Source organism: Benincasa hispida, chromosome 11 (genome assembly GCF_027475165.1).
Source record: "Benincasa hispida cultivar pf3 chromosome 11, pf3_genome.v1.1, whole genome shotgun sequence".
Lineage (NCBI taxonomy): Eukaryota > Viridiplantae > Streptophyta > Magnoliopsida > Cucurbitales > Cucurbitaceae > Benincasa > Benincasa hispida.
Window position 1 is genome coordinate 11,961,431 of NC_143488.1, and position 72,089 is coordinate 12,033,519.

General features: G+C 31.9%; 2 protein-coding genes and 1 non-coding gene across 5 annotated transcripts; 1 reads left to right on the top strand and 2 right to left on the bottom strand.

Annotated features, from left to right (window-relative positions):
- Positions 1 to 26,238: 26,238 nt before the first annotated feature.
- On the top strand, positions 26,239 to 38,764 carry PEX5 (peroxin 5). Of its 3 annotated transcripts, XR_005485569.2 has the most exons (17): positions 26,284 to 26,754; positions 26,923 to 27,045; positions 27,122 to 27,302; positions 28,064 to 28,257; positions 28,820 to 29,071; positions 29,769 to 29,891; positions 30,136 to 30,291; positions 31,245 to 31,426; positions 31,524 to 31,770; positions 32,526 to 32,610; positions 33,444 to 33,553; positions 35,103 to 35,327; positions 37,286 to 37,351; positions 37,552 to 37,646; positions 37,729 to 37,869; positions 38,352 to 38,447; positions 38,647 to 38,764. XR_005485569.2 is itself a non-coding variant. In XM_039048246.2 (15 exons), the coding sequence occupies exons 1-15, from the start codon at positions 26,635 to 26,637 to the stop codon at positions 37,805 to 37,807; spliced, it is 2,238 nt and encodes a 745-aa protein (XP_038904174.1). In that variant the 5' UTR covers positions 26,239 to 26,634; the 3' UTR covers positions 37,808 to 38,270. The 3 variants fall into 3 exon arrangements, 1 of the variants encoding a protein (XP_038904174.1); XR_005485568.2 differs by having other exon boundaries at positions 38,352 to 38,764; XM_039048246.2 differs by lacking the exons at positions 38,352 to 38,447; positions 38,647 to 38,764 and having other exon boundaries at positions 26,239 to 26,754; positions 37,729 to 38,270.
- Positions 38,765 to 51,244: 12,480 nt separating this feature from the next.
- LAS (GRAS family transcription factor) lies at positions 51,245 to 53,775 on the bottom strand. Its single transcript, XM_090307477.1, has 2 exons — positions 52,795 to 53,775; positions 51,245 to 52,235 (listed from the first exon to the last, which is right to left on the bottom strand). Exons 1-2 carry the CDS (start codon positions 53,523 to 53,525, stop codon positions 51,761 to 51,763), a joined length of 1,206 nt encoding a protein of 401 aa, XP_090163603.1. The 5' UTR covers positions 53,526 to 53,775; the 3' UTR covers positions 51,245 to 51,760.
- Positions 53,776 to 69,267: 15,492 nt separating this feature from the next.
- On the bottom strand, positions 69,268 to 69,374 carry LOC150032386 (small nucleolar RNA R71). The gene has a single exon (XR_016524944.1). It is a non-coding gene; the product is annotated as a small nucleolar RNA R71 (small nucleolar RNA).
- Between the last annotated feature and the right edge of the window lie 2,715 nt (positions 69,375 to 72,089).

Genomic DNA, 72,089 nt, shown 5'->3' on the forward strand with positions numbered 1-72,089 from the left:
TCTCGTGGCTAAAGAGTTTAGTCAGTTATTCACGTACCATTGGAGCTTCGAGTTACAGGTTCATAAGGTTCCCTTGGTGGCTCAATGGATTCAAGTTGAGGATTAGTTCTTGATGTTGATTTGAAATGTTCAAATTGACAAGAGATAATTCGATTATATATAATATGATCGGTATGGTGTATGAGATACATCAAGTGGAGGATTAATGTAAATGAGATTTACATTAAGTGCCATGGAATAGGAAAAGTGCTATGGTTTGTATGTTTCATGAGATGAAATATTAAAACTATAGGTTATAAATATAGTATAGTAAGTTAGTTATCATTTATATTTATAATAATATTAATTATTGGATAATTATCTCTTTTTCTCTAATAACCATTTGAGTGGGAGGTTATTGGTCGTTTCATGGTAACCATGAGATAAAAGGAAAAATGTTATCCTATTTTTAGTAATGTTGATTAAGGTTGTTTTTTGAGATTACACTCTTGTAAAATACTCACAGAGAACCACGAATCCCAACCAATTGTAACAACATTATTCCCCGAAGTGAATGTTGTGAATGTTAATAATCGTGGCCAAAGTTGTCGTCATGGTTGAAGTCGTGATTATGACAGAGGAAGAAATCATTATTATTTTCGTAGTGGTCGTTCTAATCATTCAAATTTCAAAATAACCACACAAAATGATGATCACAAAGGAAAAGCTCCACAAGATAAGAGTTCAAAGAGTGTTGAAAATAAATGTTTCCGATGCAGAATGAATGGGCATTGGTCACGTACCTGTCGTACGTCAAAACACTTAATTAACCCCTATCAAGCCTCTCTGAAGGAAAAAGAGAAAAATGTAGAAGCAAATTTTGCATCCTGCATAATGACATATTTGACCCATCCCAAATTTGGATGTGGCAGACTTCTTTGAATCTTCCGAAGAGAAGATTGACATAGTTGATGGAACTTCAAGTGTTTCTTTTGACTTTGAGAATATCTAATCTTAATATTGTTGTTTTCTTTTATCTATCTTCATATTTTCTTAGTAACTTTTGTTAAATGTTGTTTTTCTTATGTAATTATTTTCTTTTAATAAAGAAACATGGATCATTTTCATATGTTGGATGATTAAAAAATGAACAAAGAAGATCTATGTCTAACAGATAGTGCAACTACATATACAATACAAATAAAAAATACTTTTCCAAATTAACAATGTTGAAAGCAAAAGTAAATACGATATTGGGTTCTACAAACTTGATCGAAGGTTTTGGAAAAGTAAATATTATTTTGCCTAGAAGAACAAAATTTACAATTGACAATGCATTGTTTTCTTGTCAATCAAAGAGAAATCTTTTAAGTTTTAAAAATATACACTGCAATGGTTATCATATTGAGACTGATAGTAAGAATAATGTGGAATATCTATATATTATCTCTACTATCTCAAATGAAAAACGTATATTGGAAAAGTTGTCTACTTTATCTTTTGGATTGTATTATACTCGTATACGAGTAATTGAAACATATGCAACAAGGAACCTAAAGTTTATGAATCCAGATATATTTGCTATTTGGAAAGATAGATTGGGTCATCCAGTGTCTATAATGATGAGAAGAATTATTGAGAATTCAAGTGGATACCCATTGAAGAGCCAAGAGATTCTTCAATCTAATGAATTATCATGCGATGCTTGCTCTCAAGGCAAATTAATAATTAAACCATCACCAGCTAAAGTGGAACTGAATTGCATTTTTAGAACGAATTCATGGTGATATATGTGGATCTATTGACCCACAAAGTGAACCATTTAGATATTTTATGGTATTAATAGATGCATCCAGTGGATGGTCATACATGTACTTATTATCAAGTCGAAATATTGCATTTGCAAGATTACTTGCTCAAAAAATTAAGTTAAGAGTACAATTTCCTGATTATACAATTAAGACCATTCATCTTAATAATGCTGGTGAATTTACAACCCAAACTTTTGATAATTATTGTATGTCAATTAGGATAAATGTTGAACATCCTGTAACTCATGTTCATACACAAAATAGTTTAGCAGAATCATTTATAAAACGTTTGCAATTAATTGCAAGACCATTACTTATGAGAACTAAGCTTCCTTCATCTACATGTTCATGTTATTTTGCATGCAACATTACTTATACGCATTAGGCCAGTAACTTATCACAAGTACTCGCCATTACAATTAGCTTATGGTCATGAGTCAAATATTTCCCATCTGAGAATTTTTGGATTTTCAGTATATGTTCCAATTGCTCCACCACAACACACTAAGATGGGTCCTCAAAGGAGGTCAGGAATATAAGTTGGATATGATTCCTCATCAATTATTAAATATCTTAAACCCCTGACGGGTGATGTATTTACTGCACGATTTGTTGATTGTCATTTTTATGTGACAAAATTTCCAACATTAAGGGGAGTAATTAAGAAATTGGAAAAATAAGTTATATAGAATGCACCGTTATTGTCTCATTTAGATACCATACAAATCAATGTGACCTTGAAGTTCATAAAATAATTCATTTGCAAAATATAGAAAATCAATTATTAGATGTATTTATAGATGCAAAGAAAGTAACTAAGTTACATATACCAACTGCAAATGTTCCATAAAAAATGATATCTCACTAATGAGTTTGGAACATGCCAGAAGCATGGTAGACCAGTGGGTTCCAAAGATAAAAATCCTCGAAAACGAAAAATAATTAATAGTAAAAAAGACTTGGTTGTGGATGTAAATACCCATGAAAAAATTCTCAACATGACTAGTGAGGAAGGTGAAATACCTATAGATAATAATGAGATTTCAATAAACTATGCCATGATAGGAAAAAATGGGATCGAACTAATGTGGTTATTAATGACATTTTTACGTATAATATTGCTCTTGATATTATATCTAAAAATGAGGATCCTGAACCAAAATCTGTTGAAGAATGTTGACATAGAAAAGATTGGCTTTAGTGGAAAGAAACAATCGAGGCAGAATTAAACTCACTTTCAAAATGACAGATTTTTGGACCAATAGTACGAACATCAGAAGGTTTCAAACCTGTGGGTTACAAATGGGTATTTATGAAAAAAAAAGAAATGAAAATAATGAGGTCACAAGATACGACTAGTTGCACAAGATTTTTAAAAAAATATCTGGTATTGATTATGAGGAGACATATTCTTCAGTGGTGGATGCAATTACACTAAGATATTTAATTGGTTCGACTGTGTATGAAAGTATGGATATGCATCTTATGGATGTAGTCACAACATATTTATATGGATCTCTTGATAATGATATTTATATGAGAATCCCAGAAGGATTTAAGGTACCTAAAACATATACATTAAATTCCCGAGATTGTATTCAATAAAGTTACAGATATCATTATATGTATTGAAACAATCAAGACATATGTGGTACAATCACCTTAGTAGATATTTAAAATAATCCAATATGTCCATGTATTTTTATAAAGAAATCACAATTAGGATTTGCTACTATAATTGTATATATCGATGACTTGAATATAATTGAAACTTTTGAAGAGCTTTCAAAGACAATAAAATATCTTATAATTGTATATTTGAGATGACTTGATCTCAAACTTCTGAAGAGCTTTCAAAGACAATAAAATATCTTAAGAAAGAATTTGAGATGAAAGATCTCAAAAAAACAAAATGTTGTCTTAGTTTACAAACTGAGTATTTAGCAAATGAATATTTATTCATCAATCAACTATACTGGAAAAATTTTGAAAAGATTTTAAATGGACAAAACACATCCATTAAATATTTCAATAGAAGTCCGTTCATTGGATATAAAGAAAGATATATTTTGACCTCGAGACGATAATGACGAACTTCTTGGTCCTGAAGTACCATATCTTAGTACTATTGTTGCATTTATGTATCTTGCTAATAATATAAGATTAGATATTGCATTTTTAGTAAATTTATTAGCTAGATATAGTTCTTCTCCTACAAAAAGACATTGAACGGAATTAAGTATATACTCTGTTATCTCCAAGGAACAATCGATATGAGTTTGTTTTATTCAAATAAATCAAAATTTGACCTAGTTGGTTATGAAGATTCTGGCTATTTATCTGATCTACAAAAAACTAAATCTCAAACTGGTTATTTATTCATATATAGAGGAACGACTATATCATGGTGATCGGTGAAATAGACCATAACGGCCACTTCCTTAAATCATGCTGAAATTCTTGCAATTTACAAGGCTAGTCGAAAATGTGTATGGCTAAGATCAATGATTCAACATATTCGCGAAACATGTGGCTTGTCTTCTAATAGAATTCTTCCAACAATATTATACGAAGACAACACAACTTTCATAACCCAAATCAAATGAGGATATATTAAAGGAGATAAAATAAAGCATATTTCACCGAAGCTTTTCTACACTCATCATCTTGAAGAAAATGGCAATATCACTGTACAACAAATTTGTTCGAATGATAACCTGACAGACTTATTTACAAAGATATTACACTTACTGTAACTTTTGAAAAATTGGTGCACAACATTGGGATGCGGCGACTTAGAGATCTTAAGTGATGTTTTCACGAGGGGAGTAAATATATTGTTTTCTTTTAGGAGTATATATTATATGAAATATGTACTTTTCCCATTGGATTTTTCCTAATAAGGTTTTAACGAAGCATATTTCATATATATATATATATGAGCATTTAAGAGGGAGTATTATAAATATTATAAAAGTAAATAGATGTCCATTGTTTAGTGTCCTAAAAGCCATGTGTCAATCTTCATGTTATCCAGGTGCCTTATAGTTATTCGTGTTTTGTGTCCATGTAAAACCACTCATACTTGCCACTTTGCCTATAAATGGTGGATCTTAAAATTACACACATTGGTGAGAATCCGATTCAAATTTCCATTAAATTTTCATTATTTTTTTATTTTATAATTTTAGTTATTTTATTTTATTATTTTATAATATTATATTTTCTCCATATTCATTGTGCTCCATTGTGCTCCTCAATTTCACAACATTTTCCTTATTGTTTATGGAAAATGTCACAAAACTACCTTTGATGAAGAAAAAGTATTTATACGATGCAAATCATTTATATGTTAACTTTAAGGTTGTTTTCAAATAAAGGAAAATGAGTCAACTTATTTATCAATATAGCAAAATATCACTATCTATCAATGATGGATCGTGAGTAATAGACGTCTATCGTAGTGTATTACTGATAGACAGTGATATCTTTTTATATTTGAAAATATTTTCAGCAGTTTAACCATTTAAAACAATTACTGATCTTAATTTTAAATAGTAGTAATATTGATTAATTAAGTTATTATAAACATTATGAAACAACATGTTGGTAAGTAATCTCTCTTCATACCACATATACTTTATGTCTTGCAAACAATGGAGGGTATCTATTCAAATTTAAGAGAAAATAGGTTCGAGTGACACTCATTTTTGTGATATGACCTATCGTATTAATAAAGTACGACGATAAACAATATCACATGTTAGAATTTAACTTCCACAATGTGCCTTTTCATGTTGACAATTATATGTTATACTTCTTAGAGAGATCTCGATGAAAACAACAAAAACGAATTTATATAATCATTCTATTTTTTTCCTTTAAAATTGTTGTTTCTTGATTTAATATTATTTTATTATTCCCTTTTTAATAAAGTATAAATAATTGAAAGAAAAAATTTGACACATCAACATACGTTTTATGTATTTTAGTAAATATAATATGTATCTCAGTTTTTCTTTGTTTAGGTTGCGTTTTCAATTATTTTTTAGTATTAAGAATAGTTACGTAAAAATTTTAACCGCGCTTTTTTTTTTCTTTTTCTTTTTTTTTTTGAAGAAAGTGTATAGTAAAGTTGATTGTGGATGAATCTGCTAAAATCACTTTTTTTAAAATATATTTGTTTTTACATTTTTTTTTTAAAAAAATCTTTTACGTATATTCTTGACAAAACCAAATTATATATCCTAAATTTTTAAATCGATCAATTCATTGTCACCGATTTTTTTAAAAAGATAATATCATACTTTTTATTTTTTAAAAAAATATGCATATTTCTCTTAGATATAACAAATAATCTAGATGTCGAAAACATATATGATATTACATTTAAAATAGTTACTTTAACATTTAAATAATAATTAAAAAAAAAACTATGTGAAAAATGATAGTGGGCTATTTCAGTCATTATTGTTTAATTCTCATTTTTTAGACTTATTAGGCTCATAAAGCTAAGTTATTGATTAGTTTACAGTATACTTTTCACTTTAAAAATGAGTGAATTTTAGTTAAGTGGAAGATAATAATGTTCTTTGATCCATTATAATTATTTGAATCAAAGCAATTATATAATAAAATGGTGTATCTTGGTGTATGGTTATATTTAGACCATAAATATAAAATATCACAATTTCTTTAAATTTTAATATATCTCTATTTTGTTTTTCTTCAAATAGTTATAACTATATTTTAAGTTAATAAAAAAATATTTAATGGATTATGGATTTAAAGTAAAAATAATATTATAATAAATTTATTTTTGTTAACTGCCGTGGTTATTAAGGAAAAAAACCATTATGTTTAATACTCAAAATCAATTTCTAGGATGATTTGGTACCCACAATCAATATTGAAATTTCTTTTAATGAACCACATTTTTTAAAAAAGAAATATGATATTATATTAAATATGATTTATTTAATATGTAAGAGTATTTTTGTAAGATAAAAAAATTTAATAAATACCTAAAATTACTAATAATAATTAATTTTGTCTCATATAATTCAAAAAGAAAAAAGAAAACCCTCTTTTGAGACAATTTCAGTTAAAATAATGCAAATGTATTAGGTACAATATCTCAAAATAAGAGACCAAAGCCCAGACGGGAAAGTTATTAGCCCAACTTCTTGATAGCCCAAAGGGTCAATTGGAGAGATTAAGGCTGTTTCTAAAAAAAATTGGGAAAAAGGGTTCGTTTGAAAGTTATTTAGATAAATAGGGTTCTTTTTTTGTCCTTTAGGGGGCGTTTGACGCGTAGAGTTGAGTTCGTAATTATTATAGCATGAGAGTAATTTGGAGAGTTGATGTGAATAATGAGGTGAGAAATATGAGTTAACGTAAATAACGAGGTAATAAACCTCTTTAATAATTGATGAACCAAACGGTGTGTAGGTATTTTTTTATTATTTTTTTTTTTAGTTATTTTTTATTATTTTTTTTTTCATTTTTCTACCGTTGAGTTCTGTTACAATTTCTTTCTTTCCTTTTCTCTTTTTTTCTCTTTATATTTATTTATTTTTATTGTTTTTATTTCTTCTTATTAACCCTTTTGCTCTTTTTCCTTTTCCGTTTAAATTATTTTTTTTTGTTATACTTGAATTTGGTTTCTTGATTTCAATTTAGTTCTTAGGTTTCAAAATATTACAATTTTATCATTGATATTTTTTCTTTTACAATATGATTGAGAAAAAGTTATAATTAATATATCGACCAAAATTTAAAATATTGATGTCGATGAAAAGGTCTTAATTTTATGAAAATATTGATAAAAATATCGATGTCATTAGATACTCTTGAAAAATTCTAAATTATTTCTCATTATATTGCTAAAATGACAAAATATAAAAAGTAATAATCAATATATCAAGAAACTTTATAATTTTATTTGTAGTAGAAAAAATATATATTTTTTAAATGACAAAACTGCTGAAAATATTTACAAATGGTAGCAAAATTTCATCGTCTATCTGTGATAGACTACTATCTGTATTTGTCAATAGACTGTGTGTAGGATTATATCAGCAACAATGGAAGTATAAGGATCATCTAAGCACTCAAATTCACTAATTTTGGCAAAATATAAAGCATGCTCTTGTAGAAAACAAGTGAGTTTCAAGACATATCTCATGTAGAACTTCTTCAAAACTCCTTCTTCAGCTGCCATCTTCTCCAAATCTTATTGCATATCACCTCAAGATCTTTCCCACTATTCTCTTGGTACTATAGATTGAGTTGTGGGACTCAAAACAAGCTTGAATCAAGGGATGAAGGAGAAATGCTCACTGTAGTAATCTTGTTGAAGAACCCTTTCTTCAACCCGAATTTTCTCTGAAATTTTATATAGATTGTATGCTCGATTTTCACTCCAATCTCTTCATTATATTGCAGATCAACATGCAAATAAGAGAGTTGCATAAGTTGCAACTCATGCTTGGAGAAGACAAGGCAAAGAGAATGTCATTTGAGTGAGCAAGTTGATGGATAATAGAAAATCAACTTTTTCCATTTTGTGTTTTGTTTTTCACTTTTTCAATTTTATCACAAAATCAAAATTTGATTTTATAAAATCTATTTTGATTTTAAAAATGAAAATTTTAATTAATTTCATCAATTAATTATTAAATAAAACTTAATTAATTTAATATCAAATAGGATCCATCTTTATATATTTATATCATATTTAAATATATAAATTTTCATATTCCGTTTAATTCTCAAATTAAACATGTAAAACCTCATATAATTACTAATTCCCTTAATTCTAATTTGAATGTTTCAAATTAACTTATCACGCTATTCTAGAGCTAGTCCGTTACGAGCTAGTAGAGGACCTCACGGACCTACAAATCATGGGCTCCAACGATTCGAGATTAATTGGTTAAATTCATTAGACCAGATTAATCATCATTCTTAACTAATGGGTCACTCCACTAAAGCCCATAATTGCACTCCCCTCAGTATAGATATATTATGTCCACATGATTTAACCATAATCAACAAGTCGACCCTTCACAGGTTGTTCGTAATAACGGCTGGGTCAAATATCTGTTTTACCCCCGAGATTATGTCTTATTCCTCAAGTCCCTACTGATCCTCTAATAAGTAACTAGTTTGTGATCCAATCACTAAATCAAACTCTCTCAACCTTAGTGAGAGGGTGGGGCCCCTTGTTCAAGACCTGGATTTAATACTTGAGAGAACAACCTTCCTCCTATCCCTAAATCGAGTAGGTGTGAACTCCGTCTTGTACCTTATGTCTTCAGCTATCTATTCGGTCTTACCCCTGAAATGGGAGTCTTATTGAGCCGGTGTTGTTGAGCCAACCTTCGCTTATGTAAATCTAAGGACAATCCCGAATAAACAGGAGTTCATAGTTAGCTCAGGATTAAGATCGAGTTACCTAGGTCATCTAGGCGAAATAGTCAGTCTTAAATAGTAAACATCGTTATAAAGTAAGAATGACTTATTTCTTGGTCTTGATCTTATGCAAACTCATTGCATAGGACGCCCTCATTTCCCATGTCATCGTATGTAGCACTTTACAACTCTCCGTAACAGCTACAGAGTAGGTCACATCCAATGGTGTTACCAGAATAAGATGCCGAATCTTATTCATGTACCATAGATCATTTTGACTATTTACTCGAACTTAATCTACTCTTATGTCTCTACATAAAGTTCAAGTACTCATACAATAGTCATGGGTTTTAGTTTATTAGATTTAGACTTTCATACAATTTATGAAATCAATAATAAGTATATTGATTATAGAAAATGTTAATCATTTTACAAACTGCAAGTTTTAGGACATAAAACCCAACACTGCGATATACTACTATCAGTATCTAACACGGATAGTCAGAAATTTTTTGTTATATTTATAAATATTTTAGTTCATTTTTCTATATTTGAAAACAGTTCTAAGAAATCTACAATAACATGTTTCATCACAAAAATGTATAATCATTGGATCAAGTTTATATAATTTGAGTTTAACAATAATCGTTTTACTTTTGATATTTATTAAAAGTGTTCAAGTGTTTTTATTTATAAAACAAGATATATTAATTGCACTTGAACGATATATTAATTTTTTGATAGTATGATATTTTAGTATTAAAATTGTAATTTAATTATTAATTATATTTATTTTATAGTTAGACTACTTTTAGAGTTTAGAATGCAAAATTTGGCTTTCTAATCTATAGCATATACTTTAAATTTAAAAAATATTTTTAAGAATAAAAGAATTAAATAGTTTTCAATTTTGTATTTAGTATTTAAATTAAATTTTAACTACTACTAAAAATACGATTTTAGCTATTATAGTATTAAATAAAAATGATGGACTAATTATTTTTTTATTGCAAAATTATAGGATTGTTAATATTTAAGATTAAAATTTCCATAAATAAGAGAAGGAAAAAATGCAATGTGTGAGACTAAAACATTAAAAAAAATAAAACTAAAATGATTATTATCTTAATATTAAATTATATTGTAAATACTATTTTATTAAATTAAAATTTTACAATTACTTAATTCATCAAATATTTAATGTTGTACTAATTATAATATTTTTTATATAGCAAAGTGATAGACTATTAACATTTAAGATGAAAATTTCAAAACAAGAAAAAAAAAATGAAATGAAAAAATGTTTGGGTTTGGGCTTGAACCTAGGTGGGACAAAGAAAAATATAAGACACCACCACCAATATTTCATTTAAATAAAAAAAAATAATCATCTAATTCAACTCCGTTTACTTACCATTAGTTTCATGTATTGATGACACATATTTCAACATGAATGCGTCTAAGAGACGCATTTTATAAAGACAAAAAAACAATCCTTTTTTCCTAAATAGTTAAAAAAAAAAATACTCATTTTTCCTAATTTGTTTTTAAAACTACATTACTTATCCAATTAACCCTAGTCCAAATGTAGCCTTTTATGGGTTTCTATATAAATTTAGGGATTTCTTCGTAAAAGGCCTTAAAAATAGGCCTATATTACATTAATATCTTAAACATTTTTTTTTATCTAAAAAGAAAATTATTGGTCTCCCTATTTCCACTAATATCATTAGCTATTTACAATTTAGTCTTCACCTACGTTATATATATATATTGTTTTCTCTCCAATGCATATATTCTCTCTCATATGCTTCAAGACCATTTCTTTTTCCTCTCTCCCTTCTCCTTCTGGTGGCATGAGTTACAAGCAGGAGATGGATGACGTAGGGCGATCCGACAACGGAGAGAGCATGGGACGGTAAAAACAGCGATGGTGGACTTGAAGCGGACGAGCGACAATGACGGATTCAGAGTAAATGAACAACGATGGCGAACTCAGTGCAGACGAACGACAGACCCAATTCAATTTTTAGTTTTATTTTTTCTGATTTTTTATATCTATTGTTATATATGTGTACTTTTTTCTTGCTTATGTAGGAAATTTAATATATATTGTGGTATATGTATTCGTTTATTTAATATAAACGAGAGGATCTAACAACGGGGCGAGCACGGGACAGCAAGAACAGTGATGGCAGACTCAAAGCAAACAAACGACGATGATGGATTCAGAGTAAATGAACGGTGACAGCGGACTTGTCGTAGAAAAACGACAGACCCTATTCAACTTTTAGTTTTATTTTTTCCTTTTTTTTTTTCATCTACTGTGATATATATATATATATATATATATATATAACTTATGTAGGAAATTTGATATATATTGTGGTATATTCGTTTATTTGAACAAGAGCATTTCTTTTTATTTAGATTTTATGTATTATGATATATATACTGTGGTGTAAGCAAAATTTATGAAGATTTATATACTGTGGTATATTTCATATATTCGTTTATATTGTGATTTACGTCAAACATTAAGTCAATCTCTATTATAAACTATAGTATATTCATATGTTGGTTAGAATACTTTCAAATACCTAACAAAATGTTTTAAGGTATATTTAAAATAACCATTAATCTGTCAAAAAAGGCAATCAGTTGATACGTAAAAACCAACGTAAATAGAAAATAAATTTTCATTAAATGCATTTTGTTCAAATTGAAAAATGGAAAAAAATGACAATAAATGTATTTTCACTCTCCAATTGATAAATGAGAAAAAATATATTAAATGCATTTTCTCGCTCTATAATAACTGTGTTTCTTTCCATCAATAAAGTAGTTTTGAAAATAGGAAAAATATACAAAATCGGATAAAATAAATGAAAATTGGTATAATTGTCCAAAATAAACCTAAAAGTCATATTTGAAAAAATTCAAATTTTTAAGACATTTACAAAATATAGGATTTTCTTTTTAAGATATTTATGAAATATAGCATTTTCTTTAGGTCTTCTACGTAGAAATCCCATAAATTTATATCTATAATATATAAAAGAAGCTACAAGGAGAAACATTTGGTTATCCCTTTTGCTAGTTGATGATTGTAGGATTATTTTATGTAATTTTATATTTAAATCATTAAAAAATCATATTAAATAATTTATAATTCACGTAAACTTAATTGGTTTAAATTTTGGTTATCTCTAATATTTGATTCTAATTAGTATATAATTCACGTTATTTTAATTGGTTTAAAATTTGGTTATCTTATTTTATAATTCACGTAAATTTAGTTATTCCTAATATTAGCTTTTAATTAGTTTATAATTCATATGAATTTTAATTGGTTTAAAATTTGATTATCTTATTTTATAATTAATGTAAATTTAATTTGGTTTAAAATTTGGTCATTCTAATATTTGATTTAAGATTCAAAATTTATCATTAGAAAACCAAAATGTTATCATTCACGTGGATAAAAAAAGAAAGATCATTATTTACATGGGTTTTATTGGTTTCAAATTTGGTTTTGAAAGAAAAAATGATAATAATTTTTTTTTAAAATTTAGATATAGTTAATTAAGTTATCAATTTACTATTAAATTACTATCATATATAAGACTCTTGTTTCAACTTATATACATACATTTCATTTTTAACGTTATAAAATACGTGTAACGCACGTAGTTCCAACTAGTATATCAGAATTCACCTATAAAAATCAAAATTAGACACAATATCACAAAAATGTTGAAACTTTCAATATCTTCAAATTTGTCTGACAGATAATACATAGATATTTTTGTATGTAATATAAGAATTACTATAATAAACTTATGATGTTGTCCTATGTATTTACAGTTGAGGGGTGAATTTTGGCTTCAGAGGATAAAGCAAAATGTCAAGATAGATGAGATAAGTCAAGATAAAATAAGATTTGGGGCTGTTTGGATTGACTTGAGAAAAACATGTTTTTTAAAAACTCATTTTTATTGAAACACTTCTGATAAAAATGAATAAATAAATAAAATACACTTGAAAACCTATTTTAAGTGATCGCCAAACACTCAAATTTCCTCCAAAATGACTTATTTTTTAAATTAAACACTTAAAAATGTAATCCAAAAACACCATTGATCTAGTTTACTTGGTATTAGAAAAAACTGGTATACTAATCCTAAGAGGCTTAAGTTAAACCCTAGGTCAAATCCTCTATAAATACACCATTATGACTCCAAACGAGATAACTTAAGCTTCTGACTTCTTCTATATATTTAGTTCTCCTAACTGACTCAGGCATCAAACCTTTTTTTTTTCTTTATTTTGCAGGTTATCTCTTCCCCCAACTACAAATTTACCGTTGTTGTCACGTGAAGGTCCGACATGTTTTTCCTTGGCCAAAATTTGACATCTTAATAATTCGCACTATACGTGGGGACGAGAGTGATCTATCTTTACCAAAAAAAAAATCCTTGCAAAATTAAGAAAATCAAGACTTGGTTCTTATGTTCCTATTAGGAAATAAGTTATAGTGATGGAAATAATGGGCGAATCAGATACCCATCACCAAAATCAAAGGAAATCATGAGAGAATAAGATCCCCATTTGTTGACCAAAAAAAAAAAAGAACAAAAAGGAAACGAAAAGGAAAAATCTAGATCATAATAAAGGGAAAAGATTTTATTGGGGGCTTGGTTTAAAAAAAAAAAAGAAAAAAGGTGAGGAGAAAAAGATAAAATAGGGAAAAAACAAAAGAAGAAAAACCTACTAGGTTTCATCTTCTTCTTTTGCACTTTGCTCACCTCTCTCATGCACAACAAACAAGCCACCGACCCCTAAATGATAATGTCTTCAAACAATTATAGCAGGTGAGTGACGAGCAAAGGTTTCTAAAGGTGGTAACGACAAGTAGCAGACATCCATTTTGAAAGGTGGCAACAAATCACGACACCGACGTGGATAGTTTCAACCTTAACATGTACTCTTTGACATATGCTCAAATGTGAAAAGAAACTAATACATGTAATTTTTTAGAAAGAAAAAAGAAACCGATGTATATGGAATTAATGGTGTTGGTGGTCGAAGTTAGTCCCTTGAAGTGATCGTCGGAGTTGGACACTAAAGGTGTGTTGGGGTTAATTCTCTAAAGTCTCGTGTCCTATAGTTTGTAAACAATTTGTACGAACGCTTGTGATATATAATATATGATATTTACTTCACTTCTTGATTTTACTCAGTTGATTGTTTTATTTGCTTTACCACAAACTAATAAACCTAAAATTCCTGGTTATCTGGATGTAACTTAAGCATATATGTGGTAACATACAAGTGGATCATGTCTTAAGTGATAACAAAAATGGTCTATAGTATATGGATATAGGAGGGAAACCTTATTTTGGTAACGCTACGAATGCGGCCCGCATTGTGGAATGGTCACAAGTGTTGTGAATTGTCACAGATGGTCTGATCATTCGTGTAGGGGACATGTAAGAGGGAGCGTCCTATACAAAGAGTTTGTATAAGACCTGACTACGAAGTGTTAACGTCTCGTTATATAACACCATTCATGACAGAGACTTCACTTCACTAGGATGACCATAGTTAACATGACCTCAAACCTGAGTGAATTGGGAATTCCTGCCATTGAGGGCGGTCCTTTGATTTGCATGGATGCGAGTGACTAGGTCGCCAACTCAGATCTACCACTTTTGGGATTCGTCTGATTTGGGAGTTGGGAACTCAGTTACACAAGATGGAATTCACTCCTTCTCCGAAGTAGGGACAAGTAGATAGATAGCTCCCTTAAAGGCTGATTCCAGGGCTTGAACGATGTGACACCACACACATTCTCTTGGATCGAGAGGTGTATACACATAGTTGGACTATGTTGTATTGTTCATTAGAGAAATCAGTGGTACATAAGGAGTGAGATGTAACTACAGGGACAAAATGGTAAATTAGCCTAGTTGTACTTACGAGCATCTGTGAAGGGTCATCGTACTCATGATTGGTCATATCCAATGGACATAGAAAAATATTTGCGGTAAGAAGAGTTCAACTGTTGGTCTTTAGTGGAATTTCTAACAGTTAACAGATGGTGGATCTCGTGGCTAAAGAGTTTAGTCAGCTATTCACGTACCATTGGAGCTTCGAGCCACCGGTCCATAAAGTCCCCTTGGTAGCTTGGATAAAGTTGAAAAATCAGTTTTTGGGACAGTTTGAAATATTCAAATTGACAAGAGGGAGTTCGATTATATATGATATAATTAAACTAGTTAATTATATAAGATATAATTGACTAAATGTATAAGATACATTATTTTGGAGGAAATTGGATATAAATATGATTTATATCAAGTAGAGGAGAAATTACTATAGTAGATATGTGATATCAAACTATAGGTTAAGAATACAATATGATTATATTCTTTATTTAATAAAATAGGCGGTTATGAGATAATTGGCCGAAAATTTCTCCTGAATCGTTCGAAAGTGGGAAGATTTATTTTCGGTTATTGTAACTGAAGAATAAAATAAAAATTGTTTTCATTTTGTAAGACAGTTCGGAAATTCGCTCACAGTGTGTTTCCATATGATCGCTTAACGTTGAGAGCCTATACGATAGTGCCCATCGTCCTAAACAATCTCACACGATTTCTAAACATTCGCTTAACTTTTCTAAATGATCGCTTAGCGTGCCGAGCATACCTAAACGATCACTTACCATTTGCTAGACGATTGCTTAGTAAAACCTGCACGATCGTGTACCTTTCTCTAACACCTGACTATACGATAGTCATCTACTATCTCCCACTTGCTTGTTCTACTACACAATCGTCTTTTCCTCCTCCTTCTACCAATTCGATCAAAGTCGGCCTTTTGGATTCACATTCTCAGAATACCGAGGGCTTCGAGTGGTGGTGCCATCCCTAGTTGCTGTTGGTTTGTGCGTCGCTGATCGTGTAGACAACCGTGTTGCTGGGTAATAAGAAGCGTAGAGGAGTTCGTTTCCGCCGGACTGAGTTCGAGTGAAGATTGTCTTCAACTGGTATGTTTACTCAGTCTTTTGTAGTTTAATTATTAAAGCATGCCTATAATTAGTGTTACAATGCATATCTGTTTGTTAGAATGTATGTATGATAATTCGGTCACAATGAAATCGAAAAGATTTGCATGCGCTCATGGATACTCTTGTTTAAGAGTTCCTTCAATTGGTATCAGAGCCAGGTTGCTAATATTCCAATTTCATTGATACAAATAATTGCATATACATTCGCGGTGGGTTAATATCTACTCTCTGTTTAATTATTAAATTGTTTGTAGATGTGTGGATTAATGGAGTTTTCTGGGATGAAACTTCGGATTGATTAATTCTTTTGCATTTTCGATTAATTGTAAAGGCCCCTGCGTTTTTGTGCATAATTAATTGTTATCGAGTCTATAATTCAAAGTTAGTTTAAGACTCGAGTCGTTCGTGAAGAAGTACAGAGCAAGGGTTGTTGTTCTTTGAGGAAGAAGACAATCAAGGGTTGATCGGGTCGTGTAGAGGATGGGGTAGACGATCGCTGAGTATTGGATGCACGGGTGTCGTTTAACGCATGCGTGCACTAGACGATCGTTTAGCTCAGCAAGCTCCATCGTTTAGTAATTGACTAAACAATCGCATAGTAACGTACGATAAATCGTTTACCTTTCGCCGCGTTAAGCGATTGCCTAGACGATCAATCTTCGTAGCCTCGTTGTCGTTTAAGCGAATGTTTAGCTTTTTCGCGCTATCATCTAGTGTGAGCTAAATGATCGTTTACCTGTGGAGTTTACTAAAATATGGAGCTTCGCCTGGTGGTTTAAGACCCGGTTCGCCTGTGAACCGGTTTGCTCGATGGAAAATGTAATAGATAGAATTATTTCATTACAATTTTGTAAATGTTCATCCCGGTCCATTAATCTTTGATTTATTACATGAGATGTATGGTTATTTATATGTCATATGGTATGCACATATAGTAAATCTCACCTAGGTTATGAATTGGTCATGCATTGGTCATGCATCATCTTTTTATTGTAAATGTTATAATTTAGAGAAGCATGATTTAATTATGTAAGAGCATGCTCATGCATCATATAATATAAGAGTTATATTTATGCATGCATAAAAAGCATTGGCATGAATCATCTTTATATTATAATTGTTATAGCATAAGGGTGTATGGAAAGCATGTTTTCTTAGTTATTACATGTATACAAAAGTTATGTATAGTAATGACCGAACATTGCATGAAGCATGACACATATGTTTTTTTATAAGCGTTATAAACACCTAGTTATACACAATGTGTTTTAGTTGTTTCTTTTTAATTGTTAAAGAGAAATTATAATTAAAAGCAATAAGAAAGACATGCATGCTTACTTAGGTTTAATTCATGGTTTAAAAATGTTTAAAACTTGGATGACATAGACCTAAGATCATGGTTCTAATATGATTAACAACTTTTAGGCTGTAATCTTTTAATCAGTTTAATAGGATTAAATTGACTAATAAAAGATTAAAGTATAGCAAATATATTTATAATGGACTTTTTGTCTAAGACGAGTTCTGTCTAGGCTAAGGTATTTAAGTTGACGAAAATGTAACATTCCTACCTGGAAACCTATCTGGAAAGGTGAATTAGATAGATTTGATGCATGCATGCAAGTTAAGGACAGTCTATTAAAGTGTTTAAATGTGACTACTTGAACTTGTTCATATTTCATAGACAAAAGTTGTTTATGAGCGGACTTAAAAGGATGACTTAGACTAAAACCAATTGCCGGATTGTATAGGTTAATGAACCCTTAGGTAGAACATTCTATGGGAGGCACTTGGAGCATATGATGCTTCATTTAAACCTTTCACGTTTCTTCTATATAGTCTATATCGTGAGATCTACCCTCGATCTCGTGGCACCCTGGGAGTGTCCTCCCTAAAGAATGGTGTTTGGGTAGGTCAATATCAAGGTGGATTGAGAAAGTGTTCATAGTAAGTGGAAGCGGGAAGTGCAACAACATATCCCACGGTCTCCTTCATTGGAAAGAATAAAGTTACTGTGCATCACTTCGAGGCACCCTGGGAGTGTCCCCCTATAGGATGACAATTTTGCGCACTTCTTTATTTGATCTCTCCTGTAAGAGGATAAGGTTATTTAGTCTCTTGTCCTAATCTGTTTCTTCCTTACGGGGGGCTCATTAAGGGGAGACTCTGGCACCGAAAGTTAGGGGTCACATTTACGCGAAATTATTAAAGGTTAACAGTTCTTGACCAAATAAATGGTGGCTGTTAGGTTCAGTTCCAAGAGTTGGTTCTGCCTAATGGTTGAGAAGGTCTCATCCTAGTGAAGGGTCATCTGATCACCCCACCGGTGACATTTATTCTGCCTCGCTGGGGCATCATTGCAAAATAGAAGTCTTTCACTTAGTGTACTTGCAACTATTTTGCAAAATTAATTGGTTCAAATGTGGTTTAGAAAAATCTAATATTTTTTTTTCTTTTTTCAATAAATTATGAAAATGGCCACACCCACTTTAGCTTTGCTTAGTGCCGAAAAATTAACCGTCGACAATTTTTCGATATGAAAACACATGATCATGACGATACTAATCATCGAGGATCTCATGTTAACTCTTACAGAGGTCCATCCTCCCAGCTCCGAATGCCGCTCGAAATGTTCGGGAGGCATACGAGCGATGGACACGGGCGAATGAGAAGGCTCGAGCCTATATCTTGGCAAGTCTTAATGACGTCTTGGCCAAGAAGCATGAGCCCATGGGCTCAACATGTGAGATCATGGAGTCCCTGCGGGGATGTTTGGACAACCATCTAAATAGCTCAAGGATGAGGCTCTTAAGTATATATTCAACTCCAAAATGGACGAAGGAACCTCTGTTCGTGAACATGTGTTTAACATGATGGTCCACTTCAATGTGGCAAAGTTGAATGGGTCTACTATCGATAGGGGCAACCAGGTTAGCATAATCCTACATTCTTTGCCGGAGAGCTTCCTGCACTTTATTAGTAATGTGATTATTAACAAAGTGAAATACACACTTACAACTTTCCTCAACGAGTTGCAGACCTACCAATCTTGTGAAAAGTAAGGAGAGGAAGAAGGCTGAGGCAAATGTTGCTTCATCTTCTGGGACGTTCCATAGAGGTTCGACCTCAGGAACGAAGTTTGCACCTTCTACTTCTAACTCTGCAAAGGGGAAGAAAAAGAAGGTTGGTAAAGGGAAACGGAAGGTATTTGTTAACCCACCACCTGTTGCCTCAAGAAGGTGTCCGCCGCTGGTTGAAAAGGGAAAATTTTAGACGTGCTAAACATCCACAACAGACATAAAAGGCATTCAATATTTAATATAACATTTATATTAAATAAAAGAAACCCAAAACATACATTATTATAACACTTTATAACATACTTTCAATGCATGTAACATGCTTCCTATGGTGAGATTTTAAATCTACATGGCACACTATATGCACGTACAAGATTTATTTATTTATAACATACATCACATGCATAAATAATTAAACACATACTGATATGGTTTTAGTTTTGGCATAAACAAGCAAACAAAAGCCTAAGAATTACATAAACAGCAAGAAATAACTTTAAACCGTTTTTGGACCGCTCGAACTGCTTCAAACCGAACCTAAATAGCTTGGACCGGATGTGAACCACTTGAACCAGACTAGCCAAAACCTTTTTGAAGCTGAAATGGATCAAGTTTGAAGAAAATCAGTCAAATCGGTCAATCCTCTATGGTCTACTATTAGTTAAGGGGTCAAACTTGTCAAAACCGGTTCAAAGATTTCACTTAAACTTGATCTCTCGCTCTTAGCTCAAAATCTCGTTTGAACTTGATTCAAAATCTTGCTTAACTTGATCTCTCGCTCGAAATTCCAATAAAATCTCACTCAAACCAGAAATCTCGCTCAAACTTGATTCAAAATCTCGCTTGAACTCGAAATCTCACTCGAAATGAAATCTTGTTTGAAATTTGATCAAACACTACTTGAACTCAATCTCGTTGGAATCGTGGGTAGTGTTGCATCTTGTTGTCGTTGGTTTTGACCATATATCTTGCTAAAAAATTTTAACAGCATCGCAACGCTCAAGGGTAGGGTTGCAACACTACCTGGGCAGAGGCTCACGATCTTCAAACAACAGCTCGACTTTCTTCACTTGTTTCTTCAATTACATCTTAATTTCAACTCTAATGGCTCCAAATAAATTATAGACACTTGAGCACACATATGAGCTTATCAAACAAGTGCCGATTGAAAATTTAATCAAGCAATCAAAGAGAAATTAAATGCCAAAACTCAGAAAACCATATCAGTGCACCATTTTCATATATCTCATGAAAAAACACCAACCAAGCCAATATTAAACAAAACTGGATGCTTAAATGATGCTCTGATACCAATTGTAGGAGTATATCAGCATGTGACGGAAGCAGCAAGGATCAATAAGCATTCTAATTCATTAATTTTGGCTGTAAATAAAGCATGCTAATATAATAACAAAAGGGTTTCAAGTAATACCGCTGTAGAACCTCTTGAATCTTGATTCAAAGCTGCAAAACTTCTCCAAATCTCATTGTGAACCACCTCAAGATCTTCCCCACTATTCTCTTGGAGTTTTAGATTGAGTTGTGGGACTCAAGATAAGCTTGAATGAAGGGAACTTGGAGAAGAACTCACTACAACAACCCACTTAAGGAACAACTTCTTCAACTCGATTTTTTCAGCAAAAAACTCAATTGATGCATACCTCAATCCCACTCCAATATTCTCTATTTATTGTAGGAATTTTATGGAAATAAGATGGCTATATGAGATGCAGCTCATGCTTGGAGATTTGAAGCTTGAATGAAGTGGGTTTTGTGTGAGCTAGTTCATGGTAGTGGAGAAATCCAACTTTAAAAAAGTTGTGTTTTTCAATTTTTTCCAATATCAAAATGTTTTCAAAATTGAAAACATTTATTAATTTTACAAAATTAATTTCATAAATTAATTTTCTAATAAAAGTAATAGTAAATAATTAATTAAACAATTTAATTAATTATAATTAATTTAATATCAAGTATTAAATTAATTTTACACAAATTTCTCCTTCATGAATTTAATATTTAAATCATATTTAAATATTATTTAATTCTCCAATTTTGTTTAATTTCTCAAATTAAACGCGTAATTATATCTCATATAATTTCTAGTTTCCTTAATTCTAATTTAAACGTTTCAAATTAACTTGTCACGCTACTTTAAAGCTAATCCATTTACGAGCTCGTAGGGGGAACTCGCCGACCTACAGATCATGAGCTCCAACGATCTGAGATTAATTGACTAAACTCATTAGATTGAATTAACCCCCATTCGTTAACTATTAGGTCACTCCACTAAAGCCCATAGTTGTACTCCCCTCACTGTAGATATATTACGTCTACTCGATATAACTATGATTAGTAAGTTAAACCTTCACAGGTTGTTCGTAATAAAAGTTGGGTCAAATGTCTATTTTATCTTCGAGATTACCTCTTGTTCCTTAAGTTCCACTAATCCTCTAATGAACAATTGGTTTGTGATCCGATCAACAAACCGAGTCCCCCTCAGGCCAATGAAAGGGTAGGGCCCCTTGTTCAAGATCCGAAGTCAGCACTTAAGGGAACAACTTCTCTACTATCCCTAAAAGTGGGTATGAGTAAATTCTATCTTGCACCCTATGTCTCCAGCTATCTACCCAGTCTTACTCTTAAAATGGAGGTTTATTGAGCCGAAACTGTTGAGCCAATCCTTACCTATGCAAATATAAGTATCCTGAATAAATAGGAGTTCGTAGTTAGCTTAGGATTAAGGTCAAGTTACCTAGGTCATCGCTTTAAAATAGTCAGTCTTAAACAGTAAACATCGTTATAAAGTAAGAGTGACTGATTTCGTGGTCTGATCTTGTACAAACCCATTGCACACCCCAACTCCTTGTGTCATAACATGTATGAATTAGGATCACATCGTTTGTTGCACTTTACAACTCTTTGTAACAACTACAAAGTGGATCACATCTAATAGTGTCACCAGAATAAAGTACCCAATTTCATTCATATATTATAGATCATTTTGACTATTTACTTAAACCTGATCCATTTTTATGTCTCCACATAAAGTTCAAGTACTAATGTAATAGTCATGGGTCTTTTAGTTTATTGGATTTCTAAAACAAAATAAGAATACATATTTTCAATAACAACTTATTGAATTTTTAGAATAAGTTTTATTGTTTACAAACCACGAATTTTAGGACATAAAACTCAACAAAGAGTGGACCAAATTTAGTAAATAGCCAAAATGGTCTATAGTATATGAATAAGACTAGGTACCTTATTCGGGTAACACTATTGGATGTTGCCCACTCTGTAGTTGCTACAATTTGTTGTAAAGTGCTACAAACGAAGTAACATCATTGGATTTGTTCCCACTCTGTAATTGCTACAATTTGTTGTAAAGTGCTACAGACGAAGTGATCATGATTCATTCATGTATTGACATGAAGAGCGGGGGGCGTCCTATGCAATGAGTTTGCATAAGATTGGACCAAGAATTAAGTCACTCTTATTTTATAACGCTGTTTACTGTTTAAGATTGACTATTTCAAAGCGATGACCTAGGTTACTTGACCTTCATCCTGAGCTAACTATGAAATTCTATTTATTAAGGATTATTCTTAGATTTGCATGGGTGAGGGTTGACTCAACAGCGTTGGCTCAATAAGTCTCCCATTTTAGGGGTAAGACTGGGTAGTTAGCTGAGGACATAGGGTGCAAGACGAAATTCACTCATACCCGCTTTTAGAGATAGTAGAGAGGTTGTTCCCTTAAGTGCTAACTCTGAGTCTTGAACAAGGGGCCTCACCCTCTCATTGGCCTAAGAGGGACTCGGTTTAGTGATTGGATCACAAACCAATTGTTCATTAGAGGATTAATGGGACATAAGAAGCAAGATGTAATCTCGGGGGTAAAACAACTTTTGATCCAACCATTATTACGAACAACCAGTGAAGGGTTGACTTACTTATCATGGTTATATCAAATGGACACATAATATATCTACAGGGAGCACAATTACAAGCTATAGTGGACAATTCTGTTAGTTAACGAATGTTGATTAACTAGGTTAAAGAGTTTGACCCGTTAGTCTCGGATTGTTGGAGCCCATGATCTGTAGGTCCATCAGGTCTCCTTGCTAGCTCAATACAGACAAAATTGAAAAACTAGGTGAAGTAAGAATTTGAAATGTTCAAATTCGGGTTTTAGGGAAAATTATATGTTATATGAGATATAATTGATAATTAAATAATTTATTAATTAATTAATTATTTTTTAGAGTATACTTGACCATTAGCATGAAAGTGTTTTTTAAACTTGATTAGATTAATCAAAGCTAAGTGTCAAACACAATTTAATATATGATATTAAATTTGTTTATTTTATTTAGTTGAAATTGTTTTAATTAAATAATTTCCAAAATCTGAAAATCGTATTTTATTTTTTTAATAAAAAAAATTAGTTAGTGAAAAAATCCAATTGTTGGATTTTTCCACTAAGTGGACTTTGAAGTGACATTTCTCAAGCTTGACACTTAGAGATTACATGCTAGTGGAATTTGAGGTGGAAGACACGCAAAATGGGATTACATGCTAGTGTTTTCTCTTTAAATAGCTATGTTTCTTAAAATTGCAAGACTAATGCTTCCCTCAACTTTTGACCTATAATCTTCCACCTCATTTCTCTTTACCCTCATTCTTTTTATAGTGAAATTCCCTTATTTTCACTAACAAAATAGTCCCACAACCGTGTTCTTCAACCGGAGAATAGCGGAGATTTACCGTTGGTGGTGTCGTTCATGTACGGGAGAGGAAGTTTGTGGTAGAGCCTTCAAAGGTTGTATTTTCTATCCCTTTTGCATGCTTATTCTTGTTTTTATTACAATTAGAACATTATCGTTTTCCTTGCTTCCGATGTGCATGTGTTCTTTATATTCCATCATTTAGGATAATCGTTTAAAATAATAAAATACTAAAAATATTTTCAAGTATAGTAAAATGTTACTGTCTATCAGTGATAGACCGTGATAGACATCTATCACTGACATATAGATGTCGATCATGATCTATCACTGATAGGTAGTGAAATTTTGCTATATTTGTTAATAAGTTGACTCATTCCTTTATTTGAAAACAACTCATGTATTTAATCATGAGTTATAATAGTTTGAAACACCAACTATTATAATTGAAGCCTCAAATATAGGGTGAGTTATAATAGTCCACTCCACCCAGTTAAAGTTGGGCCCCAAAATAGGCCTTAAAATGTTTTCTAAATTTGATTCAACAATGTTATTTGTCACTCAATTCATTTGACTTAAATGATGACGACTCAAATTCAACTCAATTGTATTATCTTACTAAATGTCATGGTTGTAAAATATTAAAGTGAAGCTAAATGCATTTTAATTGAAAAATTATAAATTGCAAAATTAAAATACCAAATATAAATATACATATTGAAAACTTTTAATTCCAAATTAAAGAAATAAAAAAATATACATAAATGTATTTATTAGATATTTTAAAAGTAAGAAATTAAAATAATATACAAATGTAAAATAAAGAAATAAAAAGCAAAAGAGAAAATAAAATTTGTATTACCAAGGAATTGAATTAAAAAACCACTCGAGCAAATTAAGGTGGCGCATACCATAACCAGCATAATAAACATAACATTTGATTATTTATATGAACTTTTAAATATAAGTAGCAAATAGAAACATGGGATGGGATAGAGAAAAACAAATTTTGGAAACAAGAAAGTGAATAGATTATGAAACAAGTCTGATACTCGAACAAAAAAAGAGAATTGGGAACAAGAAACAGAAAATAGAAAACTATCAAACGGATTTTTAGAAATCAGTTTGCACCCTCTACGATTATGAAATTTCCAAAATCAACACATAGTAAGTCAATATTATCTAAAATTCAACATTTTGTTTAGAGAGCCTTCCATAATTGCTTACCTACTTGCTTAGATCTTTGATGTCGTTACATGGAAGTGTTGCCTTAGTGTCCTTTATGTGGTTTTGTCTCGGAGACTATAGAACACATGTTGTTCGAGTGTTCCAGAGAGCTAAAATAATTTAGGAAGTCCTAATCCCTTGATTGGATTAATCATAAAAATAATGAAAATATTGTGAGAAAATTAATATGTGGAGATGGTTGTTTTGTGAACATACAAAATATTTAATTATTTAATTAGAAATTTAAATATTTTGTGAATTTGACTAACACAATCTAATTTGAGTTTGAATAATATAATTTTTGTGGATTTAACTAATGTCAAATGTAACACAATCTTATTATTTAATTTGAGATTTAAATATATAATATAATTTGGTTGTAGATTTTAATTTTAGATTTGTGAGATTATATTTTTATTAGTTTTATAACTTTGATCGAATTAGGGAGAGTCCACACTCTATCTAAACAACAAAGGAAAACAGCTGACTTAGAAAAGAGGAAAAAAAAGAAATTTTTTGTTTATTTGGTCTATAGATTTCAAAATTTATATGGTTAACCTCAAATTTTCATTAAATACTAATATTTAATTTGTTTGAATACTCGTTTTTAGTCTTTGAGATCAATGTTTATTAATTAATTTAAAATGATTATAAAGTAAAATTTTAAATTTAATTTTAATAATAAAGAAAAATAGTAAAATTGAATTAATTATAATTTTTTTATATTAATTAATAGATATAAATGTTTAAATAAGTTTATAATTGAAAAAAATGTTTATACCTATTCAGATTAGAGACAAAAAGTAACCATTTAGTAAAGTTAAAAAATATAATATTTCAAATTTTAAGAACAAATTAAAACAAAATTCAAAATTTAAATTCGAAAAATAAAATTATAACATTTGAAAAATCTGAATTATTGAATTGAAACAATATAGAATAAAAGATGATTTGTATTCGTAAAGAGGGATTCCTAATCGGAGAATAAAAGACATATATAGTTATCCTATTTGGTTTAGGGATTGATGTTCTTCGGACTTCTAACTATGGCGGTGAAATATGATCGTATTTCTATTTAATTTTGTGGACTCGGCTCCACAAGGAGGTTCGCAATTGTGGCTCACAGTGTTCAAACAGAACACACCCAGAGCCCATCTCGTTATCGTCTTTCCCAGCAATTTCACCTCAAAATCAATCCTATTTTACGTAATCGGTAGCAGTTCTTGGGAAAAGAGAGCAATTTGAAACAGCGACGGGAAAAAACCGAATCAAGAGGAGGAAAATTGACTGTTCGTCAAGGTCGAAAAGAAACCAGATATGGCGATGCGAGACTTGGTTACTGGAGGAGCTGCTTGTGCTGTTCCTGGTTCTTCGTCTTCTTCTAACCCTCTTGGTGCCCTTGCCAACGCTCTAATCGGCTCCTCTTCCAAGACCCAGGTTGGTTTTCAATTTGATATTTTTGTTGCTTTCTTTTATCTGGGGTTTCTTTAGAATTGTGTTTTTTTTAGTACTTTGATATGTTAATTCATGAATTTGATGTTTTTTTTTTGTCTTGTGAAATCAGATTGGTTATTCATCTTATGTTTTGAACTATATTCTGAGCAGGAAAGGCTACGGGAAATTCCTACATCGCAGCTTACAGGTCCTGAAAGGCCTTTTGGTCCTGAGACCCATGGGCAGCTCCCTGGGTCTGAGTTTGATCATCCACCGCTTCACCCTAATCAGCAGGTTCTCTTTGTTTTTTGTTTTCTGAATTTCTTTTCGGAATTCTCATATCTTTTGTTTCTATTTTGCTTAATGTCAGGCGTCAAATTTTCTTAATGCCTTCCACTCGGCTGCCGATCAGAATGGTCTGACCTCTGCATGGAATGAGGTACAAGCCGGTCCTCCTCCTGCCCACTTGAGAGAAATGCAACCAAGTCTTGCTGAATTTGATCGTATTTATGACCAAGTACCTGCTTCTCAGCATCAACCGATATTGGATGGTACTTCTAAGTGTCCTCTTTAGTCTTTAAGATTCTGGATGGTTGACATCGTTGGCAGTTCGACTGCTTTTTGTGTTGTTGTGAAACCTTTTCCAAAGGAATGTGGTATTGATATAACAAAATTTTAATTCAGCGACGTTGTTTGTTAAGTCTGGATTCCCAATTCAGGACTTGAACTCAACTCCTTAATTCCATAATTAAATTAAGGGAACCCCAAGTTGCAGTTCAATGCATTTTAGGGAAGATTTAGTTTTAGTTGGAGACATGGAGTTCCAGGCTTTTGGCCGGCAACACCTTTCATCCATCAATTGACTTGTGAAGATGCTTGTGTATACTAGTTGGGTTAATATGTCGCCAGTGTTGTATATTTAATTGAAGCACTTCCAGATTGTAGTCTTGAAACTCCAATTCCTGGATATTATTGGCAGAGTCAACAGCAGTTGTCTCAACTGTTGTATTTGCAATCTCGTAATTTTATTTTGAATTATATAAAATTTTAATTTTGAGGCTAAAGCCTAGTTAAAATCTATCTTTGAAAAGCCTAGTTAAAATCTATCTCCGAAAACCTAAAGAATGCTATGAAATATGCAGATTTTTCAACCATGACTGACATGGTAGAATAGAATATTCTTTTTAGTTCATCACAAAGTTCTAAAAATTTAACATTGACTATGTGACATCTATTAGTATTAGAGCTTGAATTTGATATTTCTCTTGGCCTTAATTATTTATTTTTTAACTTCACCTTTACTCTAAACCAGGGCCACCGCAAAGAGTGCTGTCAACCTTTTTGCACTCATTTGTAGAGAGTAGCCGTGGTGGAATACCTTTTCATCCAGCCCCTCTTCCTTTATTGGGACTATCTGAAGGTGATAAACAATGTATACGGGATCGTAGTAGCATAATGGCTCGACATTTTTTTGCAGATAAGAGTGAAGACTTCATAAATGCACAGGTTTTTGAGATTTCTATCTTTAGTACCAATTCATCAGAAAGCATGTAGTTAGCTTTTCCATACCAAATTTCCAGGCATTATCCAAGCATTAGTTTGAGTGCAATAGGATTTCGCCATCTTCATGTCACATCTCATGATTGGCTCTCATCTTTCATTTTGTTTAACTCCATGTTTTCATTTCAATTTCTTTTTCTTACAGTTTTTTTCTTTTGGGTTAAGAATGACCACTTCCGTTTATCTTAAAAGAACGAACTGCAAATCTTGAAAAAAAATTGTTGCTTGAAATATTTATGATTCTTAAGATAAGAGTCTATTAATGGCAAAAGAAGTATGTGAAAAGGGGAGTCATTGGTCCTAGACACCAAACGTATTAAAAAAGTGATCCTCTAATTGTGTTCATAAAAAGAACCATAGTCTCAAGAAAAGGGATTGTAAACCTAACCTCTTTTATGATTCCATATGTGTCGCGAAGAGAAGGATTGAGCATATCAACTTCTGTTAGTTCAATTGGTAAATTGTTAATGAAAACTTATAAGAGTTTCTTTGATTTCAATTCCGCCAGGTAAATGCACTTCTATCTTCCTTGGATATTGATACCAGTAAACAGGTTAGGGGGCCTCAACCTGGTAGGTTTCATGAGTTGGAGGATTATTGGAATGAATCTCAAGCTCTCCAGAGACCTGGTGGTCATATTGCAGATGGGTGGGCTTCTGAATATAGCCTAAACAGGGAAAAGTATGGTGATCATGATGCTTGGGCTCAATCCTTTGAACAACAATATGGTGCCAATGGCTGGGCCTCTGAGTTTGAGCAGGTAAGGAGCACAGCTTGTCCTACAAGTTGCACCTATAATGCTGATAGCCATCTGATCTATCTATATTACACGAGCTGTGGCTGGTGTGTTTGTTAGCTTTCTAATGATCATTTTGTAATTTATTCTTTGAATTAGAGTGATTAACTGAATCATTTGTTATTTCTTACCCAAAAAAGAAAAAAAATGACAATTAGTTGTTCAATGAAATTCATGGAACTGTCAATCTGTAGGTGGGCATCACATCGCAAGCTTATAATCCTTGGTAGTTATGAAATTAGAAACAGAACTTTCTATTGGATCAGTTGTGAAGTTTAGTCTGTAAACTTGGTCATACAGAGTTATTTTAGCATGCTAGACAATCTGGTCATATAGAGTTATCGCCTATTTGATTTTTAAGGTTTAGACTATGATAAGGCTTCTTAGTAGTTGTTTTGGCTAGTTAATATCTTGGTTGACCACCATCAACTACACTCCATGGCCTATGTGTTACGGGACCTTGTTTTACTTTCTATATGTAATTATATGTCCTTCACTCTTGGCTAGTATTATAATAGATTCTATATGCACATTGCACAGTGCCTAATGTGACTCTCATTCAATATAATAACTTATATTCGACTTCAAGGTCATGCACAGTGTCCTTCTGTATGCACAATGCCTAATATCAACCTCTAATTCTCTTGATATATTGCCACAGGAGAAGTTTCAGTTAGCGTCGGCAGAAAAAATGGCAGGTGGTAATATGATGAACTTATCTGCAATGGAGCAAACTCGCAAGCTTGCAAATACGTTAGCTGAAAATAATGACCCTAAATTTCAGGTAGGTATTTTGTAACATGTTTTTAGTATTTCATTCATCTAAAACATATCTGATGTTTTTCATTTTTCCTTCATATTGATAAGATTGCAACATACAACACATAATTAAATGTCGACGAATAGTTGGTTTGATCAATTATGCTTGGCAATGTTGTAAAATTGGTTTTAATAGAAAAAGGTTTGATAACGTATATCATTTTTATAAAAAAAACCCAAATTTGATCTTTGACCCGTTTGGGATGCAGAACTCAAAGTTTCTTCAGTTTGTTTCGAAGATGAGTAGGGGTGAACTTATTATCGATGATAATCAAGTCAAGCCAAACTCTTTATCTCCAACAGATAACTGGGCTTCCGAGTATCAGCAACAATATAGTGGGGGTCTTCCCTGGGCTGATGAATTTGTAAGTCATGAAACAAGTTGTACCCCTTTGTGTTCCCCACCCCACAATCTGACAATCTGTTGGGTGTGTGGGTGGGTGGTTTACATGAATAATTTTATTGTTTGGTTATTGTTTTGTTTTTTGTTCCATTTTCGTCATTCATTGATAAAAATGGAAGAATGGAATGTTGAGAGTGCTAGAAATCTTTCCCATAACTAGGGTTGGAGCCAAAGGTTTTAGCGAGCCAAACTTTACATTATGTATGTGTGCGTATGTATGTATGTATATAATTTTTCAATTCATAAAAATTTAAGAGGGAAAATTAGATGGAAACGGCAAATTTCTTTGAGTTAAAGACTAACTTAGGGGCAGCCCTAGCTTGCTTGGGGAAAGGAAGTGATACTACAGGCTTCCAATCGTCCAAAATTGTGAAAAATCCAGAACCTTCAAAATTTTCTAGGTGGAATTGGAAACCGATCTGGATTTAGAAAAGTCGACTTGTTCTCATTCCCACAGCCCCACCAAAACTATCAGTCTATCTACAAAATTCTCTTACCTCTTTCCAAGTTATTCAGAATATTTGAATCAAATTAATAAGGTCCTACTTGATAACCATTTGGTTTTTGGTTTTTAAAAATCACACTTATAAGCATTACTTCTACCCATATATTTATATTTTGTTATCCACTTTCTACTCATGTTTTCAAAAACTAAGCTGAGTTTGAAACTAAATAAAAATATAGCTTTCAAAAATCTGTTCTTGTTTTCAGAATTTGTCTAGGAATGCAAGTGTTTTTTTAAGATAGATAAATTTCGTAATAGAGAAATTGAGAAGAAACATGCATAAATTTCAAAAACAGAAAACTAAAGACAAAATCGTTATCAAATAGGGTCTAAGTTATCTATGTTTTCCATGTAAAATAGTATTTAAAAGCTCGTACAAAACTTACTTTTTCTGATAAAAATGGTTCCAGGTTTCTAATCAAACTAATCGGTGGGCTGATGAGTTTGCTGAAGAGAAGCAACATGTGTCGGATGATCCATGGGTAAATGAATTTTCCAAGTTGCACATGCAAGACTGGGTGGAAGAATTTGGTCAGCAGGTTGGAGAAGGGGCTTCTGGAGAAGCCGATAATTGGGCAAATGCATATGATGAGTAAGTCTGACGTTTTATTTCAAGTGACTATATTGTAATGCTGTAACACCTGTCTATATTAAATTATTTTCTGCATTCTGCTCTACCTTTCTGACAGGTATGTAAATGAACAAATAGCCGCCAAGGGGAAAACGGATGCTTCAAAGGGAATATATGTCTTTTCTGATATGAACCCATATGTTGGTCATCCAAATCCCTTGAAGGAAGGCCAGGAACTGTTCCGTAAAGGCCTTCTGAGTGAGGCAGTGCTTGCTTTAGAGGCTGAAGTTATGAAAAACCCTGAAAATTCAGAAGGTTGGAGGCTGCTTGGAATTGCACATGCTGAAAATGATGATGATCAACAGGTATTTTACGTTCTCGATGTAGAATTTTTGGCTTATAAGACCAACTAGGTATTTTTTTTTTTTTGTTTTTTTTTTGATAAAGAAACAAACCAACTAGGTATTTAATATTCTTGATGTGAAATGTTTAGAAATAGAAGACCAACTAGGTATTTAACATTCTTGATGTGAAATGTTTAGAAATAGAAGATCAAATAGATACTTAATATTTTTTTTATACAGAATGATTAGTTCGATAATTTTTGCTTATATTGTTTAGTAATATTTTGCTAGAACTTCTATGTTTCTTCTGTATTGTGAACTAAATTATTGAATTGAAATCACTATCTCTTCAGTTGATGTGGTATTTGATATTCACCATTTTTGGTAAAATTGTCAAATCTTCTTATGCAATCACTTGATTATGGCATAATCAGAAGGCAAAACTATTAATTTACTAATTTCCTGTGATGAGTTCAACTTGGACTCGAGTTTCCAAAACCTTGGGAAGTAGTTATATAGAATATGTTTGTACGTGAAAACTGAAAATATTTGAAGGGCCTTTACTCAAGTTGTATTACATGCTCAACCATTTTCTAGAGGCCTGTTGTATTCAGTTCTTTTCTGACGTGTAATACTAATACTTCTGATTCTATTAGTTAGGTGATCCGTTTTTCATGGAAATTATACTCCCGGTATTGTGGTGTGCCATCTCATGTTTAATTTCTGATTTCTGATTATTTTTGTATAATAAATATACTATAAATTGATATCTGCAGGCTATTGCTGCCATGAAGCGGGCACTGGATGTTGACCCTACAAACTTAGAGGTGCTTCTTGCGCTTGGTGTGAGTCACACAAATGGTCAGTTGCTTCCTCAACTAATTACATGCTTTATATGATTTATATTCACTTCAGCAATTTTTTAATTATCTTGACGGAAAGATGATGGTTACTAGAGTTGAATTTTTGTAGTGAGTTCGCACAAAAATCATATATAGCTCCATTGAAGACTTTAGTTTAAATATGGGTTTCAGACGAGATATTTATTTATTTATTTATTATTTTTTTTGAAACAATTTTACTGATGTATGAAATACACAAAAAAATCCTTTGGGGGATGTGGGATCATCAACTATTATCCTTTTAAGTTTCTTGATGTTGAATATTGTAGGATCAGATAGTTCTCTGGTGTCAATAATGAATGATGGTAACCACCATGGTTTGGCTAGGTGATTCACTTGGCAAACTATAACCTAGGTTATGGGTTCAAACTTAGGTGTCTTCCTGCCTAGCATATTGAATATTGTTTTAAGTTCTCTAGTAGTATCAAATATATAGGTTCAAATGGTTAACAAATGAAATTAATTAAAGCATGCAATATTAAAAAGAAGAGAGGGATTTCAATCCAAATGATTAAGCGTGGCTTCATATCTCAACTGTTGTTATGTTTTCTAGGGGAAAATGAAGATAGTGGGGGTGATGTGTGAGATTGGATTTAATTGACTCTCTCTTTAGTTGGCCTTCATCTGTAAGAAAATTTTATTCCGTGACCACCAATTGGAAAGACCTTTGTAATCTTCATAGCCTTCTCTTTTAGTTCAACCACCCTAGTCCTCCCTTTGTAATTTTTTGACATGTAATGGGCGTGTTCTTTAAATAAATAAATTGGTCGATGACTAAAATAATTACTGCAGAATTGGAGCAAGCTGCTGCATTAAGATACTTGTATGGATGGTTACAGCATCACCCAAAGTATGGAACACTTGCAAAACCGGAGCTTTCTGACTCATTGTACTATGCTGATGTAAGCACCATGCTTTTTCTGTTCATTCTTCTATCAGCTTTTATTACAAACATAGAAATACAGGGAAATTTATTATTGCAAAATGTGCCTATCTATAGTTTGTTGCTTTAGCATGTAGTAGTGAAGGCATAGAAAACTAGGTGAAGGTATAACATTTTCGATTAAATCCAGTTATCTGATTTCATTAATGTGCTAAAATTACTTTCAAGTCCATGGGCATTAAGGTTTGGCATTTACTTCCATGATTTCTGCAGCGTGCTAACTGCTACAAAAAATAGAATTTGGAGTTGGATGTTGTAACAAATAGCGAAGAATCCAGAAATGTTATAACTGCTGTTTGTTTGTTTGTTGTTGTTGTTTTTTTTAATGCATTGCCTTTTCTTTTTTTTTTTTTTTTGGGGGGGGGGGGGAGGGGGGTAAGAGAAATAAATAAATAATAGAATCTGTAGGCTGAAAGAGAGTTCTTCCTGTGATGTTTGTTCTCTTATTAGATTATGTGTTTCCTCTTTTTGTTTTTTTTGTAAGCATATGCTAGGTTTCATTTGACTTGATTGGAACCTCTTCATGTAGTTGGGCTTTCTTTTGTGAGCTTAATATTCATGCTCATGATAATGAATATTAAGAGGTATATTGAATACATCTGATGTAAGTGCGTAGATATCTGTATTACGGGTGTAATCGGTTCAGTTTGGCTTGGTATGAGAGTCAAACTGAAGCTGAATCGCATCATCATACTAATCGAACTGTTTAACTACCGGTTTAGTTGGTTTGGTTTGCCATTTGCTTAACCTAAGCATGTGCAGTGTGGGTCAAGTCGGAGGGGTGCATGTTAATGTTGGTCGGGTTGGAGCACTTCATGTTTGTCCACGAGCACAGAATTTTTGCATGAAATGCACATCATAAAAAAGTGGCATCCACGGGGTTTGGACACTTGCAGAAGAGAATTCTAGAGTGAATTTAGAGATAGATTAACAGCTGATGAGTTTTGATTCAAATTTGACTCTTATTATATTAATATATATATATATTATTGGTTAGCTTGGGTAACCCGACCAAATTTGATCAGTTTTTCTTGTGTGTAAAGTGAAACAACTGCTGAACTGAACCGGTTTTGGTTTTGGTTGGTTGAAGCGTTTATTTGGTTTTTTGGTTTTCCCTTGCACAGTTACACCCCTTAAGTGTTGATTCTGTCACTTTATGGAAATTTAAGGGGAAAAATAGATTCAATTAATCGATTTGCTTGATGTGCTTTTTCCACTGAATTTTTCGTTGATTAGGATTTTGGATTTCATTAGCTTGGCTAGTTTGTAATTATCCTTTAGGTTTTAATTTTACTTGATTGAAGCTTTTCTTTTTGTAGCCTTGCTCTTTTTTTGTTGGCTTTATTTTTGACTGCCCTTGTATTTCTTCGTTTTCTCATAACAATAATACCAATGAACGAACTTCATTAGCATCTAGGAGCATTTAATATGGAACTTAAGATTATAGTCATCAAGCATCCTTTTCTCTCTTTGGTCTAAAATTATGCATCATTGTTCTGTATGTGCAGGTAGCTGGCTTATTTAACGAAGCTGCACAAATGTTTCCTGATGATGTTGATGTGCACATAGTACTTGGTGTCCTTTATAATTTGTCCAGAGAATTTGACAAAGCAATTGCATCCTTTCAGACAGCCTTGAAACTAAAGCCGCAAGATTACTCTCTTTGGAACAAGCTAGGTGCTACACAAGCTAACAGCATTCAAAGTGCTGATGCTATATTAGCTTATCAACAGGTAATGAGCCCTGTTCTCTCTCTCTCTCTCTACAGTTTATCTTGGTGCTTGACATTATTTTTAGATAAAAACAAAATTCAATGAGAAATAGTCAGCATTCAAACATTATTTAAGAAAGAGATGGTCTTAATTCCATTCCATAAAAATATTTGAACAGGGGAGATACTTAGTTATTCATCATGTTGAAAACAAGCAACATTGGAATTGAGTGAGAGGGAGGGAGGGTGAGAGAAACGACAAAAAAGCTGGTTGTATCCATCTAGGGTATTGAATATGGAGTTTGAAGTCTTTAGAATACTACTTAGGTGAGTGGATTGGAGGAGGAAGAGCAAAAGCAGTGAAGAGAGGAATAGTTGTGGGATTGATTTGTATCCAACTAGGTACGCCTTTTGGATTGAGAAGTGTTAGTTCCTCTTGGGGAGGGAGCCCCAAAGACAAATTCTTTGGGCTAACAAGAGTGATTGTGTAATGGTTGGAGAAAATTTTTAACAAGGGGGAGGAGTTCTATTAATCTGCGACGTTAGTTCAAATGGAGGGAATGAGCAGTTGTAACATTGTTATCATTTCAGTGAATCTATTAGCATCACCAATGAAATCAGTAATCTGGAAAGCCCAACAAACCAATGAGCAAGGTCTACATTTGAATGTTTAGCTAAAGTTTGTTTTCTTTATCGACAAGGTGCAACTTAAGATGCATTTATATCTTATCTCCTACAAATAGTTGAACAACATGATTCTTATTAGTGGCCGTATCTGTCGCTTACTGATGTGTACCCATTTCAGATGGGACTTCAACTTGTTAATATTGCATCCTTGTCATTAAGTTGCTGCTGTACCTCAACTACAGGCGTCGTAAAACAGTTTAAGGATGGTCGGTGTGGACAGCCATATATAGTCCAAGGAGAGGATCAAATAAAATGTGGATGTATAGTTGCGAAGCTCTGTTCAATCCAACTATTTTACCCACTTTAAGTAGACAGGGCAACAATGTAGTTAGAATTCCAATCGTCTATATATTTTGCTAATTTAACTCTCCCATCCATAACAATTAAAAAATAATATGACTAACCTAACACAACTGATCCTTTTACCTTTAACGCATACATCAAACTCATCTTCTCTTTGCTATGAAAAAGTCTATTTGCATTCAGTAATGGTGGGGAAGCTGAGAAGGAACCATAAGGAAAGGAAGAAAGATTGTCAGCTGTAGAGGAAGTTGTTGATAAGTTAAGGAAGAAAGATTGTCAGCTGTAGAGGAAGTTGTTGATAAGTTAGAGGAAGAAAAGATTGTCTATCTGTAGAGGAGTTGATAAGTTAGAGGAAGAAAAGATTGTCTGTCTGTAGAGGAAGTTTGGATAAGTTGAGGAAGAAAGATTGTCTGTCTGTGGAGGAAAGGTAGGATACTGTCTTATTTTCAAGTGAGAAGTTCTCCATTATGGTAGTGTGTATATGTATGCATGTATTTGAATAGATGATTTCACGAGAAGAATTCATTTACATTTAAATTTGTGAGGATACAAAACAAGTAGTCACAGAATCAGGGCGACAGTAATCTCCTAACGTTATGGTTTGAAGATCGAGTTATGTTTTTGGTTAAAAGTGAAGCTCTCATTGAGAATAAATGGAAGAAAGAATAATGCTTCTACACTATTGTTGTAGGAACCTGTGGTGAAGCTGTGGACTGAAGTTTGAACTGTTTTCTCAATTTATGCATGCCCTCATCATTCACTATAGGGTTGGAGACGTTTTACAGGATTTTTCTTGTGTATGGTCATATTCTCATTGGAAACAATGTTCTTTGCTGGCCACCATGTGAAAAACTAAACTTCATTAGGCCGTTAACAACTTGCCTTGTTCTTATCCCAAATTATGTATTTAATGCATTCTGTCATTGGAAACAATGTTTTTGGTTGCATGTTTACTTTTATTTATTTTAACTGATTTAATTTGTCTCATAGGCACTTGATTTGAAGCCTAATTATGTACGTGCCTGGGCCAATATGGGAATCAGTTATGCTAATCAGGTATGTATCCTATGCTTCATTTTTTTCTTCTTTTTCCTGTCTCAGTGAATTATCAAAAAGTTGTGAAGTCCTCTCTCCTACATTTTTTTTCAAGTTATTAATCAATCATTTCTAGTTTCTAGGATGAACCTTTCTTTTACAGTTAAGTAATAAAAATGTACGGAAACATTAATCGATTTTCTCTTTTTCTGCTCTTTTAGGGGCTCTATGAGGAATCAATTAAGTACTATGTGAGGTCACTTAGTATGAATCCAAAAGCAGACAATGCATGGCAATATTTAAGAATTTCACTGAGGTATGTGATTTGAAGAGATTTTATTCTTGCATCACCTACACTTTAATACAAATATAAAATCATGGATTTCTCTGTTTTGCAGCTGTGCATCAAGGAATGACATGCTGGAAGCCTGTGATTCCCGCAATCTTGATGCTCTTCAGAAGGAATTCCCATTATGATTTATTCGCAAGTTTGGATGAATAAACGTCGACTGAAGTGCTGTCTCTGTTATATTGAAGAGGTTACAGTCAAATACTCGCTGCAGCTAGGACTCTTTAGGGTAAAAAATTTGTTGGGGGAAGGAGTCGTAATATTCCACCAGAGTTCGAACATAAAATCGGCTGCTCGAATTATTGAAAGAGGAACATTAATATCCTAAGCGTCTTAGCATAACTCACCATTTGCTAGCTGGTGAAGAAATTAAAACGAAATTAGCTTTCCCCTTGTATCAATCATGATTAAAAAAAAGATGGTATCTTTACTCTACATTTCAATGTATTCTTTCAGCAATAATTGCATCTTTTGGCTAGTCTGTGTATTACTACAAACCCAATAATGATTGTATATAATATAATATATACATCTAGCCCCATGTACGAATCTTCTTGCTTTGTTTTCAATAAACAGAAAGAATATATCGCAGCTCTGATGATTTCTAATTTCCATCATACATTTCCTCTTTCTTTTCTCATCTTATTAGTTGGCCATTGATTAAAAATACAGTGAAAGTGATGGAGCTTTGGTTATGGGATTGATGAAGAAGGTGGAAAACTTGCAGAAATGGTGAAGTGATTCTCCCATGCCTACTTCTACACTGTGGTAAATACCTAAACTTGGCTCTTCTCTTTCTTATTATAGATCCTGATAAATTTAAAAGCTACACGTTGAAGATTTCTGTCGTCACTTGTGTAAGATAGAAAAGAAAAGAGAAAAAAAAGGAAAGAAAAGTCCATATAGAGTGAAAGCTTTTTAGTCCGTTCATACTGAATCTGTATGTCTGTTTTTTTTATCACAACAGAAACACACTCGTACACTCCATAGAACAATGATTTAGGTAGGATAATGCTGTGGCTCTGATGGAAAGATTGGTACGATTTACCATAAAAATTATTAAATAAACCTTCTTTTCTCTGCCATTTTTTACTTGTTGCACACGCCCCCGTTTTCCCTTTCCTTACAGCTTTTTGACACGTCCCTACAATACCCAGTTGCACCCCTACTCTACTCTTTTTTCACATTTATTTTCATTTCCTTCTCTTGTTTTCTCTTATGAATCTGAAATAATTACATGACATGGCTATGGCTATGCATATGCTATTCAATTTTAGCCTGATGTGTGTTGAGTGTGGCTTGTGATGATTCTTTTGTGTTGTTGTTCTCTTTACTCTTGTTGTATTATTTCCTTATAATGTCTCCATGATCTCTTTTTCCCTTTTAAGGCACCTACACTAAATGTGTAATTATTTTGGATGCTTGAGGTATCTTGTAGTGTAATGGTAATCAATTTTGTGTGTTTGAATTTATTGAGAAATGCTCTAGTGGTAGCTCTCTACTTACGTTGTTAGAAACTCGAGATTTCGAAGAATGTTAGTCGACGTGTATGTAATCTCATATATATACTCTTCTAATACGCCATAGTAATATATTTAATACAAAAATACTCTAAAGTACTAATAAGGAACAATTAAACCAATCATGCATTCAAAATACAAACTCGAACATTCTCATATGATTTTGATAATAGATCTCATTGTAATTAGATTATCAATAATCTTAATTTCATTACGGTAATCTAAATATTCCTTTTGAATTCTATTCATTTGCCTTTCCAAAGTTCCGTTTTCATGCTTCTCACTTTCAAAATAGAGTATAAAATGACCTTTACAAAGTTACAAGGTCCCTTTAGAAGGTACTAAAAAACTTCGTTTAAATTATTAAAGAATATTGACTTAGAGAACATGTTTGGTAGTTGATTAACAAAGGTGCAAAAGAACATTTTTTGTACATAAAATTGTCAAGTTGTATCGCCATGTGTTGTAGTCTTTAACTTTTAGACTTGAAAGTGCGTCGCAATTTTTACATTTTGACAAGTTTTTGTACAAAAAATTGAAGACATGTATTATCATGTGCATTTTAAGAACATATAGATGGTGTAACATGACTTTATTGGTAAATGATATTGAAACTAAATATTTCTTTCTTGATTTGTATCAAACTTACACTAATGAAATTAGAAATTTATGGTTAAAATAAACACGATAAATAACGTTTGATATTGTCTACCATATTTTTAAGTTTATATCACATCTCGTTATTTTCATCTTTTTTTATGGGTTCCTAACGACATAAAATGTGAACCAACATTTTCATATTATCCTAAAAAAATTCATGAAACATAAAAAATAAGCATTAAAATGTACGTATGTTTATTAAGTAATAAACATGTTAATTTGTATAAAAATAAAAAATGTTTATTTGTTAATTCAATATATTTTTCAAACTCTTTGTTTTTGGATGACTATGCTTTAGATGTATTGAGCAAGATGAAAGTGAAGTAAAATGACAACAACCAATGCATCAATATATTCTATGCTTTAGATGTATTGAGCAAGATGAAAGTGAAGTAAAATGACAACAACCAATGCATCAATATATTCAAGGATCAAAATTTTGAACTAAAAACATATTTTAAATTCTTCCGTTTTTCCACGTTATTCAAAATTAAAACTATAGATTTTTTACGTAACTAAATTATTTGGTAGCTTTCCAAAGATATAAATTATCTTGCTATTTTGTTAAAAAGTTAACAAAATCTTAATATAGTAGGGACCAAAATAAGCACTTTTTAAATGTTTAAGGACTAAAATGAACAATTTTACAAGTTTAGGGACCAAATAAACAATATTTAAAGTTCAAGGACTAAAATTGACATTCTTTTAAAGTTTAGGGACCAAAATAGAACATCATTCAAAGTTCAAAGACTAAAATAAGATTAAGCTAAATTTTGAAAACTAAAAAAGTAACTTTCAAAAGTTGTTTTTGTTTTTGGAATTTGTCTAAGAATTCAACTACCATGCTTAAGAAAGATGCAAATCAAGGTAAGAAATGAAGAGAAAATAGACTTAGTTTTCAAAAATAAAAAACAAAAAACGAAATGATTAACAAACGAAACTTTAGATACTAAAGTGAATGGTATGTATGTGGGGATAATGTTTTCCCAAATTTTGCAACAGAAATCAAGAGATGATTCCAATAGTACATGGTACTATTAAATTTTTGTTCTAATCGATTCCAATATTCCACAATTTTAGTAAACTTCATCAAAGAAATGAGAATATTCATTCTCATTTTCGTTCATAATTTTTAGCTTTCTCTCTTTTTCTTTTGGTTTTCATTTCTGTCAAGCATTGGGAGGCGAGATTCTTGCTTAAAAGAAGATCCTCTCCATTACAAGAAACTTTTTGATCAAAGAGAAGCAAAAGTGAGTTTTTTTTTCTCCCTATGATTTAAGAATAATGGTTAATTAATAATCTTAAAAGTTTTTGGTTTCAATCTTCTCTCCCAAACTCCAAAAAGAAGGGAAAAAAAAACCCCACAAAATCAATTTAATTGATTTTAATGTTGCTTCGTTTCCTACCTCTAAAATGAATAAGAATATATTCCAAATAATATAAACGAGTCCTATGACTTTGTTTTCAAATCGTCTCACCTAAAAATACTTTAAGATCGAATGTGCTTATACTAATTGATTTTTCTTTTAGTATTCTCTTGTTGAGTAGAAAAAAGGGTAAATAGTACAAAAGCTTTGATACAACATTCTCATAATTAGATTAGAGAGATTTTTATGTGATTGTAATAGTTTTTCACATGGTGGATTTTCTTTTGATGTTTTTTTTTTTTTCAATTTGGAGTTTTCCACCCAAATTTGTGTTTCTAAGTTTTGTTGATTTCTTTTCATTTCTCAATTATTTTTTTTCTTGTTCCTACAATAGAAGTGACGGGTTTTTTTTTCACAACAAACTGGTTTAAGAGTTTTAGGAACTAGTGAAGATGTATCAAGCTTTATAAGGCTAATAAAATATTAGCGAAGTTTATTTTGATTGCTTCATGGGAAAAATTCGGTAGAGTATCATATTTTAAATGTTTTTATAAAATTATCCACTCGAACATAACTCATATGATCCATTTAAGGCATATATTATTGGCCAAAAGATTATCGATTTAAATCTTCACCCATTTCTATATATATTTATTTTCAAAAATAGAAAAATAAGGAAAACTATTTACACAAAATAACAAAACTCAATCTTCTTCGATAGAGGCGAATAGAAATCTATCAGTATCTATCAGTGATAAGAATTAATAGAATAGTCTATTAGTATCTATTAGTATTTTTTTTTACTATTTTCATGCATAGTTTGACATTTTTTCTATTTGTGAAAATTTTCTTACATATATACAAACACATTAATTTCTATTGTTGTTGAATAATAGTATTGTTTGTTAATTTAGTTTTAACCATATTGTTCATTTAGATGGAAGACATAAACTCTCTACTCAATTATTGAGGAACTATTATTTTCAAATTGTTGACGTGATCTTTTAGACAAAATAATTGTGAAACTTAATTAGTTTTGATTCCATTCTCGCGGTGAGTGATAATTCAAGAGTGTTTTTATACATGAAAGAAATTTAAAATAATATTTCAAGATTTATTTTCATTTTTTTCGAATACCTAACCCCGCTCTTACATACCAAAACGAGCATAGCTTAACTAACAACTAATATATATTAATAACAAAAAGCTTTGTACTTCAAATTTCTCACTTACTATTATACGAAAAGAAACTCCACTTGTATGGATGTGACCGAGAATCCCCTGAATTTCTAAGCACAAAATTAAAAGTTTAATTTAGAGTTTTGTTACAAATAAAATTAGGAAGTAAATCTAATAGGCCAATCGACTTGTAAGTATTTTGAATACATTAATAATTACTAGACACAAAACTAAAAGTTTAGAGATTTACTAAACATTTTTAAAATCTAGATACTTATTAGACATATAATTGAAAATTCAGTACTTGTTAAGATACTATTTAAAACTTAGTACTTATTAAGATACTTTTTAAAGTCTAAGAGACTTTTTTTTTACACAAATTTTTTTTTTAAAAAATGATTTGATCACTTTGTAACTTATAGTGACCTTTCTAATGTGATCAAAGTTTGCCAAGACTTTTTATTTTGTTTCTTGAAAAGTAAAGTTTAATGACAAGGTCATGTGACTTTGATATTTAATTAGTCAAATAATTTTGTGATAATAAGTGTTCATCTAGATATATGTTATGTTATGAGTTATAATTGGATTAAAGTTTACTAATGAGAGCATAGTTCAATTGGCATTTTATGTGTTAATCATCACAAAATATACGGTTCGAATTCACCGGTCTTGATTGTACTAAAAATTTATATATAGATAATCATTTTCCAATTTTTTTCTTTTCTTTTATTTTATGTGAGGCGACTTTAAGAGTCGGGAATGTAACAAAAAAAGAGTATCACATTTATATCAAAGATGTATTTCTATAACCAAATTTAATATTCAAAATTTATGTTAAGTTAAAAGGGGGTTTGATGTAGTGAACATTTTCTTATGATTTAACACAGTTTTGGATGTGTTTGGAATGTATTTTAAAGTGTGTAATTTAAAAAAATAAGTCATTTTGAAAAAAATTAGAGTGTTTGGCAACCCAAGCTTTTGAAGTGCATTTTCAACAATTTTTGTCAAAAGTGTTTAAATAAAAATGATTTTTTTTAAAAAAACACTTTTTTTCTCAAATCAATCCAAACGAGCCCTTAGTATGACAAACGTATCAAATATTATTTGAATCAATTGAATCTACGCAATAAATATCCAATTTAATAGATAATATGGTAAAAAACAAAAACATTTTTTTGCCTTTTTTTTTGCTTTTTTTTTTTTGTTTTTTTTTTTTTGTATGTTGTACACTTTTCATTGTCCATCTTGGTCAGACATACGATGAAATCTATATTTTTTTAATGTGTACGTAAAACTAAAATATAAGAAATAATTGTACTAAATTTATATATTTATCAAAAAAAGAATTGTACTAAAAAATATGTATAAGTGAAATAGGGAAAATTTTAGAGATAAAAAAAATGTTAAACTTTTTACAGAAATAGTAAAAGAAATATTGATAAATACTGATAGACTACTATCAACGTCTATCATTGATATACTTCTATCAGTTTCTAACATTGATAGACATTGATAGACTTCTATCAACCTTTATTAAAAAAGATTAAAATTTTACTATATTGTATAAATAATTTTCTTTGTTTTTCTATTTTTAAAAATCCCCCTAAGAAATAATTGACAAAGAGGATAAATATATATTTTAGTACATGCTTAAAAGAGCACAAGACAAGTTTCCATAAAAAAAAATGTCAACTTCTCAAGAGATGATGCATTTTGGTTATAATATTTAACATGTTTGAAAGTGATTCTAAAATAGTGGAAGTTATGATGAAATATGCTTTGAATCAGTAACGGATCCAAAACTTCATGATATGTGACATAAATATATATAAGTTAGAAGTTTTGGCTCATAAACTTTTAGATTCGTGTGTATATATATAGTTCCTAAACTTTTTAAAATGTTTTATATATACATAAATTTTCGATTTTTGTATTTGATAGATTCCTAAAATATCAATTATGCATCCAATAAGTCTCTTACGTATTTGAAAATGTTAAAACATAGATGTTATATTAGACACTAAATTTAACTTTGTGCTTAATAGGTACATTAGACACATTTTTAAATTAATTTTATCTATTAACTATAAAATTTAAAATTTAAGGTTCAATTGAATACAAACTCCTTTTTTTTGTCTTATAAAACAATTAATTTTTAAACATTTTCAATATTTCTAAGATCTTAAAAATTAAGTTATATATTTATTCAACATTTTTCAGGAACTAGAGTCAAAATTAAAAGTCTAGAGATTTATTAATCAAAAGTTTCAAAACTTAGTGACAAAACCTATAATAATTTTAAATGCATTGATATATGATATCGAGTTTAATTAATACTATTTGCAAAATAATTATAAAAGACATTCAATTAATTTTTATAAAATAATTTTATAAATATCCAAAAATATTTGTACATTTGTATATGTACATGAAAGAAAATTAAAATAGAATTAAGTTTTTCGGACATGTTCAAGTGTACTCAAAAAAATAAGATATTATATATATTTTTAGAAAATACAAAATTAAAACAAAAGGTAAAGATGTTTGGTGACTAATTCATATATATAAATGTTGAAATACACAAAAATATGAAATAAAAATATGATGACATAAAAACTGAGTTTGAAAGTGTACAATTAAATATTAAATAAATTTTGAGTGGTTAAAAATGTATTTTAAAGTGATTTCAACTCTTTTAAAATCACTTTCTAATATGTATTTAATCTAATGGATGAAATAAAATGTCTCCATATAGTTATAGTTTTATTAAAGGTGTATTTCCCTCTACCTATTAAGATTCTTTTACTTAAAATTAAATGTCAGTGACAATGATATTTAATTGAGTTAGAAAAATCAATATTAAAGATGATGACACTCAATTCATTGAATTAATTAAAACTTGACATCATAACTTTGCACTTTTATTTATTTATTTATTTATTTTTTTGAGATAAACTACACTTGTACTTTTGCAAGAACTAATTAATCATGCAACACACTTTCAAAATTTGTTTGGTATGCCATAAAAGTTTTAAAATGTAGAATCACATGGAAAAAATGAATGATTTGATAAATATGCTATTTTAGGTTATAAATTCATTTTTTTTAAATTTAAAATACTTTACTTATTTTTAGGATATGGAATATCCATCTAACCGTCATTAAAAGGCAGTCACACATTTTTATAGGGACATTTAAAAAAATAATTAAATAAGAGAAATTAGTTACACAAAATAGCAAAATTTTAATATTTTTTGATAGAGGCTGATAGAAGTCTATCAGTGTCTAACCGTGTTTTTTTTCCTATTTATATAAATAATTTGACATTTTTTTTATTGATGAAAAACTTTTTGTAACATCATTAATTTTTTTTTTCCTATTTTTACTTATACTAATATTTTCTATTTATAAAAGGGTGACTATTAAATATAGAAAAATGAATCAAAATATTTATAAATATAACAAAATATTACTATCTATTAGTGATAGTGTGATAGAAACTATCACTGATTGACTATGATAGATGCCTATCAATGTCTATCGCTAATTAGACTGTGACACTTTACCATATTTGAAAATATTTTAAGCCATTTTTTTATTAAAAATAATTTTCCTTTAAAAAATCATTTTAAAAATAATATGATCAAAATGATAATGGATTTTGCATCTACCTTTATTTTTGTCATAAAAGACCAAACTTTAAAACATATTAAATTCTTGTGTCTTTCTTAGTTGGCTCACAATGTCCTTAATATATATATATATGCATCACAAAATCCCTACAATTTATTGCCAAAATAAATACCAATTTTCCATATTAATATATAGTTGGAGTGTGTATGTATTTATATTCCATATTCAGTCTGCATATTCCTAACTACTTTGTGTTAAAAGCCTTTCTCATGCATATATCTCTTCATAAATAATAACAGCAACCATATATATACACACACACATATATATATTTTGAAATAAATGACATCCACCATCATTTCATCAACTTTTCTCTATATGTATTATTATTGTTATTATTATTGCTTCTTCATGTGTTACATAAATTCTTATGGGGACCCTAACAAACTAAATTACTTGCATTTTCATTACTCTTTGGTTGTGCTGCCATTAGTGTCCTCTTATAATTATTACTTTTTATTTCCATAGGTTTAGAACTTTTAATTTTGGTTTATTTTTGTCATTGTATATTTTTTAAAAGTGACCATTATTTTAAGTGAAAAATATTTAACATAAAATTTTCCCTTACAAATAGAAATAAAACCTTATTTCTTCGAGAAATCTTTATTTTGTATTTTCTTTTATATATATTATTTATTTATTTATTTCAGTTTCTACTCATTTTGATTATTTATTTCAATTTAGTTCGTGTTAATTACTCTAGTCAAATTAAAATAGTGTCACCAATCTAATCAGATACCTCATGTCGTTAATATGAATATAATCCAACTGACATAAAATTTGTTGTACTGGTCTCAGGATCAGATATTCGATTTTTTCACTCTACATATTATAATTTTTTTAAAAAAAAACCTGCATGTCATACCATTCTTTACAAAAAAAAAAAAAAAAACCCATGAAAAAAGGAAAAAGAAGATACCATGTTATCTTTTGTAAATTTAAGATAACCATATTTTATACGACATTATCATCGGAGATACTCTTTTGAGCCTCTAACTTCTTTTGGTCGAAGCTATAATTTTTAACCAGTTAAACTATGCTTAAGTTGATAATCAAAATCTAATATTAAACCAATGCTTTTGTAAGCATGAGATAAAAATAAATGAGGTTTAATTACAAATTTAATTTTTGAACTTGTAGGCTTTTGTATATATTTGACCATGGAACTTTGAAGTATCTAAACGTCCTTAAACTTTAATTTTATATCCAATAGGTCTCTTAAATTTCAATTTTATGTCACATAATTCCTTGACCTCTTAGTTGTTTTCTAAAATTCATGGACCTGGTAGATACTAAAATTAAAGTTCTGAGTCTCATTAGACATAAAATCCAATTTCATATCTAATATATGTTAGTTAATTCTTAAAAATTTTGAATGTGTGAGAGAAAAATTAGATACAAAGTTGAAAGTTGAGAAACTTATTAAACATCTTTAAAGTTCACTATCTTTTTAAACACAAAATTGAAAGTTCGAAGACTTATTAAACTTTTTTAAAGTTCAGGAATTTTTTAAACACAAACTTCACGACAAAACTTATATCAATTTACAACCTATAACAACTTATTAAATATCTTCAAAGTCCATTGTTTTCTTAGACGCAAAATTGAAAGTACAAAGACCTATTAAACATGCTATTTTTAAAGTTCATGAATTTTTTAAACACAAACTTGAAAGTTTAATGGCGGAAAAACTTTAATAGTTTTGACAACCAATAACAGTTTACATAACCAACATAAACATGACATAAACTTTGTCTTATCGACTTTGAAGTCAGAGATTCGTTTCTCCCATTCCATATATTGTAATATAATAATAATAATAATAATAATAATAATAATAATAATAATAATAATAATAATAATAATAATATAATTCTCTAAATTGGAACATTGAACTTCCCTAGCTCCCCTTTTATATATTATTCAAGTAATGCCTCACTGTTGGAATCAAGGCTTGATGAGAACGTTATGGGTGTGTCAAACTAGTTGAAATGTTTATGTGTGCTTATTGATCTTTCGACCTCAAGTATTTTGTTTTATATAATAATAATAATAATAAAAAATAGGAGCAAACATATAAATTAAGGTAAAATGAAAAGGAAGGAAAGTTAGGGAATTAAATAGGATAGAGGAATTAAGTGGAATCATAATTCTCAAAATATTATTCTTTGCATTAGGCTTACAGAGTTTCACCAGCTTCATTCATGGCAGCCGATCCAGCGTCGACATTTATAAAGATCCCATACGTAAAATATAAATAAACTAAATAAATAAATAAATAAATAATTATTTATTTATATAATAGCTTTTTGTATTTAAAAAAATGCAACAGTTTTTTGCTTTTATTTATTTATTTGGTTTCTCTCTCTTCTTGAAGTAGTGATTCTCTACACGTGCGTGCACAGGAAGCAGTCAAACAGAAGCATACAATTCTGTAATGATATTGCCATTTGAGGGTCAACAGAAGACAGCATCAAATTATGGGGAACCAAATTTAAAAAAAGATTCCATCTCAAGACCCTAATTTTATCTCTTACCTTATCTTATGCTAATAGGATTAATTAAAAAGGTTAATTAGATCTAAAAATTAAATTATCACGAGACTCAACGAGTGACGACGAATTAAGAATCGTAATACTCTAGAAACGTAATAGCTCGAAAAATATTTTGATTTTACAATTATATAAGTTAGTCAAGACCATCAACATAATTTAAATTTAAAAAAACATGTGAAATTGTCAAACAACATTAACAAATTCTTTAGGAAGGAAAATTCATAATATACAAAGATAGAATCTTTTTCTCAAAATGTTAAGTTTCTTTCTTTTATAGGAGTGAGGGAATTGGACCTCTAACCTCGAGATCAATAATGTAAATTTCATACTACGTGAACTATACTCATTTTAGTTCCACAATTTTGAGTATCAATATTAGCATGTATAAATTAAAATTCTATCTTGTAAGTTCAAAAATTATAGGATGAGAGGTTGAACCTCAAACTTGAAGATTAATAGTACAAGTTCATGTCAGTCGAGTTATACTCATATTAGGGTTAAAAAATTAGCATGAGAGATTATCACACAAACCAAGTGATGTCCATCAACATATTATTGAAAAGGAAGAGGTTATATTCTACTAATATCACGTTGAATGATTGTACACTTAATCGTGCAACTTATAACATAAGATTTATAATCTAATCTTATTAGGAGAATTGAGAAATATCTATTTTTAATAATTAATGTTAAAAAGAGAAATGGGAAAAAGGAAAAAGAATAGCACAAAAGGTAAGGTCAAAATCAGATTGAAAGATAGATGGATGTGTGTGGGAAATGGCAAGCGATGCCATGCGTGCACCAACTCTTAGCTTCACACACTCATCACTTAATTTCTTCCCACACGCAAACTTAATATCCCCTTTCCTTTTTCCTTTGCCTTTGCTCCCTTTCTTCTGACCATCTTATCACCAAACTCTCTTTCTCTTTCTTTATCCCACTTTGCTTTTCAACAACTTTTATTCCTTTCCTTTGTAATATTATTATATGCTATGCCCTTTTGGGGACTTCAAAGTTAGTACTAGTTATTTGACCTAATCGATATAAAAACGACGCATTTTTGGGTTCCAAATAGTAAACATACGCCGTTTGTTTTATTTTATTTTCGTGTTAAATAATGATAAAAGGGTTAGATTCAATTATATATAAAAATAAATATTTTCTCTCATAGTGATCTCTTCCATTGTCAACTCAAAAGACGTATCAAATGAACTAAACATCAAGAAGTGACTTAAGGATTGCACTCGTATAGCTTTGTATGATGAACCCTTTTTTTTAATCTATTTTTATAAACATATTTAAGTTTTAAAAACTAAGAAAAGTTATCTTTGAGAAAATAAACATCATTTTTTTTTAAAAAAATCAAAGACTAACTTTAGTTTCATAGGTAAAGATGGACATATCTAGCTCAATTGACATCAAGATATGTTAACAACTAAGAAATATGTAGAGTAATTGAACTCTCCCATCTCTGATTGTACTTACAAAAAAGGCATGCTTAAGAGATCCATGAGTTTAAAACACAAAAGAGCACCTATTTTAATAAGAAATATTTAAATCACTACACTAAGAGTAGCACCAAATAGTTTAAGGTATTAAAGAATAGGATAGGAAGGAATATACTTTAATCTATTTTAATAATATATAGTTAAAGAAAAAGACAAAGTAGATATATTATTCCCTCTTAAAGGGCAAGAAGAAGGGATCAAGTGTCCCTAAAAATTGTTTCTCCAACATCCATAGGACATGAGAGTTAAGGGATACCCTTTTGGATCTCTTTGTAGGTAAGTTTTTTGAATTTAAAGAAACCTAGAGGGTGCCAAAGGGAGCACCAAAAGCTCCATTTTGAGAACTTTGATGGTTTTGTTGAGGGGACATAAGGCACAATTTCTGGTTTCTTTCTTTTTTTTTTTTTTTTTTAATAAACAAATCCCCACCCCAAAAAAATAATAATAAAAGCAATCAATACTTACATTTATTATTATAATTAAATATAATAATGGTTACAAAAAGTGCAAAGAACAAGAACCCTCATGGATTCCCTTCTCGAAGCTACACCATTACATTGATGCAACAAATAGGAATGTAAGGGAACAAATCAACCATTTATTATTTCTTGTATTCTATTATATAGGTTAAATTATCGTATTAGTCGAAGTGAACTTAACTCAGTAGTAATTGATTTGACATTCTTTCTTAGAGGATGAGGTTCGACTTCTCTCCATACCATTATCATTTTATTCAATTTTAGTCGATGTATTATCAATAAATCTTAAATTTTTTAATAAATAATAATAATAATAATAATTTTTTAATAAATAGCAAAAGCTTTTTAAAAACAATCAACTAGAAGTAAAGAGATTTTTTTTTAAATACTGAGATCGAAATTGAAAATTTGAAAATATATAGACTAAAATAATATTTTAATATGTTATATATTAGGGATTGAATAAGAGAGAAGTTTTAAATACCTCATTAGTCATGAGTCATTGTCATTGCCTTAAAAAAAGGAAGATAATATATATAAAAACAACAGCATTTATGCAATAAGGAGACAAGTGACCATGTTAATGAGGATAATGTTTTTGGTTAATTTAGATATATAATCAAATTTACTAAGATGGTTTATGATCTAAGTAAATATATATTTCCATAGGTGGACAAAGAGAAAAAAAAAAACAAAGATTTTATTTAGTACACACCAAAAAAAAAAAATGCATTTTCAATATTTGTCGGTTTCAGCCTTTCCCCAGTGGAAGAACACCTGAAAGATTCTAGTTTTACACAATTAATTAAACAAAGTTAGCCAATATCATGATAGGGCAAATTTCATAGGCTAATAGTTTTTTTTTTCTTTTCTTTTTCATGCAAACCCTCAAAAAGAAAAAGGTCTTAAAAGGAGACAAATTCCAGTTTTTTTCAGGTTAATTCCGAGAGGAATCAGTAGGTACATCCGAACATCTAAGTTAGATTAATATATTCATAGTACCTTTATCATTCCCCATACCGAGAAGCAATTCATTGTTAATTCCTTCATTTCTCTTGATGGGGTTTCCAAATCAAAGCCATTTTTTTTTTATTGGGGATACTTTTCTTTTCCTTTTGGGTTAATGCCATGAAGAGACTGAAAAAAGGGGTTGATTTTGCCAACCAAGGAAAAGGGAATCATGAAGGATTTGAAGATGGTAACCTTCAGAAGGGTAATGAAGTCTAAGAAGGAGTTTAGCTTGTGAAAGAGCAAAAGGGCTTAAAGGAATATTAGAAAACCCCAAACTTTTAAGCATTAACTCCCATGATTCATACCTTTCATAGTGTTGTCTTCTCTTATTCCCTTCTCCTGAAACGATGTCGTTTATTTCCCTCCCAAACCAACCTTGTTCCACTGCCAATCTCTCCCTACTATTTGGAGGCAAAGTTGCTTCTAATGAATCAAATATTAGACTGTAATGATTTAATGCCTCTACAAATCTTTGCATGAATAATGGTTGGTTGAAATTTGCTTCCTTTTCAGCTATAGTCACCACTTTTGGATTCAATGCCTTGATTTTATGAAGCAATACTCGAATATCGTCCTTCATTAGCCTGTAAATTTATCGTAACCTATCAGCTTAACTATTAAACCAAATAATAATACTCCAATTTTAGTACTAAATTACCACTCGTTCGACCTTATACTAATATCGTCCTAGGTTGGAAACTCTCAAGCTAGTTTTCGTTAAGAAAATCTATAAACTCGTATAAACTTAAGCTTTCAAGTTTAGTAGTAGTTCATAACATAAGATAATAGGACGTTCTTCCTTGATCCGATTAGTACTATTGGTAATATCATATCCTTTCCAGTTAATATTTATAGTTTTCAACCTGGTACTAACGACGTTGGACCTTCTACTATATCCTAGGTCGGAAAGGTATGATTTTCTGAGAAAATTTTCCCACCCTTCAAACTCAAGGCTACAAATCTAATAACCTTGCGTAAGCTTAAGTTTTCAAGTTTAGTAGTAGTTCAGAACTTGAAATATGGCATTCTCCGATCCCTTTATACCACCCGTAATAATATATCATTTCCTTCCTAGTTAACATCATTATACTGACATTGTATACGCAGTTAAAGTTTTTGAGTTGAGTGGTAATTTTCCCGTACCTGTGCAAGTAGAGTACGCAGTTGACGGCGAGCGCTTCGTCGGGGAAGAGCGTGAGAGCGGCGGGGATAACACGGTGATGATCACGATCATGAAGAAGAAGTAAAGGGTGAAACTGAAACCTCAAACCAAGTGATTGAGCAAATTTAGAAAGCCTATCACCAGTCTTATGAAGGAAGTTAAGATCAAGCCCAGTAGCAGTAATACGAAGCATAGGAGAAGGAAAACGATCAGCCAAAGCTTGCATAAGAGGAGGCCATTGAACACCATGCATGATATCAAAATCCAAAACATGAATCATTCCACTTTCTTCAATACCTTCCAAAATAGCTTGATTTGCAGTCAAATGAGTGAATCTAATAAAGGGTGTGATTTGATTCAATGATAAGTAACAAGATTGAATCTTGTTGTTATCATAATGATGATGATGATGATGATGAAGGACAAAAGAAGAAGAATTTGAAGAAGGGAGGAGATGAGAAAGAGAAGAAGAGAAGTAATGAAGTAATCTTTGAGTGGAATCACCATAAGGAGAGGAATTTGAAGAGAGAATTGATAGAAGATGATGCGCTGAAAGGAAATCAGATTGAGAAATGAAATGAGCACAACGGATTAGTAATTGACGCATTTGGAAAGAATGATTATTATTATTGGAGCAAGTGGAAATATCTTGATCTTGATCTTGTCGTCGTTGTTCTTGGTGAGAGGAATTGAAAGAAGGGTCCATAAGCATTATTATGAACAAAGAAAAAATGGGTTTTATTTTTTCTTTATTTTGGTTTTTGGGTTTTGTTGGGTTGGAAGTTATATAAATGGAAAGGGGATATGGAAAGTTTTGGTTTTTTTGGTGTTTTTTGTTTGTGATGACATAACATTATCTGGCAGCTGATGAAGAGAAGTAGTAGACCCACATCATTTCTCTCTTTTCTCTCCTGAATCTGAAAACTTGGTAGTAGTTAGTAACAGTAACAAGCACTGTTACCCTTTTCTCATCCTTCTATTCTCTCTCTCTTTCCATCACTTTTGATGTTTTGGTTCCTAACTTTTTCAACTCATTGTTTATATATAAAGGGAATAAAAATGGAGGGATGCACCATTGATTTGTGACAATCAAAGTCAAACCCTTACCTAAAAATAAAAAAACCCCATTAGAGCTATGTGAGTTTTGAGTGTTCAACTAGTTCAAGCTTTACAACATAACATGAGATTTCATATCGAAATATCAATTAATAATGAGAGGAACAAACTTGTGTATTTTATTAAAATTTTCATCAAGGTCCCTTAGTTTGGATTTTCATTTTTTCTTTGTTTTCGGTGAGTGTTCAGACTAACTTATCGAGTCTATAACATTTGGGTGTCAAGAAAATTCGTAGGATATTATTAAATAGACAAGTGGTTACCATAAATTGAACTCATGATTTTTTAGCCCTTTATCAATGTGATGTCCCCCTATTTAACACTAGACCGACCCATGACGGTTTCCCATTAATATGCTTCCTCAAAATGTGGTGTTTCTATGGATTCACTATTCTTAGATCAGATCTTGATTTTTGTGTTTTTTGTTTGAAATTGAATACTTGTTTGAGCTTTATAGGTTATGATAAAATCAATTGATATTGATAGGAGTAACTCGTGTATCTTATTAAGATTAGGAGCTCTCTTAATTTTTGTAATATGCAATCTTAGAGAGAGAAAATGTAGAAAGCAAGAGAGAGAAGATATATACTTTTGGTTTTGCTGTTAGATCTTCACAGCAAATTAAATTCTGGTTCCTATCCACTACTAAGCTTTCTACATGCATTTATTATTTGAAAGAAAATAAAGTCTTTCTTCAGTCCTCTCTTCAACTATATTAAAAGCTTCATAGTGGGCTGTATAAAATCCTCACATTTTTTTTTTAAAAAAAGAAGTATACAAGAAAGGTGTTTTTTTGTTTTTATCCTACTACACCCTTCATATTATGCACACATATATACAAAAAGACCATAACAAAAATTTCATTCCCTATAAGAAATTTTGATGTCTTTGTATACATTAATGTTTGCCTCAAGCTCTCCCATTTAGAAGGATATGTGAGTTTCAATTATGCATTGTCAAGATATGGAAGATTAAGGTGTAAAGTGAGTGTCACAATGCATGGAAGAATTTTTTTTGTTTTCTTTCTTTCTCTCTCTCAAAGAGATTGTCAAGTCATGTTTGATCTAAAGCCTACTATAGGGTTATTGCCTATGTGTGAGAGAGTGGTTAGCCAAGGCCCAAAAATGGAGTTTGTATGTGGAAAGCCCTTATATATTGGACAGTAAAGAGTGCAACATATGAAACGGAAATCTGTGTGTTGAGAGAATAATAATGTTGATTAAGAAAGATTTATATCCACCATCTAATCACTTTTCATATGGTTAATTTATTGGGAGTAGATAATCATTTTATTTATTTTTTTAAATTCTATTTTTCTTTAAATTGTTAAGTTTTTTTTTTTTTACAAAGGTTTTTCAAATTCAAACCAGACGTTGAATTAAAAATTCAAAAGTATTGTAAAAACACTTAAGTTTTGTTTTAAAAAACCAAAGGTTTAGACTTGGTGTGTAAGGTTTCTTACTTCATACACTACTAATAAACTAAATTATTATGTTTCAATTTGATAACCATTTCGTTTTTGGTTTTTGAAAGTTAAGCCTATGTTTTTCCATTTCTTACAATGATTTGCATATTTTTAAGTATAGTGGTTGAATTCTTAGCCAAATTCTAAAAACAAAAACAAGTGTTTAAAAACTACTTTTTTTAGTTTTCAAATTTTAGTTTGATTTTTTAAACTATTGGTAAAAGGTAGATAACAGTAGAAGGAATTTGAAGGTTGAAATAATGTCTATAGGCTTAATTTTTAAAAAACGAGAATAAAAAAGTAAATGGTTTCCAAACGGAACCTATATTATTTTGAAACTAGTCTCTAATTTTTGTTATTTTTTTTTTCAAAATTAAGCTCCTAAACATTATTTCTGTCTTTGTATTTGAAATTTCTTTCCGTTCCTGATTGCTTGAATACTCAATATTTGCTATGAGACTATCATTAATTTTATCGTATCAATAAATTAGAAAAGATAAATTTGTGGTATTTAACATTTTTTTTGTCGGTGATTATTTGCAAACTCATTTGGTATTAAGTTTATTATTGATATATATCGTATCAATAATTACCAGTAACATTTGATTTTTTTTTTTTTTTTTATCAATTATTATTTGCATGTTCCTATTAGGTATATTGTTAATAACTATATCAATAGAATAAAATGGTAAATATCAATTTATATTCTTAAAATTTGGAGTCGTATCAATTTAAATCCTGAAACTAATAATTGTATCAATTAAACCTTGAACTTTTACAAGTATATCAAATTACACCTTTTTTTCAGATTTTGTTAGACTAATATCGTGTGAAACTTATGATTTGAATCAATTAAATTCTTAAATTTTCATAAAACCAATCAATTTAGATCTTTCATAATTATGATTACCTTTGAAAAATATCCATGCATTGATTCTCAAACATGTATAGCTTTTCCTTTTTTTTTTTTTTAAAAAAAATAAATTACTAAAGGGAAAGAGGGATCAATAGGCGTACCCCGACATTTCAACTACATGACATATCATAACACGCTAATCATGTCCAAACCCAATATAAAGAGATACATTGCCACAAAAGATTAGGTACAAGAGAGTTCACATAACACAAATGATGAAAAGAAAAAAAGTAGACTAAGAAGAAGCTAGAAGAAAACCTTCTAAATTAAAGCTATGATAAATACATCATAATTACATCATAATTACAAAAAAGTTTGAAGGTCTTGTTGAGAGATGATCTTAGACTCTCCAACGATCTAGGATGAATAAAGGAGAATACATATCTAAGATATGACCAAATTACAAATGTATATAAATGATGAAAGAGATGGTCCATTTTCTTTTTCACCATGTCTTTTGCAGAGAAGGCACCACTTAGGATTGAGGTTTAGTAAAAGGAACCGCACTTGACATTTCTTCATCGTATAGAAGCTATTGAAATCAGAAGAGATTCTCCAATATGTGAAAGAAAATCTGTAAAAACAAAGTTTCTATCAATATATGTAACTAATTCTCTTACAATATATAAAGCTCAAAATGAAATGAAAAGAGCTAAGAGTCAAAATCTTAGAGATTTTGTATTCTCCTTCAAGAAACTTCAAATAAAATTGCTCCCGTTGTATAGTGGACGTAGGCCTTTGTTATCGAACCACGTTAATTCTTGCATCTTCTTCATCTTCCTCCTCATGCAAGTAATTCTTCTTCATTTATAGTAAATCACCATTATAGAGAAGTTTAAGAGAAATAGAGAACTTTCTTTTTTCTTCGTTTGATACAAACAAAAAATAATTTGCAAAGAGAAGAAAGAAATTTTACCATTCACGTATTTCAACTCTTCTGCAACGTGGCTTGATAAAGTCCATAGAATTTTGGCATCTGTCCATCATTTTGGTTTTGAATCAATTTCTTATTAGGACCTTTGCAAAAAAAGTTAAAGCACATCAAATTGGTATCAAAGCAAAAAAATTCAAGAAATTAATTTTTGAAAGTTCAAGACTTGTAAATGGCATTAGCAAGATTTGACATTGAGAAATTTGATGGCAAGAGAGATTTCAAGTTTTGAAAGACCAAAATCAAAACTTTTCTTGATTAGTAAAAGATAACATTGGCAAATTTAGATCCTACCAAACTCCCACCAAAACTTACAACAGACAAAAAAAGGCTATGAATGAAGCGGCATATGGTACGATCATTTAAATCTAAGTGATAATGTACTTAGACAAGTCTGAGATGAAGGAATACCTCATGCCATTTGGGTAAAGCTTGAATTTCTATATCAATATAAAGATTTAACTAATAGGGATTTTCTAAGGGAACGTTTCTTTCTTATAAGATGGATGCCAAAATACTTTGTAAAATTCTAGATGATTAAGAAGAATATCCTCATAATTAAAAAAAATTGGAGAGGAATATGAGATATTCATACTTCTAAACTCATTACTAGAGAGTTATATAGATGTCAAGGTTGCTCTTAAATATGGCATGGAGAATATCATCACAGATTCAATACTTTCAATATTAAGGACAAGGGAACTTGAGTTGAATATCCAGAAAAGGGAAAATCTTAATGATGAAGGTTTATTTTCTAAGGAAAAATCTAAGAACAACGGGAAGGACAACAAATCATAACCAAATGAAAAAGATAAATAAAAATTAAAATGTGTCTACCGCAAGAAAGATGGTCACAATAAGAAAGATTGTCGGTTTTTGAAAAAGAAACAAAACTAAAAAAACCATCAATAAGGAGAAGATGCTATAGGTGAGAATGATTTAACCTTTAGAGATGCTTTAACTGTTGGAAGTAGCAAGCGTATAATGGAATAATTCAGGATCATTAAGCACTTTAATTCATTAATTTTAGCATCAAAATCAACATGTTCATAGAATATCAAGAGGGTTTCAGAAATACCTTTGAAGAACTCATTTGATCCACGAAACCAACTTTAATTATCCCTCAAAAAGCTTGTGAACCTCCAAAGGATCTTTTCTACCATTCACTTTGACCTTAGATTGAGTCGTGAGACTCAAAATGATCTGAATAGAGGGAATTTTAGGAGAAATTTTGTGATTTTGCAGTAAGTGAGTGAAGAACTCTTCTTCCGTAATCCAACTCAAAAAAAAAAAAAAAAAAAAAAACAGTTGCATGGCCGAAATTGAGTGCTGGAATCTCCCTCTTTTGTTCAAGTTTTCATGCAATCTTATTGCATTATAAGGTGACACCATCTACTTAAACATGTAAGTGGAATTTCAAGTGGACTGAGTGTGAAATATGGGATAGACCCACTATATAAAATCAAATTTAATATTCAAATTAAAATCAAATTTTAACTTAAAATCAAATTTCAAAATTTACTTTAAATTTCTTAAATTAAATCTAAATCGATTTTTATTTTAATATTCATAAAATAAAAATATTCAATTTTAAATAAATTAATTTAAACACTTAATTTAAATAAAGTTTAATTAATTAATTAATCTAATTTAATATCTAATATTAAATTAATAAAACATCAATTCCACAAACATGAATCTCTATTCATGTAATTAATATTTAAATTATATTTAAATATTAATATTAAATTAATAAAACATCAATTCCAGAAACATGAATCTCTATTCATGTAATTAATATTTAAATATTATCCGATTCTCCAATTTTTGTTTAATTCGATAATTAAACGTGTAATTATATCATATATAATTACAAATTCCTTTAACTCGAATTTGAACGTTTTAAATTCACTCATCATGCTATTCTAAGGTTTATTCCATTTATGAGCTAGTAGGGGACCTAATGGACCTACAGATCATGAGCTCCAATGATTCGAGATTAACCAACTAAACTCTTTAACCTAATTAACCAACATTCATTAACTACCGGGTCACTCCAGTAAAGTCCAGTAGTTGCACTTCCCTCATTGTAGATATATTGTATCTACTTGATATAACCATCATTAGTAAGTTAATCCTTTACAGGCTGTTTGTAATAATGGCTGGGTCAATAGTTGTTTTACTCCTGAGATTATCTCTAGTTCCTTAAGTCCCACTGATCCTCTATGAACAATTGGTTTGAGATCCAATCATCAAACTGAGTTCTTCTTGGGTTAATGAGAGGGTGGGACCTCTTGTTTAAGACCCGACGCCAACACTTAAGGGAACAATCTCTATACTCTCCCTAAAAGTGGGTAGGAGTGAATTCATTTTGTACCCTATGTCCCCAGCTATCTACTCGATCTTACACCTGGAATGGGAGGCTTATTAAGCCGGCATTGTTGAGCCAACCCTCGCCCATGCAAATCTAAGGATAATCCTGAATAAACAGGAGTTTATAGTTAGCTTAGGATTAAGGTTAGATTTCCTAGGTCATCGCTTTGAAATACTCAGTCTTAAATAGTAAACAACGTTATAAAGTAAGAGTAACTTATTTCTTGGTTCGATCTTATGCAAACTCTTTACATAGGATGCCTCCACTCCTCATGTCTCCCCATGAACGAATCAGAATCACCTCGTTTGTAGAATTTTACAACATTTATAATATCTACAAAGTGGGTTGCATCCGATAGTGTCCCATAATAAGGTACCCAACCTTATTCGTATACTATAGATCATTTTGACTATTTACTCAAACTTGATCCACTCTTATGTCTCCATATAAAATTCAAATACTCATGTAATAGCCATGGATCTTAGTTTTTTGGATTTCGATTATTTCTAAAACAAAATGAGCAATTGATACATTCAATAACAACCTTATTGAATTAAACTTCAATAACATATATTGATTAATAGAATAAGTTTATTGTTTACAAACCACAAGTTTTAGGACATAAAATCCAAAAAATTCTCACTTGGACTAAAACTCCAGTGGTAACACATATGTAAACATAATGTTGAGTTTTTGAGTTTTTAGAGAAATACAATAAACTAGGGCATCATATACCCATAGTTTGTCTCCCATTGAGTATCATATACCTATGGGTTTTTCTCCCACTTGCTCTAGATTATATAACTCGTAGTTCTAGTCTCACTAGGTGACCGCCAAACACTTTAGCCAAGAGGATCAGTGTAAACATATCAGTATACAGTGGGCTTCTTAACTGTCAATAAACGGGGAAGGAATCTTATATGCATAACTTCTTGCTTCTCGATGCCAACACCAAATGTTGGTGGCTTGATTTCGACTAAACTCAAGTTATGATTAGGCAGTCACACAACTCTCGAACTACGTCGAGGCACCCTCAACTCTTTGAGAAAGATGCATCTGACCTGTATTAACAGTTTTTGTTATAGGGTTAGCATAATCAATAACTCTGATTGATATTCTGTCGCTATTATGGAAACTTGATACAATATTTGATGATCTCTCTTGTGTACTTCTTAATGTAAACCAGCATTTGTCAATTACAAATACTTGATTTTCTCCTGGGTTGAAGAAGTATATTGTTTTTGGGTAACCTACAGATAGGCATACTGTTTGAACAATGTTTCAATACCTTAGGGTTCGACACTAATATATGTGTCGGTCTTTTTCAAGTTCTGAAATATGTAAACATCCTTTACTTGTCATAAACAGCTTTTATGACATCTCCACATCTCATATAGAGTTTCAGAAATACTTCTAATGGAATGATGTCCAAAAAATATTTAACAGTCACTACTGCATATCCTCAAAACTATTTAAGAAACTAAGAAAAAGCTCATCTAACAACCGAATCATGTTTAATAGGGTTTTGTTTTTCTTCCTGATACACTATTCTGCTGAGGCACTAGGTGTAGAGAGTTGTTACTGGATTCCAAGTTCTATCAAATGGTCTTGGAAACCTCAAATTTTCTGTACTCTCCACCTCGATTTGATTAAAGTGTCTTAATTATTTTATCTAATAAGTTTTAATACACCTTGAACTTTTCAAGTGTTTTAAACTTATGATTTAGGTAAATATAACTGTACTTTGAATAATTATCATTAAAACTGATGAAATATTCATACCATATTTGTGCCTTAATATTCATCGAATCATATAGGCCTGAATGTTCGAGCTCTAAGGATTCTTTTGGTGCTTTAAGATTTTTTTCTTTAAAAAATATTTTGGTCATCTTATCTCCAAGATAAGATACACATAGTGTTAAAAGACTGTCTTCTAACTTATTTAGATGACTACTATTAACCTTCTTCTCAATCCCATTAAGACTTATGTGACCAAAATTTTAAATTGCCAAAGATAAGTACTTGAAGAAAACCCTTACCTTTCGGTATTCAGTCGTTTAAATATCTAAATATTTTAAAATGACCTTCACCTTGGTTAGTTTAACATAGAAGTTGTTTTATAGTAGAACAACTAAAAATACTTCTTTTGCTAATATTTCATTTATGACAAAAGATACTTTTATAAAAATGTTCATATAAAAGATAGATGCAAGACTTTTCATTACATTAACAAGAAGTACATTATCTAATATAGTGGATCTATCTTTTGATTACAACTCCCACTGATTTGTCTAAGATAGCCTCCATTGTTCACAATCCTAAGAGTTATCTCTTCTCATGCAAGTATTTTTCATAAACTAATTTCCTTGTTTTGCTTTTTCTGCTTTCTTTTCTGCAAGGTACTTTGGGCAATTTTGAAAGAATTAAGCAACATGCAACGGAAGTATCAAGGATCCATAAGCATTCTAATTCACTAATTTTGGCAAAAACTAAAGCATGCTCTTCTCAAAAAGTGGGTTTTCAGAACATACCTTTGATGAACTATCCAAGAAAACGTCTGTTCAGCTGCTGTCTACACTTGTTATCAATGTGAACCACCTCAAAGCTTTTCCTACTATGCTCTTGGAGCTTTAGGCAAAGTTGTGGGACTCAAGAATAGCTTGAAGATATGAAGAAACAAGAAAAAACTCACAGCAGCCTGACTGAAAAAGACAGCTTCTTCTTCAGAAAATTTTCTCTCAAATTCTGTATTCTCTTCTACTCAAACAACTCCACTCTTCTTTATATATAATAGATGAACATGCAAAGAGATGGAGTGCATGGCTTGTAGCTCATGCTTGAAGAATCAAAGTAGAGAAGATAATGTATTTTGTGTGAGCATAAAGATGATGGTAATAGAGAAAACCCATTTTCTATTTTGTGCAACATGCAAACGAATTTCTGGTTTCTTTTTAAAACATAAATGAATTTAACCATTTTAATTCAAAATTTTATTTTCTTAAATTAGTTTCATAAATTATTTTAAAAATTAATTAATTTAATATCAAATATTAAATTAATTTTTGCACAATATTCATCTTTATATATTTAAATCATATTTAAATATTTATTCTCTTGTTCCGTTTAATTTGAACGTTTCAAATTAATTTCTCAAGCTACCCTAAAGCTTATCCATTTATGAGCTAGTAGAGGGACCTCGCGGACCTACAGATCATGGTCTCTAACGATTCAAGATTAATCGGCTAAACTCATTAGTCCGATCTAACCCCCATTCATTAACTAATGGGATACTCCACTATCGCCCATAGTTGAACTCCCCTCACTATAGATATATTATGTCCACTTAATAACCATAATCAGTAAATCGATCATTCATAGGTTGTTCGTAATCACAGTTAAGTCAAAAATACCGTTTTACCCCTGTGACTACATCTTGTTCCTTAAGTTTCTACTGATCCTCTAATGAACAATTCTGATTCATAATCTCTATGAATCAAATCCTTTCTCTATTATAAGAAAGCGGGGCCCCGATTGTTCAAGACCTAGAGTCAGTACTTAAGAGAACAACCTATCTGCTAACCCTAAATAGGGTAGGAGTGAATTCCATCTTGCAAGGCTATGTCCTTAGCTATTCATCCGGTCTTATCCCCAAAATGGTAAGCTTATTGAACAGTGTTGTTGGACTACTCTCACCGTTTGCAAATCAAAGGATAATCCCGAAAAAACAGGAGTTCATGGCTAGCTCAGGATTAAGATCGAGTTAACCTAGGTTATATAATAAATGAAATAGTCAGTTTTAACAGTAAATAGTCGTTATAAAGAAAAGTGACTATTTTCGTGGTCCAGTCTATATGAAAACTCATTGCATAGAATGCTCCCACTCTCATGTCTCAACATGAACGATTTGTGGATCACATTATTTGTAGCACCTTACAACTTCTTGTAACTGAAGGATCTCAAAACGAGAATTCCATGAGTGGGTTTAGATCGCTCCGATTTTCATAGTGATCGGAATATAAACGATATACATTCTAAAATAACAGTTATGCATAATAAAACTCAACAATAGCATACTCAGTATACAATAAAGCATAGAAAAGGGGTTTATTACTAGAGGAAGACGATCTTCGAATATATGAACCTACGGCAATGGAAGAACTCCACCGATCTACTAGCACCTCGGCGAGTCTCTCATCTGATACTGCACGATCTGAACGTACACGAAAAAGAAGTCGGGGACAACACCACCAATAGGGAGACCCAGGTATCCTCGGCATAAAAAACCTAGAGAGTAGGCTCTGGTGAGTTTGGTAGAAGATGGAGAAGAAGAAATTGTGTAGACGACAAGCGCACATGAGAAGAACTTTGCTATCGTATAGCGGGGACGCTTATCGTATAGTAAAATTACATGATCGTTTAAGAAAAACTGGACGATCGTTTAAGAAACTGATGTAAGATCGTTTAGGGAACGCATGAATTAGACGATCGTTTAGACGATTGAGAATCTATCGTATAGGCTCTCGACGATTAGTCTTTCACGATTTCTTTTTGAGCGCGGGCTTTCTTTTGCACGATCGAATTCTTTCTCAAATTGAAAACGATTTTCAACTTGTATCCCACCGGTTACTTTAACCTTCGCTGCCCACGTTCCCACTTACTAAACGTGAAAATTGGTTAATTATTAAATAAGTAATCAATTAATTTATTTAATAAATATTATCATATTATATTTATATCCTATAGTTTGATATCATATATCTACTATAGTATTTTCCCTATATTTGATATAAATCATATTTATATCTAATTTCCTCCAAAATAATGTATCTAATACATTTAGCCAATTATATCATATATAATTAGCCATTCCAATTATATCATATATAATTATACTTCCTCTTGTCAATTTGAATATTTCAAATTAACCTAAACACTGGTTCTCGACTTTATCCAAGCTACCCAGGTGACCTAATGGACCTGTGGCTCGAAGCTCCAACGGTACGTGAATAGCTGACTAAACACTTTAGCCACGAGATTCACCATCCGTTAACTGTCAGTGATTCCACTAAAGACCAACAACTGAACTCTTCTTACCACAGATATATTTCTACATCCATTGGATATAACCAATTATGAGTACGATGACCCTTCACAGATGCTCGTAAGTACAGTTGGGCCAATTTACCATTTTGTCCCTGTAGTTACATCTCACTTCTTAAGTACCACTGATTCCTCTAATGAACAATACAACATAGTCCAACTATGTGTGAACACCTCTCGGGATAAGAGAAGGTGTGTGGCGCCACATTGTTCAAGCCCCGAAATCAGCCCTTAAGAGAGCCATCTATCTACTTATCCCTGCTTGTGGAAGGAGTGAATTCCTTCTTGTGTAGCTGAGTTCTCAGCTCCCAATTCAGGCGTATCCCCAAAATGGTAGGTTTGAATCGGTGACTTGGCCACTCGCACCTATACAAATCAAAAGACCGCGCTCAATAGCAGGAGTTCCCAACTCACTCAAGATTGAGGTCATGTTACCTATGGTCATCCTAGTGAAGTGAAGTCTCTGTCATGAACGGTGTTATATAACGAGACATTAACACTTCGTGGTTAGGTCTTATACAAACTCTTTGTATAAGATGCCCTCGCTCGCATTTCCCCAACACGAATGATTAGGATCAGATCATTTGTGGAAAGTCACAACACTCTTGACCATTGCACAAAGTGGGACGCGTCCGTAGCATTACCAGGATAAGGTTTCCCTCTTTTATTCATATACTACAGACCATTTTGGTTATTACTCAAGACATGATCCACTTGTATGTCACCACATACATGCTTGAGTTACATACAGATAACCAGGAATTTGATGTTTATTGGATTGTGGTAAAGCAACTAAAACAAGTAAATGAGCAAAACAATAAGATGTGAAGTAAATATCATATATTAACAATCACAGGTGTTCGTATGTACTGTTTACAAACTATAAGACACGAGACTTTAGGACATCAACCCCAACTGTAACTACTACAGAGTGGGCCGCATCCAATAGTGTTACCAGGATGAGATACCTAATTTCATCCATATACTTATTAGACCATTTAGGCTATATACTGTCAACTTGATCCTGTTTATGTCACTACATAAAGTTACAACATTCAGACTATAGGCAAGGATGCGTTTATTGGATTTTCATAATAAGATGCAAAATCAACAAGTCATTGTTATTGATAAAATAAAATGTTTAACATGAACTATGAGTTCTAGGACATTCCAAACAAATTTCTCTTCCAGTGTCCATCTTCCTTGTAGAAGAAATACTTTCCTTTGTTTGCAACTTTAACCTTGCCCTTGCGGTCAGTAAAAGCCTTTTTCTCCCCCTTACTTTCTTTCACCTGAACACTTTTGGTCTTAGATGAAGAAGAATCAAACTTTATCTTAGAGGAAAATCCTCTTCTATCTGCAGTGGCAACATTAACCTCTGCTTTCTGTCCCTTAGTTTTCAAGAGCGACTGAAAAGTCTATAGCTCATTGAGAAGAGCGGTCAAGTTGTATTCTATTTTATTCATCATCACATTGGTGCAGAACTGTAAGAAGCTCTTCGGAAGAGGCTCTAGAATAAAACGAACCTAACTTTTCTCATATATGACAACTTTGTTTATTTATACCACATTGAAATGGACCATCATGTCCAAGACATGTTCTCTAATAGAGGCCGCTTCTTTCATATGACAATTGTAAACAAACTTGATGACATTATTTCTAAGGGAGAAGGACGACTGTCCAAACATCCCCTACATAGATTCCATAATCTCTTTAGCAGTATGCATACGATTGTGTTTCTTAGCCAAAACATCAGATATGCTGGCAAGAATATAGGCTCAAACCTTTTCATTTGCCCTTGTCCACTTGTCATATGCTTCTCAAACAGTTCGGTTTGCGTTTTAGCTAGGGTTGAAGGACATTCCTCAGTTAAAACGAACCTCAGATCATCTATTACCAGTATTGTATTTTGATTTGATTTTCATGTAGCATAATTGTCCCTAGTAAGCTTATTAGAAGCCAATAACTGAATTAATGAGCTAGTCATTCTGAAAATATAAACAAATTCTATTAGTGAATTGCTTTTAAACCCAATCATATTTTAGCAAAGTAATAATATACCCGAATTTCATTATTTTATTTGCAATGATACTATAATAAGTCAGAATAAGTGCTACCGAGGGGCAGTCAAATACTCCCACTAAAGCAAGAAATTCTTGACTAAATACTATTTCCAGAATAACTCTTATTCCTATAGTCATTTAGTTACCGTTTTTGGTCAAGAACTTACTAACACTTAGTAATTCTATAAGTGTAACCCTCCATTTTCAGATCTCAAAGGTTAACGATAATGGGCAGAAATGCACGTTATCATAGTGCTAAATCCTTAAACAATGTTGGATTGCATTGATGAAATATGTTAAATTGCATCCATTAAGCATAAATTCTATAATATTGCGGTCGCATGCGTCTAATGAATTAGAGCAGTTGATCTTTATATTTTGTGCAGAATAATGCGTTAACGCAATGCAAAGAATGCGATCATAGGAATACATTGGTCGAGCGCAACTTCACTACAAGACTTTACGTTGATCGTGTTTGCAAGCATTCACCCAAGAAGAATCACCGCAACATGGTGGACGCATTCGGATGAAAGGACAATTAAGATCGATGGGACAGAAAGATGACGACAGTCGGATCCAAATTAAGTTGACAGCCGACAACGGTCACAAAGTACATCCAGCTTTATCGGTGACAATTATTCGGCATATCAGTCAGGAATTAAAGTTGTCCCATCTGTACAACCAGGAGAGAAAAGCCGCCTTTCACCTTTGATACCCTACAAATACCAAGTGCATTCTTCAGAGAAAGGGTTAAGCAGTTGATTACTTCACATCACTTTACAAGTTCACACCTCTGTTCATAGTTTTCTTTTCCATTTTCCGGTAGAGCTAGAGAAAAGTGGTGATGCTGGAGATCGTCCAAGGTGGCTCGAGAGAAAAACTTGGGGCGTAAGAACAGAGAACGGGTTGACTCTAGCGAAAGCAAGAATATCTTTAAAGCACGAGTAGAACAGTGTAACACTTGGTGGCAAGAAATTGCTCCAGGCTCTTTACTATACTTGCATTGTCATTCTATACTTCATCTTATATCTATTCAATGGAAGTTCTATTTCTACATCTGCTCACTCTCTTAATACGCATGAGTAGCTAAACTAGTTGAATGGGTTGAAAGGAACTAAGCTAACATGATCTAGGAAGTTCATTGCTTGCGATTGTCTTGTTTTATGTTGTGCAAATTACCCCTTTAGAGTTACTCGAGAGAGAATCTAAAGAAGGAACTTAATGTCTCGAGAGAGCTAGGTTAGAATTTGGTCTCGAAAGAGCAATATTAGACTTGCATAAACAAGAAATAGGGACTTAGAGATAAGCTCTGTTTGCAACTTGCATCGCATGTATTCTAGGAATATGAATGATATTATGTGGTCGCATATTTGTGTGAATGTCATGCTGTAATCGCATAAATAGAGATAGAGGTTTATGTGTAATCCCTGTAGACTTATCGCATATTTATCGCATGCGTTCTAGCCTTAGAAGCCGTGGCATTCACGCTGAGAAGTGGTTTACTATTGTATGCATGTTGCACGATCGCAAAGCATGAACGCATCCTAGGGAGTGTTAGCCGAAACCCTTTTCAACCCGTTCACCGTATATTCATCGTATTTCCCGTTTACCAACTCTTTTCAAACTCTGTCGCATTTATTATTATTTTCATCAACGCAACAACCACCAAACACTTGTTTATTTCATTGGTTATTGCAAGTTTTCATAAAAATCTCCAACACAACTATTTTCACAAGTCGCTGTGTTCGACCCTAGACTTACCAGGAAACTCAAAGGAATTTACACTTGGATTCCGCTGGGGAAACTTGAGTGCCCAATGCTATCCATCAACACATATCATCCATATTTTTCACACCTCATAAATTTAAGCATCAAGTTTTTGGCGCCGTTGCCGGGGACTTCGGCAAAATAGTTGTTAACGTAATTTTTATGAATTCTTTGCAGAACTCTCAATCTCTGGCGTACTATGACCCGGAGATTGAGAGAACATTTCGAAGGAGACTAAGAGACCACCAACAACAACCACAATTCGATAAAGAAGAGATGGCGGAGCAGGCTAGGAATGAAGCACCAAACAATAACAATGTCATGGTAAATCCAATTCTATCGAAAAATGATCCAATAGGCCCATTAGAGACTATGCATCGCCAAACCTCTATGATTTCTCTCCGGGAATCATGAGGCTTGCCTTAGACGGAAGTAGATTTGAAATGAAACCGGTGATGCTGCAGATGATCCAGGCTGTAGGTGAATTCGAAGGAAGGCGTGGCGAGGATCCGCACGTCCATCTCCGAAGTTTTATTGAAATCTGCAATACATTTGTGTTCCCAAACATCTCTGCTGAGGAGGTTTGACTAACGTTGTTTCCATTTTCTCTCTGTGATCAGGCTAGGAAATGGGCTTATTCGCTCGACCCAAGAGAGATCACTTCTTGGGAGCAGGTGGTGAAGAAGTTTATGAAGAAGTATTTCCCACCTACAGAAAATGCCAAACAAAGAAAGTTTATTACTAATTTTGAACAAGATATGGATGAATCGCTCAGCGATGCCTGGGCGAGGTTTAAAAGGTTGGTCCGAGATTGTCTGCATAATAGGTTGCCAGACTGCCTTCAAATGGAAATTTTCTACCACGGTCAGAATCCTGCTTCACAGACCGCTGCCAATGCGGCAGCAGCTGGTGGTTTGCTTGACAAGACTTATGATGAGGCGAAGAATATCCTGGATCGCATCTCCAAGAATCATGAAGACTAGAGGGAGAGCAACCAGAGATTAAGAGTCAAGGATTCGGATGCAAATAACGGTGCTATTGTTTCATTGCAAAACCAAATGACCGCAATGATGAATTTGATTCAAGGAATGACGATCAGCAGCCCAACACCGTAAGGTGGGCATATCAACGCAATAAGTCAAAACACCGTAAGGTGTGCGACTTGTAGTGATGGGTATGCGATGGAAGATTGCCCGCAAAATCCCCAGACTGTATATTTTGTAAAGAACAACCCCTTTTCCAACACCTATAACCCCGGGTGGAAAAACCACCCAAACTTTGCTTGGAAGGATCAACAACAAAATTTTCAATCTGTGGTACAAAAAGAAGGGCCACCAGGGTTCTTTCAACGTAATAATGATCAACAGAGCAACCAAGCAAGTAGCTCACAACAACCACCACAATCTTCTTCCCTAGAAAACCTATTGAAGCAATATATAGAGAAAAATGAGACGGTGCTTCAAAGTCAGGCCACGTTCATCCGCAACCTTGAATTGCAAATGGGCTAGATTGCAAATGAGCTCAAAAGTAGACCGCAAGGGGCGCTGCCAAGTTCAACCGAGCATCCATGCAACCCAGGGGGTTCAGGTAAGGAGTAATGTCAGGTTGTGACTTTGCGCAGTGGAAAGATTGTGGAGAGAGAAAAGAAGGAGCAGAACAGATCAACCTCCATCGCAGTTGAACCTGAGATTGCGGCAACTCAAGAAGAAGAAAAAGAAAATGAAGTAGTAGAACCTAAGGTTGCTTCAACCTCAAAGTCAAATGAAACGGGAACCGTGAAAGTTCAGTTACCATCTTTCCCTCAGAGGCTAAAAAAGAAGAGAAACGAAGAGGTACAGTACCAATGCTTCATGTCTATGTTGAAATAATTACATGTTAATATTCCTTTTAGTGAAGTGATTGAGGAAATGCCTGCCTATGCCAAGTTTCTGAAGGACATGGTAACCAAGAAAAGAGGCGCTGGAAAATTTGCCAATGTGGCATTAATGCAAAGTTCCAAATCTATTATCCCACCGAAGATGAGCGATCCTGGGAGCTTCACTATTCCTTGCTCCATAAAAGGACTCTATTTTGGGCAAGACCTATGTGACTTGGGGGCCAAATTTGATGCCGCTGTCAATCTTTCAACAACTAAATGTGGGGCAACTTGTGCCCACATCCATTACTCTCCAACTGGCCAACAGATCTCTGGTTCATCCAGAGGGTAAGGTGAAGGACGTGCTGATCAAAATTTATTTTGCCAGCTGACTTCATCATCCTGGATTATAGGCCAATAAAGATACCATCATTTTGGGGCGACCTTTCCTATCAACGGGTCGTGCTTAAATTGATGTGCACAAGGGAGAAATCACTTTGAGCATAAACGTACAGAAGCTCAAATTTAATATAATTCGTGCCATGAAATTTCCTGATGAGGAAGACCTGCCAGATTCGGAAGATGACTTGAATTTGATTGAAGAAGAAAAGTCTAATGAAGAGTATGAAGAAGAGGATGCCGATGCATCTGTAGCTGCCTGCAATGCGATCGTAGCAAAAACAAACAAGGAAGAAGGACTAATTGCAACGTAAGAAGAAGAGCCGAAGGAAGAAAAAAAATAACGCAACCTTCTCTCATGGAGCCACCAACTCTTGAACTAAAAACCCTACCAACACATCTGAAGTACGCATTTCTGAGGTAGAATGAGAAGTTGCCAGTAATAATTTCCTTTACGCTCAATGAAGATCAAAAGAATGCGTTGATGAGCATTCTCAAAAAGCATATACGAGCAATCGGCTGGACGCTCGCTGATATCAGAGGAATTAGCCCCGCGTACTGCATGCACCACATTCATCTTGAGGACAACCACAAAGAAACCATTGAGAATCAATGCAGACTTAACCCTGCGATGAAAGAGGTCATCAAAAAGGAGATTATCAAGTGGCTGGATGTGGGCATTATCTATCCCAGTGTAGATAACACGTGGGTCAGCCCCGTGCAATATGTGCCGAAGGAGGGCGGAATGACGGTAGTCTCCAATGAGAACAATGAATTAATATTGCAGAGGACCATCACTAGATGGCCCATCTGTATGGACTACTGCAAATTGAATGCGGCCATAAAGAAAGATCACTTTCCTCTGCCATTCATCAATCAAATGCTGGACAGATTAGCAGGGAATGATTTTTACTGTTTCTTAGATGGATACGCCGGGTACAACCAGATCATGATTGCTTCTGAAGACCAAGACAAGACCACATTCACCTGCCCATATGGGACATTCACTTTTCGCCGCATGTCGTTCGACCTCTGAAATGCGCCAAACACGTTTCAGAGGTGCATGATGGCGATCTTTTCAGATTATCTCGAGGACTCAATAGAAATATTTATGGATGACTTCTTCGTTTATGGGAACACTTATGAAGTCTGTCTGGCCAATCTGGAGAAAATTTTGAAAAGATGTGAAGAGATGAACCTGGTGCTCAACTGAGAAAAATGTCACTACATAGTGACAGAGGGTATAGTGTTGGGACACAAGGTCTCTCGAGAAGGGTTGGAGGTAGACAA

Coding starts and splice junctions, on each gene's coding strand:
- PEX5 (XM_039048246.2), top strand. CDS start 26,635: ATGGCGATGCGAGACTTGGTTACTGGAGGAGCTGCTTGTGCTGTTCCT. Junction 29,072..29,768: donor GGGCCTCTGAGTTTGAGCAG/GTAAGGAGCACA, acceptor ATATTGCCACAG/GAGAAGTTTCAGTTAGCGTC. Junction 31,771..32,525: donor AAAATGATGATGATCAACAG/GTATTTTACGTT, acceptor TGATATCTGCAG/GCTATTGCTGCCATGAAGCG.
- LAS (XM_090307477.1), bottom strand. CDS start 53,525: ATGCTTATGGACCCTTCTTTCAATTCCTCTCACCAAGAACAACGACGA. Junction 52,236..52,794: donor TGCGTACTCTACTTGCACAG/GTACGGGAAAAT, acceptor ATAAATTTACAG/GCTAATGAAGGACGATATTC.